The sequence below is a fragment of the Panicum hallii genome, chromosome 3, assembly GCF_002211085.1.
Source record: "Panicum hallii strain FIL2 chromosome 3, PHallii_v3.1, whole genome shotgun sequence".
Classification (NCBI taxonomy): domain Eukaryota; kingdom Viridiplantae; phylum Streptophyta; class Magnoliopsida; order Poales; family Poaceae; genus Panicum; species Panicum hallii.
The window spans coordinates 63,360,985-63,429,469 of record NC_038044.1 but is presented as its reverse complement, the minus strand read 5'-3'; the positions used below and the strand labels follow the sequence as shown (position 1 = coordinate 63,429,469).

General features: G+C 48.4%; 8 protein-coding genes and 1 non-coding gene across 10 annotated transcripts; 3 read left to right on the top strand and 6 right to left on the bottom strand.

Annotated features, from left to right (window-relative positions):
• The first annotated feature begins 14,723 nt into the window (after positions 1–14,723).
• On the top strand, positions 14,724–18,988 carry LOC112887292 (putative disease resistance RPP13-like protein 3). Its single transcript, XM_025953432.1, has 2 exons — positions 14,724–15,722; positions 16,480–18,988. Exons 1-2 carry the CDS (start codon positions 14,755–14,757, stop codon positions 18,551–18,553), a joined length of 3,042 nt encoding a protein of 1,013 aa, XP_025809217.1. The 5' UTR covers positions 14,724–14,754; the 3' UTR covers positions 18,554–18,988.
• Positions 18,989–23,130: 4,142 nt separating this feature from the next.
• On the top strand, positions 23,131–27,820 carry LOC112887293 (cysteine synthase). Its single transcript, XM_025953433.1, has 11 exons — positions 23,131–23,236; positions 23,342–23,395; positions 23,501–23,610; positions 23,882–23,939; positions 25,284–25,547; positions 25,642–25,779; positions 25,878–25,929; positions 26,307–26,386; positions 26,841–26,900; positions 27,044–27,124; positions 27,490–27,820. Exons 2-11 carry the CDS (start codon positions 23,354–23,356, stop codon positions 27,580–27,582), a joined length of 978 nt encoding a protein of 325 aa, XP_025809218.1. The 5' UTR covers positions 23,131–23,236; positions 23,342–23,353; the 3' UTR covers positions 27,583–27,820.
• A 1,381-nt stretch (positions 27,821–29,201) lies between these two features.
• On the bottom strand, positions 29,202–32,094 carry LOC112888021 (GATA transcription factor 4-like). Its single transcript, XM_025954359.1, has 2 exons — positions 31,882–32,094; positions 29,202–30,357 (listed from the first exon to the last, which is right to left on the bottom strand). Exons 1-2 carry the CDS (start codon positions 31,951–31,953, stop codon positions 29,488–29,490), a joined length of 942 nt encoding a protein of 313 aa, XP_025810144.1. The 5' UTR covers positions 31,954–32,094; the 3' UTR covers positions 29,202–29,487.
• Positions 32,095–37,678: 5,584 nt separating this feature from the next.
• On the top strand, positions 37,679–40,937 carry LOC112887285 (protein SINE1-like). The gene is made up of 3 exons (XM_025953423.1): positions 37,679–37,802; positions 38,596–39,911; positions 40,269–40,937. Exons 2-3 carry the CDS (start codon positions 38,604–38,606, stop codon positions 40,734–40,736), a joined length of 1,776 nt encoding a protein of 591 aa, XP_025809208.1. The 5' UTR covers positions 37,679–37,802; positions 38,596–38,603; the 3' UTR covers positions 40,737–40,937.
• Positions 40,938–42,326: 1,389 nt separating this feature from the next.
• On the bottom strand, positions 42,327–44,001 carry LOC112886253 (F-box protein At5g07610-like). The gene is made up of 2 exons (XM_025952083.1): positions 43,826–44,001; positions 42,327–43,742 (listed from the first exon to the last, which is right to left on the bottom strand). Exon 2 carries the CDS (start codon positions 43,736–43,738, stop codon positions 42,992–42,994), a length of 747 nt encoding a protein of 248 aa, XP_025807868.1. The 5' UTR covers positions 43,739–43,742; positions 43,826–44,001; the 3' UTR covers positions 42,327–42,991.
• A 4,618-nt stretch (positions 44,002–48,619) lies between these two features.
• Positions 48,620–51,004, bottom strand: LOC112888054 (uncharacterized protein C57A10.07). The gene is made up of 3 exons (XM_025954391.1): positions 50,142–51,004; positions 49,445–49,569; positions 48,620–49,276 (listed from the first exon to the last, which is right to left on the bottom strand). The coding sequence occupies exons 1-3, from the start codon at positions 50,719–50,721 to the stop codon at positions 48,956–48,958; spliced, it is 1,026 nt and encodes a 341-aa protein (XP_025810176.1). The 5' UTR covers positions 50,722–51,004; the 3' UTR covers positions 48,620–48,955.
• A 936-nt stretch (positions 51,005–51,940) lies between these two features.
• On the bottom strand, positions 51,941–52,011 carry TRNAG-GCC. Its single transcript has one exon. It is a non-coding gene; the product is annotated as a tRNA-Gly (tRNA).
• Positions 52,012–53,159: 1,148 nt separating this feature from the next.
• On the bottom strand, positions 53,160–55,491 carry LOC112883959 (cation/calcium exchanger 1-like). Of its 2 annotated transcripts, XM_025949236.1 has the most exons (2): positions 53,601–55,491; positions 53,160–53,295 (listed from the first exon to the last, which is right to left on the bottom strand). In XM_025949236.1, exons 1-2 carry the CDS (start codon positions 55,236–55,238, stop codon positions 53,215–53,217), a joined length of 1,719 nt encoding a protein of 572 aa, XP_025805021.1. In that variant the 5' UTR covers positions 55,239–55,491; the 3' UTR covers positions 53,160–53,214. The 2 variants fall into 2 exon arrangements, with proteins under 2 accessions (XP_025805021.1, XP_025805020.1); XM_025949235.1 differs by lacking the exon at positions 53,160–53,295 and having other exon boundaries at positions 53,321–55,488.
• A 2,435-nt stretch (positions 55,492–57,926) lies between these two features.
• LOC112887022 (putative FBD-associated F-box protein At5g38570) lies at positions 57,927–60,437 on the bottom strand. The gene is made up of 4 exons (XM_025953092.1): positions 59,028–60,437; positions 58,757–58,917; positions 58,516–58,669; positions 57,927–58,229 (listed from the first exon to the last, which is right to left on the bottom strand). The coding sequence occupies exons 1-2, from the start codon at positions 59,907–59,909 to the stop codon at positions 58,870–58,872; spliced, it is 930 nt and encodes a 309-aa protein (XP_025808877.1). The 5' UTR covers positions 59,910–60,437; the 3' UTR covers positions 57,927–58,229; positions 58,516–58,669; positions 58,757–58,869.
• Between the last annotated feature and the right edge of the window lie 8,048 nt (positions 60,438–68,485).

The following is a 68,485-nucleotide window of genomic DNA, read 5'->3' as shown; positions in this document are numbered from 1 at the left end:
ATTTGTGAACCCTGGAAATGCTCAGGATATGCTAAAGGGTGCTAAGTATGTCTAGGTTCATGTAGTAGAGGGTTTATTTTGAAATAACGGAAGGAATAGGGTCTCTTTTGCAAAAGGGAGTAAGTAAGGGTTTCTTTTTGGAGATTCCAGGGAAAGGGAGGGGGTTACGGGCAAAATGCCCTTTCTTCTTCCTCCTCTCTTCACAGGAAACAGAGGAGGGTGGAGGGGGGGCTCGGCGCCGGCCTGATGCGGCGGCCCGGGGCACGGCGGCGGTCTGGGGGTGGGGGAAAAGAAGGAGGGAGGCGAGGGGGTCCTATTCCCCTCCTCACCTCGGCTCGGGATGCAGCGAGGAGGCGCGACGACGGGGGCCGGCGGGCGGCGGCAGAGCCAGAGGCGGCGGTGGCGCGACGAGCTTCGGGGAGGGAGGCGCGCGGTGGCTAGGCGTTGGTGGTCGTCGGGGCTACGCGGGGGCCCTATTTATAACCCGGGGGAGGCGGTGGAGGGGTGGTCGCGACGGTGGCCGGTGCGGGGCGCCATTAATGGCACCTCGGCCGCTTGCCGTCGTCGCGATGCGGCGTCCGTGCACGCGTGCGCGTACGGCGCGGCACGGCGCGGCCAGGGGGCGGGGTGGTGCACGTGGCACAGGGCGACGGCGCGCGCGGTCGGGCAGGGCGTCAGCGACGGGCGGCGCGGCACGCGCTCGTGCGCGCGCGGGCGGCGCGGCGAGGCGCGGCCAGGGCGGGCGTGCGGCGCGGCGGAGCGCGGGCCAGGGCGTGCGTGTGGCGTGGCGGAGCGCGGGCCAGGGCGTGCGCGAGCGGCGGCCGACACGGCGCGGCGCGCGGCCACGCGGTGCGCGTGCGCGCGCGTCGCGGCGCGGCCGGGGCGAGCGTGCAGGGGTGCTCGTGCGCGCGGGCGCGGCACAGGCGCGGTTGGCCGGGAGCAGGCGCGCGCGCGTGCGGAGGCCGAGCAGGGGGTGGCGCGGGTTGAGTAGTGTTCGGGCAGGGGAGAGGAGGAGGGGAAGAAGAGAGAAAAAGAAAAGAAGAAGGGAAGGGAAAGAAAGAAAGGAAAAAGGAAAGAGAAGGGAAAAAGAAAAGGAAAGGGGGAGAAAGGAAGGGGCGCGTCGGCGCCGGTCGCGGCGGCGTCCGCGGCCGGTCGGCCACGCGCGCGCGGAGATTCGCGCGCGGCACGAGGAGCGCCGGCGCTAATTGCGGCAGCGGTCGCGGCTGGTCGGCCACGCGCGTGCGTCGTCCGCACGCTGCACGAGACGAACCGCGTCGCACCGGCGCCGATTGCGGAACACAGTCGCGCGTGGATGGTGCGGAGATGGGACGGCGGTCAGGCTCGCGTCGGCCGTCCGTGTGGCGGTGAAACGGAGGGAGTCAGGGTTTAAGTTTTCGATCAGGACGTCTTATCGCGTAGTTTAAATTTGCGATTTTCAGGGTGTCACAAACCTACCCCACTTAAATGAATCTCGTCCTCGAGATTCGGCTGGCTCCTAAACAGATGGGGAAATTCCTTCTTTAGAGCCTCCTCACGTTCCCAGGTGGCTTCCTCTTCTCCGTGTCTGCTCCACTGAACTCTGCATATCCGTACTTCGGAGTTTCTTGTCCTTCTGGTGACGGTGTCCAGAATTTTGACCGGCACTTCCTGGTACCGCAGATCCGGTTGCAGGTCTATTGTTTCTACCGGCACGTGTTCTCCCTCGGGTACTCTTAAACACCTTCTTAATTGCGAGACATGAAATACTGGGTGTATATCTGACATTTCTTCTGGCAACTCGAGTCGGTATGCCACTGCTCCGACTCTCTTCAGAACCCGATACGGTCCAATGTATCGAGGGGCTAATTTTCCTTGTACCTGAAACCTTCGTGTCCCTCGAATGGGTGAAACTTTGAGATAAACAAATTCTCCCGGATTGAAACTTATTTCTCGCCTTCTCTTATCTGCGTAGCTCTTTTGTCGGGATTGAGCCGCCTTCAACTTCTCGCGGATTTCCGCTACTTTTTCTTCTGCTTCTTTTATTAGTGCGGGCCCTACTAGCGTACGTTCTCCAACTTCCGACCACATCAGGGGAGTTTTGCACTTTCTTCCATAGAGGGCTTCGAATGGCGACATGCCCAAGCTGGCTTGGTAACTATTATTGTACGAAAATTCTGCATAAGGCAGACTTTGCTCCCAATCATTCCCATAGGTCAGGACACATGCTCTCAGCATATCTTCCATAATCTGGTTCACCCTTTCGGTTTGACCGTCCGTCTGTGGGTGGTATGCGGAGCTAAAGTCTAGCTTAGTACCCATAGCTTTATGCAGGCTTTTCCAAAACCTAGACGTAAATTGGGTCCCTCTATCTGAGACAATTCTGCTAGGCACTCCATGTAACTTTACTATGTTCTCCACATAAAGCTTTGCCAGCTTTTCTCCACCGTAAGTGGTTCGTACAGGTATGAAATGAGCCGATTTAGTGAGTCTGTCCACTATTACCCATATAGAATCGTGTCCCTTCTGTGTTCTAGGCAGACCCACTACAAAGTCCATTCCTATCTCATCCCATTTCCAAACCGGGATAGGCAAGGGTTGCAATAATCCTGCCGGCTTTTGATGTTCGGCCTTGATCCTTTGGCAGGTATCACAATGCGCCACAAATCGCGCGATGTCCGCTTTCATTCCACTCCACCAATATTTTTGCCTTATGTCCATATACATTTTGGTGGATCCTGGGTGGATGGAGTAGGCCGAGTTATGGGCTTCGTCCATAATTATCTGCCGGAAGTCTCCATTCCGGGGTACACAAATCCTATCCTCGTACCATAATGTTCCCTTATCGTCCACTCTAAAACCTGGCGCTTTGTTTTCTCCAGTTTGCTTGCAAATCTTTACTAACTCCTGATCCGAGCTTTGAGCCTTTCTAATTCTATCCTCTAGGGTTGATTGGACGCTTAGCACATGGCTGGAACCCCGAGGAACAATGTGCACATTTAATCGTGCCATTTCCTCGCGCAGGTTGTCATCCTTGGGTCCATAAGTCTTCCGGCTTAGGGCATCGGCCACCACATTCGCTTTTCCGGGGTGGTAATGGATTTCCAAATTATAGTCCTTGACTAACTCTAACCATCTCCTTTGTCTTAAGTTCAAATCTGGCTGGGTGAAGATATACTTCAGACTCTTATGGTCAGTGTAAATCTCACACCTATTCCCAATCAAGTAATGCCTCCAGACTTTGAGGGCATGCACTACGGCTGCTAATTCCAAGTCATGGGTCGGATAATTCTGCTCATGGGTCCTGAGTTGGCGGGAGGCATATGCAACGACTTTCCCGTCTTGCATTAGCACACACCCTAATCCTTGTCGGGATGCGTCACAGTAAATGACAAAATCCCGATGAATGTCCGGTAGGGTTAGCACTGGGGCGGTTGTCAGCCTTTGCTTCAACTCTTGAAAACTTGTTTCACAACTTTCTGTCCAGGCGAACTTCTTCTCCTTCTTAAGAAGTTCCGTCATGGGTCGGGCTATCTTGGAAAATCCCTCGATAAACCTTCGATAGTACCCAGCTAAACCAAGGAAGCTCCTGATTTCACTAACGTTAGTTGGTCGCTGCCAATTGGAAACGGCTTCGACCTTCTCTGGGTCCACTGCTACGCCTTCCGCGGTCAGGATGTGACCAAGGAAAGCCACTCTTTCCAGCCAGAATTCGCACTTGCTGAACTTGGCATATAACCTATGTGCCCTCAGCTTTTCCAATACTACCCGCAAGTGTTGCTCGTGTTCCTGCATACTCTTGGAGTAGATAAGTATGTCGTCGATAAAGACTACAACAAACTTATCTAGCTCGTCCATAAATACCTTGTTCATGAGGTTCATAAAATAGGCAGGGGCATTGGTTAGTCCGAAGGACATTACGGTAAACTCGAACTGCCCGTAGCGGGTGACAAAGGCTGTCTTAGGGATGTCGCTTTCCCTAATCTTGAGCTGAAAATACCCTGACCTTAAATCGATCTTGGAAAAGTACTTGGCTCCTTTCAGCTGATCGAACAGGTCATCAATCCTGGGGAGGGGGTACTTATTCTTAATGGTAACTTCATTCAGTGCCCGGTAATCTACACACAGCCTCATACTCCCATCTTTCTTTTTGACAAACAGAACCGGGGCTCCCCATGGTGACGAGCTTGGTCTGATGAAACCAATTCGTTGCAGCTCTTCTAGTTGTTTCTTTAATTCTGTCAACTCGGATGCCGCCATCCTATAGGGTCTTTTGGCTATAGGTGAGGTTCCAGGGATAAGGTCAATGACGAACTCTATATCCCTATCCGGTGGCATACCGGGAAGTTCTTCGGGGAAGACATCTGGGTATTCGTTTACTACCGGGACTCCTTCTAAGGGCTTGGCTTCCATGCTAAACACCATTGGGTCAAATTTACTATCCCGGGTATGACAGATCACTTGTATCCCTTCGGAGTTTGTTAGGTGTACCACCTTGTCGGTACAGCCTATGAGACCATTGTGCCGGCTCAACCAGTCCATTCCAAGGATCACGTCTATTCCCCCAGACTTAAGTACTACCAAATCTGCTAGAAATTCTACCCCACTTAAATTGATTCTTACCCGTGGACAACCTAATTGACAATTGATGTCGCCTCCAGGCGTCCGGGTTAATAGGGGTGTAGCTAGTAGTACTGTAGGTATCTTGTGTTTCTCCACAAAGCTTGAGGATATGAACGAGTGCGATGCTCCAGAATCAAATAGTACTGTTGCCAGAGCTGAGTTGACTAGATACTCACCGAGCACTACGCCCTGAGCTTCTTGAGCCTCCTGCGCATCGATGTGATTGACGCGGGCTCGTCCAAATGATTGTTGGGGCTGCTTCGTCTGCTGGCTGTTGTCGTTGTTGCGGACAGGCACTCGGTTGGCACCGGTCAGGGCTGGTCTGGGTCCATTCACCGAGTTGGAGAAGGCTGATGTGGCCGGCTTGTTCTTGGCATAAGGGCAATTGGCGATGTAATGCCCTATTTCACGGCAGTTGAAACAGGCCCTAACATTGTTGTTGTCGGGGGCGACCTGGCTTGTATTGCTCTGCGGGGCCCTCGTGGTATTCTGGCTCCTGGGCGGGGCCTGTGGTCCTGTCACTTGCGACTGAGTCCTATACTGCATCGGAGCCTGAGATCTTGGTGCTGTGTAGTTGGAGTTCCTCGGCTTTTGGAAGCGGTCCTGCTGGCGGGCCTTGCTCTCCAGGAATTTCCGCTTGTTGTCCTTCCGCTCTTCGGCTTTGGCCCTTTCTGTAAGGATGGCTTTGTTCATCAGAGTGTTGAAGTCAGGGTAGATCTGAGGGGTGAGTAGGGTCCGGAGCTCTGGGCTCAGTCCTTTCTTAAACATATCCTGCTTCTTGTCGTCGTCATTCACTTCCTCCGGTGCATAACGGGCCAACTCGATGAACCGGTGGGTGTATTCTTCCACCGTCATGCTTCCTTGTTGCAGTGCGCGGAATTCATCTGCCTTGCGCTTCATGGTGGCCGAAGGAATGTGATAGCGGCGGAACTCCCTTATGAATTCCTCCCAAGTGATAGTAGAGGCATCTTCGGCCGCGGCACAATAATTCTCCCACCAAGATAATGCTGTTCCGGTGAGTTGGTGGGCTGCCAGAAGAACCTTGTCTCTGTCCTGGCATTCGAACGGCTCGAGCTTTCTCTGAATCACTCGTAGCCAGTCGTCTGCATCCAAAGGGTTGCATGATCCAGCAAAGGTGGGCGGCTTGGTCCTTAGAAAAGCTGTCAGTTTGTCATTCATATTCTGCCCTCGTGGTTGCCGGTTAACAATGGCATTGGCCAGTGTTTCCAGTATGAGGGTCTGGTTATGGATTATCTGTGCCAAGTCTCCGAGGGGTGGGGGTGGTGGCAGTTGCTCTTCTTCTTGATTTTCCCCCCGGTTCTGGCTTACTTCTTGTTCTGCCTGAGGGGGATTTCGTCCGGCAGGCTGTGCTCTGGCACCAGCGGCTGCGGGGTTTCGGCTACGGGAGGCCCTCGTGACGCTCCGGGGAACCATCTGTTAATTGGGTAGAGTGGGGGTTACTAATATGTGATGTTTAAGTTGTTTAATTCGTATATAAGGCAGAATCTACCTCCTGCCAGTAATTATATAGCACGTGGCACACAACAAAACAGCACACAACATCACAAACAACAAGCACATACAACTTTATTACTGCAACGGGGGTACAGCTGGGGGTAAGGCTAGGTCTCGTACTACTCGTCCGGGATCAGGCACGATTTAAACAAAAGCGGCTGGGGACACATCACTAGGGTGGCGTCGGTCATTATACTCGCGGGGCGTGCCTTCCTCTGGAAGCGTGAGTGATCCTTGCTCGCCGTCCTCTGGATTTCCATTGGTCGAGGGTTGCGCTGCAGCGTTTTCTTCGGCGGCAGCAGCGGAACTTTCAGGGTTCTCGGGTGGGGTTGGTGTGTTTCCAAAAAGCGTTCCCCATCCTATGACGGGCGTCCCGAGTAACACATGGTCTTCTCCAATTGCCGGGACTGGGGTTCCACTTCGGGTCCAATCTTGCATACGCCGGTCTCGGGCTTGCCTGAGGCTCTCTTGGGCTACTGCTTCGCTGCTAACCGCGGCTGCGGCTCTTGCCTCAGCATGGGCGGCTCGAATCTGCTGCAGTCTCACTGCGAGCTCTGCTTGCTCGGCTCGATGGGTCTGCTCCCTCAGAAGGTTGGCTTGCTCATCAAAGAGTTGGTCCAGGGCGGCTAGGTAGGTAGCCACTTGATACAGGGGGCCTTCTTCGTGGCGGCGTCGTTCCAGGTTTCTCATGCGTGCTTCCCAAACTGGGGTTCTGATGGCCGGCGGGAAGAACTTTGCTGGTGTGGGGGCGAGGTGTTCTTCAAAAATCCGGCACAAGTAACGGAGCGTTTTTCTGATGGCCAAGGGGTAGGTGTCCTGGTGTCTAAACCCTGTGGCGGTCACTCGCCAAGGCTGGATGTCGGGGTAGCGGTTGCTTCTAGCGATGACCAGGATCACCCTGCAGCGGAGGGTACCATGGTGCTCGTACTCTCGGCTGTAGTACCTTGGGCACTCCGTAACGCCAAGGTCTTCCAGGGTGTTGATCAAAAGGCTGGGGAATCCAGGTGCAGCTTGGCAATCGCCCTGGGTCCATCCTTCCTCAGCCATCTGAAACAAGGACAAGGTAAACAATAGGTGCAAAAGGGAGTAGGTAACATTTATTATTACAACAGGGATGGTACAGTTTTCATGGGCACGTGGTCATTAGGGTAGGGTTCTAGTTCGTGGTGCTAATCCTATCATGGGGATTCTTCCTCGGTCCTGATAGAGCGCTTCTTTATTGGAAGGAACCGATCCATCTCGTTTTCGGTTTGCGTACCCTTATCCCAATGGGTCTCCATAGGCTCTTCTTCTTCTTCTTCCTCTATCCATCCACCTATTCCGTTGCGGCTCTCGTACTCTTGCATCTGGGCTTGGAGGGCGGCTAAGGAATACTCGGCGTTTGCGGCTCTTGTCCGTTGTTCCTCCAGCTCCTGGGTTATCTTTTCAATCCCCTGGATTAGCTTCTTCAGTTGTGCCGACTGTTCGCGGCAGAGTGCATCCAAGCCAGTAAGGTAGATGGATAGGTGGGAGACCGCGTCTTCTAAGTCTTCTTCTTCTCGTCCAAGTCTCCTCATCCGGGCAATCCAAGTGCGTCCACTTCTTTCAGCGGGTGGGAAAAATCCCATAGGAGTCCGCTGAAGGTGGTGCTTGTAGAGCACACGCAGCCGCCGCAGGGCTTTACGAGCGGCTTTTCGGTACGTGTCGGGGAAGCGAAAGCCAGTGGTGGAGATGAACCAAGGGTCCACTTCAGGGTAGCGGGTGCTTCTCTCCACAAAAATCATCGTGTCGCACCGAAGGGTGCCACCGGAGATGTATTCTCGGTAGGCGTACTCCGGCGTTTCCATAACCCCAACGCGTTCCAGGCTGAGCAACAATAACTTAGGAAGGCCAGGCTCTGCGTAGCAGACTCCGTTGACCCATCCGTTGTCAGCCATCTGGAACAGGGTAAAAACCAGTAGTGAGTGTTTGTGTAGAAAAATATCTAAGTCCGAACAAATCCTAGGGCTTGAAAAGGGGTTTCGTTCCTAGGGTCACGTCCTACGGCCAGCCTACGGCTCTGATACCACCTGAAGCGTCCCCCCATCAGGGAAGACTTAAAAGTGTCGAATTATCAGTCCCAGGAGGCTGATAACACTTTTATTACATCAGATGGTACATCACCGTACAACTCTTCGCGGTAATGGGCAGTGAAGCGCCACTATCGCGAGGATTACAACTAGAACCCACATAACTACACTAGCGACGAACAAAGGATCATCAGAGTCTTGCGCCATGCGGAATCCAACGGTGGCCTCAACCACAGGCAAGACTGGGTGCAGGACGAAACCCTACTCGTGGTCTTCGGGGATGTAGTCTGGGTCTTCCACTGTAAAAGTAAGGAGGGGGTGAGTACAAACGTACTCAGCAAGTCCAATCACACCCACGGAGGGGTATAACAGAAATTAATGCACGGGGCAATCCAAGGATAAGGTTATGGTTCATTTGCGAAAAACTCTATTGTATGCAGGGGTTTGTTTTAAAAGCATTTTCAAAACAGGTTTTCTTGTACCAAAGAACACACGGTGTTGATCCACACAGGATCCAAGTTTTAAACTGCTACCGGACTCCCCGTCCGCCGTAGCACACGGCACAACTGCCGGACACTTTCCAAACAACTCACACCAGCCCATCCATTCCCAGAGATAAACACTAGTTATGTGACCACACCGTAACCTGCCCAATACCGTGGGCACGGCTATTCGAATAGATTTTAGCTCTGCAGAGGTGTGCAACTTTACCCACAGGTGGGGTACCACAGCACGAACACCTTAGTGCCGGTGCAGATCCCAACAAAGCCATTACCCACCTTAGCTAGACCTGACTAGCCACCACGGGATCCATCAAGGGGTCATTCGACCTATCTCCGAGGTTTAACCGGGGCATAAGTCACACAGAGCTTATCCCTTCTCCTTGATCACCCGTTGCTCTCAGCTCTCCTGATGGCTATCAGGCTAACTAGTGGGATTTATGCTAAGCCGTTGCCCATACAACGGTCAAGTGGTTCGCACGACAAAAAGCTAGGTGAGATGTCACATCAACTCGGTCCTTAGGGGTGACAAGATGGATATCTCCCTTCCTCGCTCAACCACACAGGTACGAGCACACCAACGGCAATTCACACAGAAATGCCATCCATCCCGTCTAACTCACTTTTCAAAACCACATTTTATCCCTTCCCACACGCACACATTTTCTTCATAAAATCAGGTGGTCAAGGTATGGTTGTTTCAAGCAAGGGTGGCTATCCTACCAGGTTTCCAGCACACAAAACCATGCAATTTTATAAAACAGGCCACTGGGTTGTGTCTATGAAAACTAGGACAGAAACATGCATCAAAGGGCGGGATTGAACTTGCCATCGTCAAACTCTTGCGAGAAGTCCTGGTCGAAGCACTGTCCCTCGGGTTCGGGGTCGCAGTACTGGTCCTCGTTTGCTTGGTCACGCTCGGGTCCTTCCTCGTTCACTCCGTGTCCTACGACGCAATCAAACAAACACACAATCAAGCACAAAAACTAAAAGCTTTTATCGTCGAGCTCGAATCGGAAATAATTTAGTTACGGAGTTAGGGGTGATATCTTTGGGTGGTTTCTTAATGGCATGGCTAAAACTATACTAGAAGCGGAGTGGTAAAGTTTCAGGTCAATCGGAGGTCGTTTCGCACATAAAATGACGCGCTAAAGCGGGTTTTAGGGCTTAAACGGGGGTTCAGGGGCTTGTTTGTAAATATCCGGAAGAAGTAAGGATCCATTTGTGAACCCTGGAAATGCTCAGGATATGCTAAAGGGTGCTAAGTATGTCTAGGTTCATGTAGTAGAGGGTTTATTTTGAAATAACGGAAGGAATAGGGTCTCTTTTGCAAAAGGGAGTAAGTAAGGGTTTCTTTTTGGAGATTCCAGGGAAAGGGAGGGGGTTACGGGCAAAATGCCCTTTCTTCTTCCTCCTCTCTTCACAGGAAACAGAGGAGGGTGGAGGGGGGGCTCGGCGCCGGCCTGATGCGGCGGCCCGGGGCACGGCGGCGGTCTGGGGGTGGGGGAAAAGAAGGAGGGAGGCGAGGGGGTCCTATTCCCCTCCTCACCTCGGCTCGGGATGCAGCGAGGAGGCGCGACGACGGGGGCCGGCGGGCGGCGGCAGAGCCAGAGGCGGCGGTGGCGCGACGAGCTTCGGGGAGGGAGGCGCGCGGTGGCTAGGCGTTGGTGGTCGTCGGGGCTACGCGGGGGCCCTATTTATAACCCGGGGGAGGCGGTGGAGGGGTGGTCGCGACGGTGGCCGGTGCGGGGCGCCATTAATGGCACCTCGGCCGCTTGCCGTCGTCGCGATGCGGCGTCCGTGCACGCGTGCGCGTACGGCGCGGCACGGCGCGGCCAGGGGGCGGGGTGGTGCACGTGGCACAGGGCGACGGCGCGCGCGGTCGGGCAGGGCGTCAGCGACGGGCGGCGCGGCACGCGCTCGTGCGCGCGCGGGCGGCGCGGCGAGGCGCGGCCAGGGCGGGCGTGCGGCGCGGCGGAGCGCGGGCCAGGGCGTGCGTGTGGCGTGGCGGAGCGCGGGCCAGGGCGTGCGCGAGCGGCGGCCGACACGGCGCGGCGCGCGGCCACGCGGTGCGCGTGCGCGCGCGTCGCGGCGCGGCCGGGGCGAGCGTGCAGGGGTGCTCGTGCGCGCGGGCGCGGCACAGGCGCGGTTGGCCGGGAGCAGGCGCGCGTGCGTGCGGAGGCCGAGCAGGGGGGTGGCGCGGGTTGAGTAGTGTTCGGGCAGGGGAGAGGAGGAGGGGAAGAAGAGAGAAAAAGAAAAGAAGAAGGGAAGGGAAAGAAAGAAAGGAAAAAGGAAAGAGAAGGGAAAAAGAAAAGGAAAGGGGGAGAAAGGAAGGGGCGCGTCGGCGCCGGTCGCGGCGGCGTCCGCGGCCGGTCGGCCACGCGCGCGCGGAGATTCGCGCGCGGCACGAGGAGCGCCGGCGCTAATTGCGGCAGCGGTCGCGGCTGGTCGGCCACGCGCGTGCGTCGTCCGCACGCTGCACGAGACGAACCGCGTCGCACCGGCGCCGATTGCGGAACACAGTCGCGCGTGGATGGTGCGGAGATGGGACGGCGGTCAGGCTCGCGTCGGCCGTCCGTGTGGCGGTGAAACGGAGGGAGTCAGGGTTTAAGTTTTCGATCAGGACGTCTTATCGCGTAGTTTAAATTTGCGATTTTCAGGGTGTCACAAGGCCGTGGGGAGAGAGAAGGCGGGTTGGGGGCCTATTTATAGGCGAGACGAGGCGGTGGGGAGGCGGTCGCGACGGTGGCCGGTGCGGAGCGCCATTAATGGCACTTCGGCCGCTTGCGCCCGTCGTGGCGTGCGGCACGGGCGCCAATGGCGTCGTCTACCACGTGGGGGAGGGCTGTGCGAGCACAGGGCGGAGGAAGTGACGGCGCGTGCGGCGGGGCGGAACGAGGCATCGGCGGGCGGCGCGGCGGCGCGGGGGAGCGCGCGTGCGCGTGAGGCGCGGCGAGGTGCAGGCCGGGGCGGGGTACGAGCGACGGACGGCACGGCGCGGCGCACGGCCACGCGTTGCGCGTGCGCGTGCGTCGTGACGCAGCCGGGCAGGGGCTTGCGCGCGGCGCGGCAGGGGTTCGCGCGCGGCGCGGGGTGAGCGGCGCACGGGCGCGCGCGCGTGCGCGATGCAGGAGGGGCCGGCCAGGAGCAGGCGCGCGCGTGCGCGAGGGGAGGGAGGCGGCGTGGCTGGCGCGGCGGGGTGCAGCCGCGCGCGCGTACGGGAGCCAAGCAGGAGGGGCGGCGCGGGCTGAGCAGTGCTCGGGAGCAGAGGAGGTGAGAAGAGAAGGGAGGAGAAGAGAGGAGGGGACAAGAGAAAAGAGAGAAAAGAAAGAGAGGGAAAAGGAAAGAAAGAAGAGAGAAGAAATGGGAGAGAGAAAAAAAGAGAAAAGAAAAAGGATAGGGCAAGAGAGAAAAGAAAGGGAGGGGGGTCGCGTCGGCGGCGACCGCGGCCGGTCGGCCACGCGCGGTATTCGCGCGAGGAGAAAAAAGAAAAAGGAGTCGCGTCGGCGCTAATCACGGCGGGCGGTCACGCGTGAGTGACAAGCCACCGAGCGGTGCGGGACGGGACAGCGGACGGCTCGCGTCGGCTGTCAGGATGACGGGGAAACGTAGAGGGTTAGGGCTAGGGTTCGATGACGAGCAGTTTTTAAGCGAAGTATTCTAGCGCGTGATTTAATTTGGTGAATTTTTCAGGGCGTCACACAGGGCCAGCTCCGCTCCCCCCGCAGGGGCGGCACGTGGCGGCACCGGACCCCTCCCCGGAGGGAGGGGGGTCCGGGCCCCCGAGGCCGGTTAGAGCGGTCAGGCCCGTGATAGTCCGGCCATCACACGCGGCGGCCCCGGACCTCCCTGGGGAGTCCGGGTCCGCGGGGGCTACCCGAGAGCTCCCTTGCCCCCCGTGGCATGCGGAGGCCCCGGACCTCTCAGAACTCGGGGAGGGTCCGGAGACCATGGTCCCAGCTGTCAGGCCCGGGCCGTATGCCACGTCACCCAGAAGGCGAGGGGGAGATCACGTATGGTGATACACTATGGGCCTGGACACCCTAGCAGGAGGTACCCCTGTCTGTATGTACCGACAACCTCAAAACACACTCCAAAGAGAACACCACAATTAATGTCAAATAAATCACTTTTTAGTGATGTTGGATCGGCTGTCTGTCACAGCGTGAGATAATAATATTTTGAAAGAAATCGGTGCTCGTAGCTTAAGAGGAGAAGGGGTGAATTAGACAATTCTAAAACCTTAACGAATAGCTCAAACTAGTTAGTACAAAATATAAGCTAAAACATATTATCTAGATGTGCAACTGGGGTTTAATTAGTGTAAAAACTTCATCTCAAAGAGTTTTACAACCTATAGGTAATCTTTGCAACTTATTGTAAGTGCAATCAAGCTGTTTGTGGGTTTTGGCGTTGATGACCACCTAATTAGGGAACTAATGAGATTCATCGAGATGATATGCAGGGAATTTAAAAAGGAGGATGATGTACAGGTTGGAGGATTCCCCAAATCAATATGATGGCTATCTTGACTCATGAAGGCTTAATTTATTTCATATTTTGAATATTGAGTTTAAGAAAAGCCGTACTATAAAGAGGGATCCAAAAACAACTGTCCAACTGTTGAACCAAATGCTCAAATCCTGAAAACCACATCCTCATACTCAATCAAAACAGCCAGCAAAATTTTACACCCAGCAGAGTTGTTTTGATGGGTGCGGCAGTGCTGCACTTAATGTACCGTTGGGACCAGAGGGGTATAAATTCCCCAACGGTTACAGACCTCGAAACAGAGCTTTCCAACGTTCATATTCGCAGAAGAAAGAACCAGAGCTCTTCTCTCTCTCCTCCATTGCTCCCAACTCACCTCTCAAGCGGATCTCCACATCCAACCACCAAATCTTGAGAAAAAGGGCAGCAAACTTCGATTGGAGAGCAGATCTACTGATTTCCCCACTCAAAAGAGCATTTGGTTCACGTTTGGCCGGCGGTTCTAGGGTTTGTTACTCTTGGAGCTTGCTCCTAGCCGGCTAGGCGTCGCCCTTGAGCTTGCCCCTTCGTGTGGCAGCCTTGGGAGGTCCGTAACCTTCTCTTGCAGCTAGTAATATCACCCCTCATCTCAAGAGTTCACTCTCTTGACTTGAGAACGAGGAAAGGCCGATCTTTGTGGTGAAGCTCAAGCCTTTTGTGGCAGCCTCAACAACGTGGACTTAGGCCAGCCTTTGTGGCGACGCCGAACCACGGGATAAATTTTTGTCTCGCGTGCTGATTTACTTTATTGCTAAGATACTTTCTTGTTCTAGGTTTGAGGCCGATCTATTTATCTACTGTGGTGTTCTCTGTTTTAATTCCATATATGTGTTGCTGACACCTGCAGGAAACCTAGAAATTAACTCGATCTACTTTTGGTTCGTCAGATTTTGAATTCTGTAATTTGAGTTCTGTTGAGCACGACAGTGCCACACTCGCACGGCAGTGCCGCACTCTCCTCTAACGAGAATTTGGAGTTGCGTTTTTGCAGGCCTATTCACCCCCCCCCCCCCTCTAGGCCTCTTTACTGGTCCAGTGATCCTACACTTATACCTAATCCTAGCAAGATATTACACTAAGAATATAAATGTACATAATTTGGACATCTTGACTGCGGTTTGGACCATCTTGTATAGACTGGATTCCATCCATGGAATCTTGAAATCCTAAGCTCGCAAACTCATTAATCGGATTGACTATGTTATCATACAATCACCAAAATCACAATTCTGGTCTAACAGAGCTATGTTTCTTACATATTTTTTTAGCGAGATTGGTAGTTTCATGTATTGATATGTATGTATTCATTGTTCTCTTTAGATTATTTTATCAGCAACTAACGGTAGTGGAAAGACTTCTAGGATGAGCAAACCACAAGACGCACAATAGGCATCCACATGTACCTATCAACTTTGTTTCCTTTTGGACTGGTACCGTGCAGTGGGCACCCTATTCTCCATTATTACGACGACTTTATGCTAAAGAGAACACTGATCACATGTGAAAAAAGTCATTGGAATAACAAGGAAGAAAGAGATTGCATATGTATCTATCTGTGATTGATGAGAGGAATCTTTCTTTGCTTAGGGTCTCATTTGTTCCAGTCAAGCGCTTGCTTGGCACTTGGCAGACCTCACACTGCACCACAGAGAAAACTGCACACGGTCACATTGAGAGCAAGCAAAGAGAGGAAAGAGGAGGCCATGGAGGCTGCGGTGGTGAGCGCATCGGGCGGCGCCATGGGCTCCCTGCTTCGAAAGCTTGGTGAGCTGCTCACAGCCGAGTACAAGTTGCTCAAAGAAGCTAAGGGGCAGATCATGTTCCTAAAAGCTGAGCTCGAGAGCATGTATGTCTTCCTGAAGAAGATCTCAGATTCAGAGGAGCCTGACGAGCAAGACAAGTGCTGGGCCAAGGAGGTTCGCGAGCTGTCCTATGACATCGAGGACAGCATCAGCGAGTTCATGCTCCGCGTGGAACGTGACTCCAGCAAGCCACACGGATTCAAAGGGTTCATCACTAGGAGCACCAAGTTGCTGACAACAATGAACACTAGGCATGAGATTGCAAAAGAGTTTGAAGGCCTTAAGATCCGTGTCAAGGAGGCAAGTGAGCGGCGCAAGAGGTACAAGATTGACGACACTGTCCCAAAGCAAAACAACACAACCATCGATCCTCGCTTGTTGGCGCTCCATGCGGAGACGACGAGCCTTGTCGGTGTCAAGGGACCAAGAGACCAGCTGATTCAGTTGATGGATGGAGAGGGTGTGCCTGCGCATCAGCTAAAGGTGCTCTCTATTGTGGGCTTTGGAGGTCTCGGAAAGACTACGCTTGCAAATGAGATTTATCACAAGCTTGAGGAGAAGTTCCAGTCTCGAGCTTTTGTTTCTGTGTCCCAAAAACCAAACATTAGGAAGATTCTGAGAAGAATATTATCTCAAGCTGGATTTGTAGCTCCTAAGGACACCAACATTGAAATGTGGGAGGAGTCTGAATTGATCATTGCACTGAAAAATTTCCTATTGGACAAGAGGTACGCGAGTCTCAAAGTAATTGCGCTCTGAGTGATTTCTGATATGAAACTTTCTTTTTTATTTTGAAGCTATTCTTTTTTAGCACCATAGTATTCTTTAGCACTTTATAATATGAGGTGTCTAGATTTGTTCTCTAGACCTTGGTTTCTTGTGGCTGACTAGTATGTGTAGTATCCTTAAATGTATAATGGATGTTTGTTAGCATTCACATTACTTGGAATCTGCATTCAATGGTTTTGTACTTTATCAGATCTGTTAAAATATTCATTATTAGCATATGAAAAACAGAGAAACCCTTATAAAATACACAAAAGGTTTAAAATTGTTATCAGAACTCTGAATATTGCTTTTCATTTCTATTCTTCAAATTGCACCCCTCCAATTAGCATTTCATTCTCACCACTGCCTAATTAAGTATATATGATTCAGTTTTGAGAATTGTTACTTGTAAAACAGAGCAAGGCCCATGAGCCATCGTTTGCTCAATTTTAGCACCAGACAGGTTGTTCTGACATCCCATGCCCCTCCAGTGTAGCCCACAAAACAAAGCTACTTCTTTTTTAAAAAAAAAAATGAAATAGACAGTGGGGAACGATGTTCCTCAATCTTTCACTGAGTGGATGAGAAGAAAGGAACAGAGTAGGGATAATTGTGTTTTTCTTCTTGTTGTTTTTGATCTTTAGTGATGATATACTTTCATGTCTTCATTTACTCTGTCATGATGGTTGCTACACTCCATATGTATTTACATCGTAGGTACCTCATTGTAATCGATGACATCTGGGATGCTTCTGCATGGGATATTATCAGATGTGCTCTTCCGGAGAACACGAATGGTAGCAGAGTAATAACAACTACCAGAATTGAGGCTGTGGCTAGAGCTTGCTGTAGTAATCACATTGAATGTGTTTACAAAATGAAGGCCCTTGGTGACCAAGACTCAAGAAGCTTATTCCTCAAAAGAATTTTTGGTTCAGAGGATATGTGCCCTTCATATTTGAACGAAGTGTCGTCTGAAATTTTGAAAAAATGTGGTGGCTTGCCCCTTGCAATTATCACAACATCTAGCCTGTTAGCCAATCAGCCAAACAAGCTTAAAAAGGAGCAGTGGGAGTATGTACAGAAGTCTCTAGGCTCCAACTTTGAAGTGAGCCCAAGCTTGGAAGGCATGAGACAAATATTGAATCTCAGCTACATAAATCTTCCTCATTATTTGAAGACTTGCATGCTATATCTTGGTATTTATCCAGAAGACTACACAATTGACAAGAATGATTTGACTAGGCAATGGGTTGCTGAAGGATTTATATGTAGAGATCGTGGGATAGATCCAGAGGATATTGCAAAGAGCTATTTTAATGAGCTTATCAATAGAAGTATGATTCAGCCTGTAGATACAGACTATAATGGTGAGGTAATATCTTGCCGGGTACATGATATGATGCTCGATCTTATATTACATAAGTCTAGAGAAGAGAATTTCATAACTATAATGGATGATATGCAAGACATGACAGGGCATCAAAACAAGATCCGCCGGATCTCGCTCAACCTGGATGATGCAACAAATGACACTGCTGACACTGCAGCGAGATCTGTCCAGCTATCCCAAATACGTACACTAGCAAGATTTGGTACCTCCTCGCAGTTGCTCTCTTTTAAACTGTTCAAGCATCTCCGAGTTCTAGGAGTTGAAATTTCAGGATGGCCCAATTCAGATCCATCGCTAGACTTTACTGGGATACGTCACCTGTTTCAGTTAAGATTCTTAAAGATCGTAGCAAACGGTTACCATGTGGTGTTACCGAGTAAAATTGGGGATCTTCAGCAACTGGAAACATTTGACATAGGAAATGAAGTAGATCCATTTAGACCAACACGGCTTCCAAAACTACCATCAGATATTTTTAATTTGAGCCGGTTGTTGCATCTGGCTGTTCCTGGTTATGTAATATTGCCTGATAGGATTGGTAACATGAAATCTTTGCGTACTCTAGGCCAGTTTGGTTTGGGCAACTCATTGGACAGTATCAAGGGTCTGAGAGAACTGACAAATCTGACAAATCTTGAAATCAGCTGTGGCAACCACTACAGTAAATCTGGATATGAGACTGCTGTGAGATGTTGGGAAGTTGTGCACGCCCTCGAAAATCTTTGCAACCTCAGACATCTACATATTTATAGTCGTAATGATCTTGTCAGAAGCTGCTTCGATGTATGGCGTTCAGTCCCAGCTTATTTGTTCCATCTGCAAAGCTTCCATGCAAATTACGTATCGTGTTTCTCGAGGGTTCCAAAGTGGTTTGGCCAGCTCCATAGCATCTATGACCTGGTTCTCACTGTTCAGGAGGTGTTGGAGGATGATGTTGGAATTCTTTCACAGCTGCCCTCCCTTATCCACCTATTTTTGCACATCCGTAGAGCTCCTGAAGCTAAGATCATCATTCCTGGAGGAAGTGGATTATTCCCTGTTCTGAAGCATTTTAGAATCATCTGTGGCAGGATATCGTACCTGACCTTTGAGGTAGAGACAATGCCCAAGCTCGAAAGGCTCGAGCTATATTTCAATGCAGAGGGATGGGACAGGTACGGAGCTGTGCCTGCTGGCATCGAGCACCTACCAAGCCTCAAAGAAATCTCTGTAGATATTGGGGGGATCGGTGCTAACGAATCCGACCGAAGGGCTGCTGAGTCCGCGCTGAGGGACACGGCTGACATGCACCCACGACGTCCTGTAGCCAACATCAAGGTTGACAATGGTGCAAAGTGGGTAGTTGATGAGCCTGAGGAGGAGGAGGGGAACGGTGGGAGTAGCAGCAGCAGCACATGATCAAGGCCAAGTACAAAGTCATGCGGTTTGCCTCCTTTTATGAATCGCCAGCAGCATTACATACTCGTAGCTGGTACCACGACGTTTCAGTTGGATATTTCATTTGACGGCCATTGCTTGGGCTGTGGTTGTGGGCAGGACCATATCATGTCTCTGCTGAAGAAATCTTGACGATACACACATCTGTCGGCCGCCGACCGGCTCCAGTCTTCTCGTTTCATGTACTATTGTCAGCTAGCTGTACTGTTCGTTTGAAAGTTGTCATTATTTTTCGATGCTGCTGGTTCTGAATCAATTTTCAGCATCACAGGCCTGTGGTGTGGAATTGTTGAGTTAGGAATAATGATGGATGCTCAAGTGCTTTCTAGCTTTGATTAGTCGGTTCCATGCAAGCTACTACCTGATGAGCCGAGTAACAAATTGTTTTGTCTCGAATTGTCTCTATTTCTTTTTCATTCTACTAGTCCTCACGGCGAGATGAACAAAGCTTCACAAATTAGGGATCCAGAATCAAAATCTATTGACGCCACTTTACAAATCACGCGGAGGCCCGGATAAAGGAATTCTCTTTTATCAAAGATTGTCACATCGTTCACGAGGAGATTAATGAAATCAATAATCACCTGGCTGATGCGCTGGACCCTACGTTGGCGCAGCACTTGATAAGACGTGTGTGGGTCCGTCACGCACTGCACGAGCTCCTTTTCTTTTATATACCATGTCTTTTTTTTCAAAATTCAGCACTTAATATATATATATATATGATAGTATATATATTAGGTATGTGACCATATATAAAATACATGGACATACTTATTTTTATATACTAATAATTCTAAAGGTATAATGATGATATATTTAAAAAATAAGGATGCTTTTGAAATTTTTCATATGTATCCTTGTGAGTATCTTAGAATCAGTATATAAACATATTTAAAGTGATAGATAAGTATACGGATATACGCACGGTGGTATACTGATGATGAGAGTAGCTACATGCGAGTGTAGAAAAAACTCATCATCATATATATAGTACTAGTATATAAAAATTAGTATGTTCGCATACTGTATGTATGGTCCCATACCCAACATATATACCATTATAAATATTCTAGTATGATCACGTAGTTCATGTACATGCTCTTTGTTGGGTCAGATACGTCCTACGTCATGAGATACACATATGGGAGTAGCTACAAGTGTGTGTAGAATGAATTTTTGCTATATATATAGGACGGGTTTTATCTACACTCGCGTGTAGCTACTCTCACCATCAATATACCATCGTGCGTATGTTTACATACTTATTTATTATTTTGAGTATATTTATATATTTATTCTAAGATACTTCAAAGGGATATATACGAAAAATTTCAAAAGCATCCCTATTTTTTAAACATATATTATTATACCTTAATACTAGTATATAAAATTAAGTATATCCACATACTCGGTCATATACCCAACGTATGTACCATTACAGATGGTCTAGTATGATCATATACACATCGTGCATATCTTTTATTGGGTTAGATACAACGTCCTACATCATGAGATACATATGTAGAGTAGCTGTAAGCACGTGTAGAATAGATTTTTCATGTGCGTGTGTGTGTATATATATGTTCCTTCTAGCTAAATATTGACCATTACCCTTTTCTTTGTGTATCACAGGGTACAAATGCTGATGCTGGGTCACGGGTGCATACGCACACCTGCAGATGCTGGCCGTGCATGTCTAAGCAAGATTAAAGGTCTAATTAACCTCTACCACTTTTTTACATACTCAATATATGACTCATTAGGGAAATATAAGCACTTTCCGCTCAGTTTGGTAAATGTCGATCATTAACTAATTACCCCCAAGCGAGTGTGCGCGGGCGCGCGCGCTTGCTTCTGATCATCTCTGTATATCTACATTCTATATACACCTGTGGTTCGGTTTTTTTTAAAAAAAAACAGAACCGTGACGTACACCGACAATCCTCACGGTGTCATGGTATCTAATCCTTATAAGATGCGGTGGTGTGTACATCTAGGTTCCGAAACTTGCTAAGTTTATACGTAACTATCACATATTATATAGTGACTGTTTAAATAAATGAACTGATATTGATATCCTGTATTGCAGCATAATAATGTAGTAATCCTTCCGGCTGGCACTAATTGATTCTTACCATGACATACACTTTCTAAATAGAGTAAGATGATTTATTTTTAGAATAAATTTTGAATCGTAGAATAATTTATTTTTAGACGGAGAGAATAATCTGGAGTTGGTTGGTCTTCTTTGCATCATGCAAAGTGCATGACCTACGTTGAATAACACAAGATGCGAGCTAGCTGCACGCGTGGAATATAAAATACTAAATTAGACATGCAAGGGCTTCCTATTTGTATTCTCTTTTATAGGCTCTGACATATGAGGAGACGACGGCTCCTCGAGCTTCCAAGGGGTACCGCATGTATAAAATTATTGGACAGCTTTCATGTTCATCTTTTTAATATAATCGACAGTTTTTCTATAGTCTCTTTTTTTCCTATCTTTTATTGAAATAATTTTTTCCCTTATCGTTGCGAAGAGATCGGTCCACGTGTTAGCGATGGCTCTCCGAGATGTACACGCTGGAACTGATAATATTTCCCTGTCCGTGATCTGCCGTACCAGGACCAAACAACGTCCTGCGTCGTCGTCTACATCGTCTAAGCTCCTCTACAAGTCTTCTTGTCCTCTTTGTATGGAAAACGAGTGCTTCAATTGACGTGTTGCGATGCTTGGGTGTCCGTGGTTGTGACGGTACATGCATTTGTGTACAGAAAAAAAAAAAGAAAAACGACTGCATTAGCGACGCGAGATCCTTATATACCTGGCCAGCAGAGGTCGCTCCATCGGTGTTGCTTAACAGTTTCACCGTCTCTCGCCGTCCCCTAGTGAAGTTGGGATTGGAACACATGACTGTGCAGTGATATAGCAGCAGGTCAAGTCAACTACCTTATCATTACTAGCACGAATTAGGGGTTGTTTGGAAGCGCTCTCCTAAGACAACTTCACCGGTGAAGCTAAAGAAACTATCTTTATCCGACCTTTAGTTTATTTTTATCCTGACTTATAAAACAGTATCTCGATCAAAACTGGTGAAGCCGAAACGGGTAAAACCCCTCCCAAACGGACCCAAACGCAACATGAAACAAAATATATTTGGACACGTAAGTCTGATGGAAAAAAATCGATAATTAATCTTTGACACGAAAACTGCCGTCACAATAATTAATTATTTGCAACAAAAATAAAGTAATCCATGGATCACATGAACTTAACTTTGTTGGCAAATTAATTACTTTTGCTTGACGGTAGTGTAGGATCATCCATGCTGTGGGCGCAACGGGGAATCAAGCAGGGATGGAGGGATAAGGCGGTTGGCTAGAGTCACGGCCGCCCGCCTGCCGGTGGAGTGGTGGAGACCAACCAAGCGCGGCGGGCCCTCACCGGCACGTCCGTTTCCTCGCCGGCGTGCATCGGCCGGACGGCGACGTCACCGATGACCGCTCCTCGCTCTGATAAGTCCAACAACTGGCGGCTAGCTAAGGGCCAGCCAGATGCTAAGCAAGCTGCAGGTCGCTCAATTCGGCACCAATAATAATAATATATCTTTACAACCAACAAAAGCAACATTATTGTTGATCATGTGGTGTATAAAGTATTATTATTTGCTTAGGGGAAACAGGATAAGAAAACAAAAGAGAGTGTTTCATGTCTACGACAATGACGTGTGCACGTATTGTCTGTTCGAACATGGATTGCCCAGAGGCGACCAATCGCACGCTCAAGCTTGGTGCCACGCGATTTCTTTCAATTTGTAAACTAATGAACCTCATGTTTTTTCTGGGCTTACAAGAAGCTCCTGGTAATGAATTGGTGGGATTCTCTTCCCCCGTTTAAACTAAAAAAAATCATCTAACAACCAAAGCAAACGAAGGCATGGTTGATTTTTTTTATAATAAGGCATGACTAATTCGGATCGGAGCAAATCATAGTTAAGAAGTCTAGGAGGGGGTTGACCAATTAGACAGGAAGGGAGAGATATCGATGTGATGCTCGATCTTGAGTGCTAAACACATTTTAGATTAGATTCTAAAAAAGATCAAGTGGACATCTCCTAATTTTCTATAGCATCGTCTAGAACACAAGAACTCCAAGTTCTAAAACTTATTTAGATCCAGCATCGTACTACTTGGGGAAAATTTGCTAGTGGATATTGTTAAAGTGTAGCTTTTGCCGTAAGTCACTGAAACAATTTGTCTTTATCTTTACCGGATCACACTCTTCGACCATGATAATTTGGCATAGGACATCCGTTCTATCGCCGCCAGCTCCGGCTGCTCTCCGCCTCCATCTTCCCTGTCTGACCATCGAACGCCGTCCAGGTTCCACGAACGCCGTTCGACAAGCCGTCGACGGACTCCGTGCACCAGGCATCGAGGACACCTCCCGCTCTGGGCCCACCTGCAGCGACACGGCTCGCCGTGGACCGAGCACTTCTCCCGTCTCCCGGACCTCCTCCCCTTCTCCCCCAGCCTCGCCCTGCATAAAGCCGAGCCTCACCTCCAGCGGCTTCCCACTCCAACAAGAGCCGCCAGTTCGAGAAACCCCCGCCCCGCACCAAGGATTTCTGCGCCGAATCCGTAGGGTTTCCTCTTTGCTGTTCTCGCCAATTGGCGGAGGAACCGATTGTGCTGTCTGTTTAGGATAAAAGATTTATCTTTTTTTTCTTCCCTTGGATTTTTCAGCTTCGTGGCCCAATGGGAGAGGCCTCGCCGTCGATCGCCAAGGATGTCACCGAGGTGAGCGCCCGCCCATGTCCTCTTGATTTCCGCGCACTTCGTTTTCGCGGATTTGGTTGGTGTTTGTGCGTGGCCCGTAAAATTTGAATCTTTCGTGATGCGCAGTTGATCGGGAACACGCCGCTGGTGTACCTCAACAAGGTGACAGATGGGTGCGTCGGCCGCGTCGCCGCCAAGCTCGAGTCCATGGAGCCCTGCTCCAGCGTCAAGGATAGGTGGCCTTTTCTCTTCTTCTGTAAAGATTTCTAATTTCTCGTCATTTTTACTGTACATCGAGGGATGGAATATTTGGGACAGATCAGTTCTTTCTGCATACTCTGACTCAAGTTTTTTTGTTGCTACTTCAGATGGATGGATTACTTGAGTAGATTTTCAAATTTTTCCTTGTCATTTAAGTATATTTTCGGTCACATAGGTGCCATGGTCATCCATTACCTTCAGGACCTTGAGCTGAAAACTCATGCTGTGTGTCGTTGTTTTGTGCAGGATTGGCTACAGCATGATCACTGACGCAGAGGAGAAGGGCCTGATCACTCCAGGAACGGTGAGTGAACGAACCTTTCTGAGCATTTCCTTTGTTGTACAAGGAAAATAACTTATGTTCTTAATTTGCACAGTGTCCACTGCCTTAGCTCTGACATATATGTTCAATAGTAATACTAGTTCCTATACCATCAAATCCGGGAGCATGTGCTCGCTGCCATTTTTCATTTTGACGGATCTAGTCTGCCTAAGAAAGTTAACGAATGTGCTGGTCTGCATGTTCCATATCTGGTGGTTGTTATTTTTGTGGAGTTGACTATGGAATTAATCTATTCTGAATTCTTTTGTGCCTAGTAGTACCTTAGTGGAGCAGATGCTTCAGTTAAAAGTATTTGCTTCTGATCTGTCCATATGGTGAAGTCACAATAAATAAATTTGCATGACTAGTCTTGAACCGTTACATAGTGTAGTGTGTACATCGTTAACATAGTGCTTTGACCAGTACCTATTTAAGTACAAGAATCAAGCTTTACAGATCTTCTTAGAGGAGTGGGAAGCAACTTTTGTCTCTTCTCCATTCGACTGCATGATTATAACTTAAGAATTATTGGATAGCTCTGCCCTTGTCCTACAATAGGATAGCTGTCCTAGTCCTCAATGGAGAATCCCATTAGGCCCCGTTTGGATCCCTGGAATTGAATTCCATTCTAATAATCATAATTTAGATATAAATTAATTAAGCTAATATAGTTGTATGTGTAATATATTTGTATATTATTGATGGTCATATGGGAGAGATACTTATGCATTGCACTTTTGCTATAGGGAAGCGAATCGAAGAGTGTGCTATAAATTGTACATTAGAAACATAACATGAGGATCTATAGAATCAATTTCCATCTCCCACCCCCATGAATTTGAGATAAGCTTATATATATACTTTGGAAAGTTGTGGAATGCCATATTCCAAGACAAATAGCCTACTCTATTAAGTAGATTCCAATTCCTCAAAATGAAGGGATCCAAACGGGGCCTTAGCATTATTCTGCAGCTGAAATGACCAAATGATTGTTGCTTGTGCCTAATATGGTATTGTTAATTCCATCTTACAAAATAGCATTTTGAATTGATCCAGGACCAAACTGATGCCATTGTTTAGCTTGATTGGTGCTAGTACCACCTACTAATGTGTCTGTCTACTTTTGACCATTTATAAGATTAAAAATTGTTGTTTTCTTGTTTTGGAATTAGTTTTAACTGAATCTCCATAGCGGCAAGGGAATTCAATTATTGTGTTTTTTCATAACTTTCAGCAAACTGCTTTTAATTCTAGATTCAAATGAATTTCAGAATGTTAATATTGGATTTAAACTAATATTTTGGTTTCCATGCCAATTGCTGCCAGAGTGTGCTGATTGAACCAACTAGCGGCAACACAGGAATTGGACTGGCCTTTATGGCTGCTGCCAAGGGTTACAAACTTATACTCACGATGCCTGCTTCCATGAGCATGGAGAGGAGAATCATACTGAAGGCTTTTGGTGCTGAACTGGTCCTTACTGACCCACTCCTGGGAATGAAAGGAGCTGTCAAAAAGGCGGAGGAGATTCAAGCAAAGACACCCAACTCATACATCCTTCAACAATTTGAAAATCCTGCTAACCCAAAGGTGCAGTACAATATAGCATTTATACTTGGAGAACATGATGTTGCTCTTGTTGATATCTACTTTCTGAGATCACATGCTGAAATATGTTGTGCAGATTCATTATGAGACTACGGGGCCTGAAATCTGGAAAGCTACAGCTGGAAAGGTTGATGGCCTTGTATCAGGTATTGGGACAGGAGGTACCATAACTGGAACTGGTCGATACCTCAGAGAGCAAAATCCTAATGTCAAGGTACGCATGCGTGGCTGTTTTAGCTGACACTTCGATGATTGTTCTTTTTTCCTCAATGGAACAAAGTATCTGATTTTATTTGTTTATCTCTATGTTAGCTCTATGGTGTGGAGCCAGTAGAGAGTGCTGTTTTAAATGGTGGAAAACCTGGTAAAGTTTGCATCTTGAATATTCCTTTGTGTTCCGAAGTACATAGTTTATGATCATTTTTAGTTATGAGTGTATGCTAGTATAAATTGCTTACTGTGCTTTAAGTTTCCCACTATTACCAAAATCTGAGAAAAAAAATCCATAACAGTTTCCCTTTTTTTATTTGCATTGCTTAGGCCGGTCATGTGAAATATTTTGTAAATGACAGATATTTAACAGATGCTGTCCAGATTTATAGTTAATGTGACCTTGTAAGCAGGCTTTTCTTTTCAACTATACATATAAAGATATTTTAACGTTGTGAACCATTCTGCACCAAGAAATTCATCTTGATGCTTCTTGTTTTGGACTCATGAGATTAAGTGCCCATAATGCAGGGCCACACAAGATTCAAGGAATTGGAGCTGGTTTTATTCCTGGGGTCTTGGATGTTGACCTCATTGATGAAACTCTACAAGTATGTTCTCTATTAAGTTGGATTGTAGAAAGGACACATTACCTCTCATCCCAAGTATAAGTCCATTTGGGATTGTTGATCCCACCTTTTTAACTTTGACCATAAATAGCTAAAGGAAGAACCATATAGATTGCCATCATAAGATCGATGCTCCTAGATTCATCATGAAAAACATTTTCATCACATTTAACCACTTCTATTTGAAATAATATAGCATTTTCATATGTATTATTAGTCAAAGTGTTACATTAAAGACCATGTTACTGTCCTAAAGGACTTATTTTTGGGGCCAAAGGAGTATATAAGCAAGAACACTATTTTTTTACTCGCCTTGGTTACAGTACCACACTTCCCCCATTAACAGAAGTTTGTTCATTGATCCATCCACGTGTGTCTTTGCATTCACCTTCTTCTACAGTGGCATGACCATTTGGTGCCTTCAATTGTTTCCCAGGTTTCAAGTGATGAAGCTATTGAGACTGCAAAGGCTCTTGCTTTGAAAGAAGGATTGTTGGTAAGCCATTTGTCTGAAATTTACCTATGCTTTATTTTATAATTAAGAACTAGTAGTCTCATTGTTCCTTTGGGCCTCTCAACTTATGGATCACCCATATGGTGTATGCATGCCTTGGCTGTTGATGATATCATTTTTTGTAGGTTGGTATCTCTTCTGGTGCTGCTGCGGCTGCAGCCATTAGACTTGCTAAGAGGCCTGAAAATGCTGGAAAGCTATTTGTTGTAAGTGTTACATTTCCTTCCTGTGAATTTCTAGCATTCATAGGTTTACAGATCTTTCAATTGCATGGGTGACTTATTGAAATTTATCTGATCATTATTGAATCACCAATGAATACATCTACTCTATATTTGAACAACACTGCCCTATAGGGGCACAAACAAATTAGGCCCATGCAACGTCTGTGCTTCTCAATTCTTGTGTGGCAAACAATGAAATATGAAATTAAAATGTTCCAGTAAGTGAAAGGGAAGATTTTACATGCAGCAGTTTAGATATTTATTTCATTGCCATGGTTCACATTTGCATCCTAATGTGAGCTTCTTAGTCTTGAAAATATGAGATCTTGACATCATTTTCTATTCAGGTCGTCTTCCCGAGCTTTGGTGAGCGCTACCTGTCGTCAGTGCTGTTCCAGTCCATCAAGAAGGAAGCAGAGAGCATGGTGGTCGAGCCCTAGAGTGCACAATTCCAGAAGCTATTTTGGGAGAGGGTCTCCATTTCCACAGAAATAAAGCTTCGGTGCCCTTCGCTTTTGCTAATTAAAGCATATACATCTCTCAGTCGATGTCCAGTGCAGTGAAGCCGTGTCATTGAAGAATAACATCGTTTGGGGCTTCTATTTACAGTTCGATACTCTCTGTTCTGTATATCGCATCAGCCAGTGTGAAATAAAGCGTTACAGTGTGTTTCATGCCTGGATCCTTGTTTGAAGATTTTTCGTGGAAATCCTGCAAAAACGAACTCGTGTATATGACGTGCCAAATTGTTGAACACTTGAACTAGTTGAAAATTTTCATGCCAGAATGGCATTGAAGAATGGCCAGTGCCCAGTGACACTCGACACAGTACTGAGGAACATTGACGTGCTTAGTCCTTGCTGCTGCAGCAGCAACAGGTAAAAACTGACAAGAGAGCCCAACGAAGTCAAAAAGGTGTATGTAATGCAGCTGGGCTACGTTCATGTGTTGCAGAATCACACTGTACCATCAGCACTGTAGGCAGTGCCAGAACAGAGTACGTGCTGCTATCAACGCCAGCTACTGCAACAATGTTCTTGCAGCCACAGAGACTTGACCAAAGTCAGTCAGAATGTATCAAGCCGTTGCTGCCCGGGAGCTGGAGATGTAGCATGCCCACCTTCCAAAATGCAAGCTAGGACAACCCTAGCCTCAATTCATCACCGGGGTGATGACGATGCTTTGTTGCCATTGTACTTTGTGTCTCATAAGCCATTGTTGCATTTGACCTAAAAGACATGCCTTCCACGCGCAACACAAAAGGTGAAAAGGCACCTATCATAATGAGTGAACAGAATGAACTTGTCTCTAAACCCCAAAAGCAGCGTAATAAAGGGCCTGTTTAGTTCCACCAAAACGCAAAATGCAAAAACGCAAAATTTCACTGTAGCAAAGGAATCTTACTAATTTGAAGTACTAAATGAAGTCTATTTGCAAAACTTTTTGCATGGATGGGTTGTAAATCACGAGACGAATCTAATGATGCTAATTAATCCATAATTAAGCAATAATTAGCGGATGGTTACTGTAGCATCACTGTTGCAAAACATGGATTAAGTAGGCTCATTAGATTCGTCTCGCGATTTACAACCCATCCATGCAAAAAGTTTTGCAAATAGACTTCATTTAGTACTTCAAATTAGCAAGATTCCTTTGCTACAGTGAAATTTTGCGTTTTGCGTTTTTCCGTTTTGGTGGAACTAAACAGGCCCAAAATCTTTGTGTTCTGAACTTGCTGGGAGCCGGGACTTGCAAGCCCTTGGTTCAAAGCACTGACTGCACCTGAAGGTCTTTGCTGCCAGAAAGGCCATTCATTTGGGGCGGGATTGCACCGGGCAATGTACATTCCCGAATCTACCAGGAAATTATGCCTATTTAAAACACTGTTATTTACATCTAACTTCAGCTACCACAAAAGGTGATGAGCATACATAACAGACGGCCTTCAGTTACCAGGTCTTTGATGTGCCTTGCGGTTCTTGACTAGCAAGACTTATGCACAAGACATGAGATGCTTGGGGCAACCGCTCCCAAGCATGGATGTGATGCAAGAAAACAATTTCAGAGGCTGCCCAATTTCAACCTTGCAAACAATCCAGAGAGTGCCAAGAAACATATAGCACAATTCAGGATAATACTGCAGCAACCACCAGTTGGTTTTGAAATTGAATCCAACATCTAAAACACCTAACAAATCGGTCTCTCAAGCAGAACACTGCTAGAGCTAATAAAGAGGCCTACTAACCAGACTCTGCTCTCATCTTCTGAGAACCGGCTAAACTACAATCTAAGAGAGACCCTACGCTTCCGACCCGAAAGATTCAGGAGAAATTCTTGGCCATTGTTCACTCCTTGTATGCAATTCCCTGCCGCATCTGCATGACCTTCTTGTGAGAGTTGGAGTGCAAGCAACTCACAAAAGTCGGGCTGTTGGCAGGTCTATACTCCGGCAGCAGCCTACCGGACTTGAACCTCACGCCGCAGGCATTGCATAGGGTCTTCGGGCCCAAAGGACCGCTCCTCCACTGTGGGGTCTTGGAGGACATGCAATGGGTGCACCTCTTCTCTGGCTTCTCCGATGACAGCTCCTCACTCACATATGTCTTCTTGATCATCTTCTTCTTCTTATCTCGCCGTTTTCCTGGGTCTTGTTCTTTCTTGGTTTCTTGGTCATAATTCTCCTCAGAAATAGTGGCGAACCTATTCTCTGGCTTAAGCCTCAGGCCACACGCATTGCACAGCATCTGAATCCCTGATGGACCATTCCTCCACCGTGGTGTTTCGCAGGACAAACAATTGCTACACCTCTTCACCAGCCGTTCTTGTCGGAACTGCACCAACGCACCCTTTTCGCACTTCTCTTCCTCCTGTTCTTGCTCTTGTTGCTGGCAAACTTCTTGGTCTTTGTCTTTCTTGGGTAGTATCAACTCACTCTCAGCCATCCAATGTTTCTGATCAATTAGGAGTAGCGGTGGCTCAACATACAATGGGATGATATACTGTTGATCATCATCGTTGCCCATAACAGAGGCCAGGCTCCTTTTCTTTCTCCTGCCATTGGAAGATGAAGGTGGTGGTAACTTCGGTTTTCCAGCACCTTGGTTTGCCATTGTAGGAGCAGATATTGCGAAGGCAGGATTTGTGTAGGATGTAGAGCTGGAAAAACAGTCCTCCACATAGCCAGAGAGCCACTCTATGTTGCTCTCATCACTCTCCTGCAAAGTAAAGAGTAGCATGGAACGGAAACAGTTAGTAAGAACGGAATAGTCATTCCAGAATTCGATGTTGCAAAGCTTTAGAATAACTTTAGGATCGGTAAACACGTGAGAATTTCTGGTTATAGGGCATACAAACAAGTGCAAATTGCTCAGCTAAGGATTATTCCTATATATGGCTTCCAGACAAAGAAGAGTTGAAATATTAAGTACTCAATTTCTCCTCCCCAATATATTTCTGATGAAAAACCTAACATAGATTAAATTCTTGTAGCTGATATCATGAATGAAGTATTTAGCATTAGAAGCATCTAGGGATTAATGGAAAATAAATTTGCCAAAACAAGCTATTGAACAGAAAAGTCCTGCATTTACAATTGTGGCTGTGCCACGAGCAGAAACCACTATGGCAGTTTCTCAGTTATTACAATCTAATTAAGTGCTACAGTTGGCACACAATACAATGAATAGCCGTAAATGCTAGAAACAGACTGGACTAAATGAAAAACACAAACCGTGTTTTGTAGACAGAAAAATGTGATGAAGTCTGAAACTGGGAGCAGGAAAGGGGGTAAAAGATATCTCCCTCCTTGAATTCTTACAAGTACAACTTCAGAATTCCACCCGAAAAGTGAATAATTCTCAAAGAAACTGCTGTCATTGTCTCCAGTGGTAAAATTTCCAGTCGAATTGACACATAACTAAAAATATTACCATCGCAATCTCGCATACGCATCATATCACAGGGACTAAAGAGTATTATTCAATGGATGCACTTGAGCAACGACAATGACAGGAGGGAAGGAACATATGCACATCAACAATAAAGGTCACAACAGCAACATCACACGTTTCTCCCCCTTCTTCTTTTACATGACCTCACAACGAAGAAAAGGCCAAAAAGGGCAGAACTTCCCAATGCTCAATCGCCAGAATTCGATGGGCACCGCTTAAACCCTGGAGAAAATTAATAAGGCCGCAATTGCTCGATTGCCCTTGTGGAATATTTCTTCCCCAGAAAGCTTTCTTATTTTTTTCAGGGGCCGTGGCAGTTCGCCAGGTTAATAACAGTTGAATTGCACGGTAAATTTCTTCTATCAGAAGAGAAGAAACCGTCCAGCATATGCAAAAATTAAACAAAACGACGGGGAAATTGTTGCAAAATGGAGATTAAAGCAGTTAACAGCCTAGAGACGAAGCAACCATTTCTTCCCCAAACATGCAAGCCAAAACTGCAACCATGGAAGAACACCAGGGCCTAGGTTTCAGCGAACAATAACATCAAGAAACCACGCAATAGACCCCAAAATTCTTGAACAGGTTACACCTAAACCCAGGGTTCTTGAGCGCAAGTACCAAGAAAGAAGAACACCCCTATTCCAATTCCTTTCTTCAAAGAAAAAGCACCCAAAACCCTCAGTTCCAGGCGAACCAAAACCCTAGAAGCAAAATTCTTCGGAAAAATCCGCAACCAACAAGGCACAAGAAGCTCTAGCGGGGAGGGGAGGCGGCCAGGAAACTGACCAAGGCGGCGGCCTGGTGCGGGAACAGGTCCCCGAGGGAGTCGGCGGCCGCATTCGCCGGGTGCACGTCCATGCCCGGTTGCGCGTTGTCGGGAGGGAGCAGGAGAAGCCGGAGGCGGAGGGGCTGGCACTGGCAGGCAGGCAACCGCCGGCGAGGCGGCGCGGCCCAGAGGGAGAGGGAGGCGGAGGAGGGAGGACGAGTAGGTGAGGGGATTTCGGGTGCTTTTTGTTTGGGAGCAATTCAGGGGTTTTTATGGGAAGGCGCCGGGTTTGTTGGTTTTTTGCAGGCAACAGTTGTGAAAGGGCTACAGATGGAAATTCATTTTCTTTCATGGGTCCCTTTTACACTTTTTATTTGCTTCGTCCCTAGGTTTCGCGTTTCATGCTTTTTTGGGTCGGTTACATCAAAGTTTGAGTTTTTGCCCTTTCTTCAAGTCTATAAAGTTTGTACTATCTTGGAGGTGATTTTTAGGGCAAATAGGAAGTTCCATGAGGGAAGCAACATATTGTTTTTGGAAATTTTAGTGTCTATTATCCTTTTTTCATGAAAATATCTGTATTCTAAAAGGTATTTCCTTCAGGGTGAAGCACCCTATCAGGGAAATTCAGATCAAAATCGTAAATATCACGGTCAATTGCATAAGATGACTAAATCAATAGATAGAAACAAAAGGAAAAGATATTGCTGATATGCATGTACCAATTTCAATTAATGAGAAAAAGATATGCAATATCATAAACCAGAGAATCTCCATTTCAATTATTGGGGAAAAGAAACATAGCATGCAATATCATAAACGTGCAAATATCGCAAAATCTTTCCTTTTTTTGTGAAGACATGCATGCATAGGTTTCAAACTTTCAATTCATGGTGGCAAATATATGTATCTACAGCAACTTCTCCCTCCAACTTTGACTCATTTATTTTTGTGCCGGGCGTATGGATTCGAAACGAATGCAGTGTGCCGGTTGCTCCCAATTTTCGTACTACTTTCCCTCCTCTTCTCTGCTGGTGTGTGGGCGTGGCGTCTCAGTTTCGTCTGGTCCTAGCCCACTGGCGCTAACGCAAGCCCAAAGCCAAACATGTGTGCTCCCTGCCTTTATATCCTTCGCATCCTTTCCAAGAGACACCTCATATCATACAGCACCAAAGCTAATTGTAACTGCAATCTTCATCTTACTGGCCCCCATTTACAGTTTCCCTCAAGTTTCGAATTCAGAATGTAAATTACAGGCAAACAAGCACTAGCTAACTGATATTCTGAGTGGAAAGAAATGGAAGCTTGTTTAAAAAAAAAGTTACTGCACAACATCGGTGCTCCTTAGAAAAACGCATGAAGGTGAAAATAAAGAGGAGAAACTGAGGCTCTTATGTCTTCTCCTTCATGTTGTCATTATGACTTTTGGAGAGCACAAAGCCATGGCGTTCATCCTTGCTTTCAGGCTGTGCCAAAATTTGACCATACGTCAGATGAGACTGGCTCTAGTAACAGTGCCCACTTTATGTCTTTTTCCAGGTTTTCTACAAGAATGGCATAACAGTTGAAACAAGTACATGAACATGAGGACGGCATTTCATTAGAAAAAATTATGTTACAAGCATGATGTCCCAATTATCCACTCAATCCAACGCCCCATCCGTGTTGGAACGGGAGGTCGATTGGGGTTCTTGCAGGAAGAACTTCGTCTAGCATTCGTGGTCCTTTTACAAAGATCAGGAGAGAGAGGGGTGATTCAGTTGAGAGGCTAGAGAGGTGGCTGATGGATGCATTAGGGTTTGCGTCTCCGTCGGTGTAGAGAAAGATGGTGGCTTATATTCGGATGGGAAGCTGGTGATAGCAGAGAGAGGTATTTATAGCCGCCGCAAGATGACCTATCGTCATCGGCGCATAGATGGATGACTATGAGGGATTTTATAATTTGGCGGCATTGGGTGGATTTCATTGAATGACGGATGAGGTAGGATGCATAATGGAATCAGGTTGGCTGTGGGTGGACCGTTCTTTGGCTAGCGATACTGGCGTCATCGGCCAGGATTGGATGTTGGCACTCGACACACGTCATCTTGTAGCCAAATCTACAAAAGAAAGAAAAACAATTTCATCTTTTTTTGGAAAAGAGAGAGAGAGAACATATTGACCACCTAGAACAACTGCCTTCACCTCGTCATCATATTCAGCTAGAAGTTTTACCATCTCAAGAAAATTGCATTGGTTTTTTGATCCTTAGAATCATCATGTCCACGGAAAGCACAAGCTTAGAACGCTAACCACTTGACAGTGTCAATTGTTACTCTTAACCGAAACCTATTCCGCTTGACATCTTCAGTTAATCGCTTCACCACCGCTCTTTTAAGCTGCCTACTTGGTTGAATCTTCAAACTATTATAGCATATAACATTGTAACAATGAACAGAGTTACTATCTTTTCCCATGTGAGATATAAATACATAATCTTTTCCTTTCACTCTTTTTCCAAGAATTAAAACCCTTCACTATAAACACATATTATCCAATCCTTCCAGATGGTTTCTTAGAAAATAAATAGTAAGGAAAGCAAAATGCCGCATCTTTTGCAGGAGAGTATTCTAACCAAGAAAACTATTTGAACCAATGTGATTAAAAACAACGCCGATGAGACTTGGGACCAGAATATGAATACTTATCCTTCATAAACTGGAACGAGCCATGCATGATGTATATTCCTCAAGCTTGATCTTGTTCATCAATAGGATAGATCCAAATTTAACAACGTAAACTAGAATCACATTCTACAATAAGAACATAGCATCTGAATTTAATCTCTGAACTTTGAGTGGAGCTGGAGCTAGATCTTTTTCTAATTTATTTTCTTCTAATTGAGGATTTTGATCAACCATATCATTATCATTTTGCCCTTCCACAGATGGCTTCTTGTAGAAAGAAAAGAGTGTAGTCTTTGTTTAGGTTTTGCATTGGTTTCCTACAGGCATTTGCTCTAATTTCAATAAAAATCCTATCCTATTATTGGATCAAGAAAATAGAACTTGCAGACTTGCTTACATTGGATTGAGTTGGAGGAACATGCTCAGCTACCTCAGCAGCATGAGCGGCCGCCGAGGCGCCGTGCAGTCTGCGGCATGCTCGGCTTCCATCGTGGCAGCGCCGCCGCGGCCGCCTGCCTGCCCGCCGTCGCCCGTCGATTGGTGAGTGGCGTGATCAGCGATGGCAGGGAGCAGCCGGAAACGAAACGTCGCGGGAGGCGGCAGCAGGTTTGCAGCAGATTGAAACGAAAACGAAGCGCCGTCGCGGCAAGCGATCAAAGGAATCAGGCTGCCTTAGGTTTCTGAACCTGTTTTTATTTTTAGAAAGTAGAAGCTGAAATAAGGAGGTTCAGCTTTTCTGCAGCTGCTTTGAAAAAACTGTTTTTTTATAGTACAAATTTGAAAGCAGGTTGTATACTGCTTTTGCAGCTTTTTCGAATTTGTGAAAACTACACACCTATTATTGATCACATATATACCCTTTCAATTCTTTTTTATATATAAAAAATAAAAATTTTCATATATAGAAAAATAAAAATAAAAAGAATAAAAAAAGTTAATTCTAAATATTTTCATATATATATAAAAATAAAGATTTAAAGGAAAAATAATTTGGTCATCACAAAGAAATATTGTATACTGTCAATTTGCATAAAGATAATATATAGCTTTTTTACAGTCGACAACTCACAGCAGTTTGAACCAAATGACTTTCAGCTTTTTCACAGCAGGCATCTCACAGCAGCTTTTTCACAGCAGGCATTTCTCAGCAGCTTTTTCACAGCAGATATTTGATAGCAGTTTTTTCACAGCTCACAGCTGAACCAAACGCACCCTCAGCCAATTAGGGAAACACAGCTAGGCTTCTGCACCGTCTTACCCCTATCGGCTTATGGGCTAACAGAGGGGTACTAATTTTCTTTTTTTTGGGGGGGGGGAGGGGGGGTGTGAGTTGGGGGGGGGGGGGGGGGGGGGGAAGGGGGCGGGGCGGGGTGGCGCAGTTCCGCCACTGGTCTGGATCTACACCGGAACAGGTAACCTTGGATGCTTCCTTGTCTCTGAAGAGCTTTAATAGCTTTGACAAGACGTGGTAATAATATATCTTTTTATCACAGACAAGGCGCACTTTCATGGATGACATGCTTGGAATTGAACCACTCGAAATCCATTATCCATTTGCACTTGACAAGCCAACATCATCCTCGATCAAGCTAACCAACAATACAGAAGATTATATTGCTTTTAGAATTTCTACGTCAAGCTTACTTCAGAGCACCAGAGTGCATCAGGTTCTAACAGCTTCGGATATTACTGAAGACATATTCGACGAAGAGCTGCATAAAGTGGTTGATGAGGTGAATTTACCATTTGTTTTTGACGCGCAGAAATAACTGAAGAACCCTGCAAGGATTTGTCAGTTTCTCACGGCCCTCAAGTATACCAGCGGCGGATCCAGGGGGTGCGAGCTGCTGCACCAATGGAGATATAGGAAGGATAAGAGAGAGAGAAAGATGAAGAAAAGAAGAAAAATAGAGAGATAGAGGAGGAAGAAGGAGCTCAGCCCTCCCAATAATTCACTGCATCCGCCGCTGCCCTGAACTACTGTTGTGGCTCAAGAAGCGAAGTAGTCTGCGCTCCGCCGGTGCCGTTCCTCTCCTCCAGCTACATCAGTGCTATTATTACCATTCCCCACTCCGATTTGTCGCCTGCTATTCTCTGATTTAACAGCCGCAAGCTCCCGTGACTCCGTAGTTCTCCAATATGTCTCTTTTGTTGATGAATCAAGTTCTACCGTTAACTTCTGTTGATGAACCTAGCTCACGAGCTTACCAAGCCAGCTCGAGTTTTAACGAGCCAAGCCGACCTGGTTTTTCTGCTCGTAGAGCTGAGCCGAGCCAGCTCCAGCACATTATCCACCTTTAAACTACATGAGGCTATATATATATATTGATTAGTATATAAAAATTATATATTATACACTATATCTATATTATAATAATATTGTATGTGTTTGTTAAGAAATTTTTTTCTATTTCACTCGCCAAGCGCTAATTCTAGATGGTTTCGAACCCTTAACTCAACGTACGATCCTTCGAATTCTGATTGACAGATCAAAGAATTATAGTTTGCTTTAATAACAGTAGAGATAGAGATTCGGGCTAGAGATCAGAAGAGAAGACGGGTGATTCGGGCTAGAGAGGTGGCTGGTGGGGGCATTAGGGTTTGCATCTCCCTCGGTATAAGGAAAGACGATGGTTTGATGTAGGCATACACGATGTATATATTCGGATGGGGGCTGGTGATAGTAGGAAGAGGTATTTGTGGCCATCGTATAATGATCTACTGTCGTCGGTCATCAGCGCATGGGTACATAACCTTGAGGAATTTTATAGTTTGATGGTGCTGGGTGCATGTTATGGGAGGACAGATGAGTTAGGATGTCTGATGGGATCAGGTTAGCAGTAGGGATGGACTGTTGTTTGTCTAGCGATACTGGCATCATCGGTAAGGATTGGACGTCAGCACACGTCATCTTGTAGACACGTCTACAAAAGAAAAGGACAATTTCATCTTTGGAAAGAAAAGAACATATTGATTATTTCGGGTCTCGGGCCTCACCAGATTGGGCCGCAACAGGTAGGGCCCAAAAGCCAAAGCCCAAAGCACATTGACGGTTTGACCTCAAAAAACTCGAACTGCCGCTCAGACCGCCGCCTTCTACCTCTCCGTCCGAGCCGGCGCCGTCGAACCCGCTCCCACCCCCCACCAACCCACCGGAGCGTCCACTCCAGCGGCGACCCACCGCCGCCGCAAGAACTCCTCGTCCGTCTTCGCCGTAGCCCTCCCCCGCTTCACCGGCCTTGGATTGGCGTGGGGCGGGGATCCGTCCCGATTTGTTGGTAAGGAACCCTTACTCCCTCGGGTGTTCTTTTCCCCCAAACCGTGGATTGCTCTGCGGGATATTTGAACTGATAGGGGAAGTCGAGTCAAATTCTTTATCGTTTTCGGTCACTTGTTCTACGGGAGATCTGGGGCCTGGCGCGGTTTCTTGCCTCATGTTGGTGCGCCAATCGAATCCACCCTCGACGGTTCTTGACTTGTTCAGTTCGATTGGTCTCTCTTTCTTCTTCCTCAGCGCGCGCAAGATCGATCGTTCTCAGTGTAGGAGGCGTATCTATGGACTTGCAAAGCGCGGGTGCCGTTTATTTCGAATTTCTTGGGCGGGTTCAAATGAGGTTTTTGGGCTTAGCCATGCTCCGCGGGTGGTGCCAATGAGGAGCGGCAGGTAATTAACCGGAGATTTTGCGTCCATACTCTACCGGATGATTCCGGCACCATTTCTTTGAATGCCTGATCGAAATTTTTGTTTTTGAAAAAAAGTAGCATCATATCGCTCTCTACATAGTTAGTTTTTGCTCTAACCAAATTAACGCCTAACTGGCTTCCTCGGAATAGTCGCCAGTTCTGTGCTGTGTGCTCTACTTCTTGTTATGAGCATGCTCTGCATATATTTTCTATTGGGCGGCAAATCAACTGGAAACTCTGAATAAATTTGTGTTGTCGTTTTGGTATGTTTTAACTGAAGAAACGGTCACACATAGATTTGCTTATTCATTTATTTGCTCCCCAGAAATGCATACAGCGTTTACTTTTGCTGACAACTCTTCTTTTTTGTTTCTTGAATGAATCCAGTGTATGCAATGTCTAGAAGTGTTGGAGTGGCTGAATATCAAGAACTGGATGTTTCTACTATGGATCCCATCAGCCACCAGCCTGCCTTCAGAGGCTTGAAACTGTATGTGAAAGATCTTGATTCGAACACACTCCCTCCATTTCTTGCCCGTGTGTGCTCCCCTGACAAGCCAACCTCATACTCTGAGGAGGAGATCCTATGCATTTTTGAGACTGCCGCAGAAGTTCATGGCCGCAACATTGTACCACACATTGGACAGATTATTTCAGCAATCATCAGGATTATGTCATCAGGGTGTTTGCATAGTGCTGGTTGCTCCAAGGTGGTTTGCACATTATCCCGCTATGGCATTGATCCTCTGGGTAGGGAAGAAGAGAAAGCTGAGATCATTAGCTCCCTTTGCTATTCCTTATCAGATTGCTTGATGAACACCAACAAGAGCATCTCTTCTGGTTCTGCTCTTTGTATCACTGCTCTTGTCCAGTCCAACAATTGGCAATTCGCATCCAATGAGTTGGTCAATGGTGTCTGCTTGAAGGTCTCGGGGGCTGTAGAGGAGGTTCACTGTCACACTGTTGTGCACTTAAGCTTGGTGGTTGCTCTGTCAAAATATAATCCTTTGACACTTGAGCCTTATGGGCGATCATTGATAAGATCAGGTTTGCAGATATTGGATCATAGCACTAAGGCTAGCAATTCTCGGATGATTATGTCATCCATTCAAATGATACATTCCATCATGAAAACGTTGGATGTGAGGATGATATCTTCTGAGATCAGCAGCATTATCCAAGCTTTGGAGCAATGCCAAGGTGGCTATATTCCAGATATCTGCACTGCAGCTTCTCAGGCGGCTGAGACTGCTAAGCTACTTGAGAGGCAGGAGGAATGTGGAGACCACAAAAAATTTAGTCCGTTGGTAAACTGTAGTGGGAGGCATAGCAGGAATGGGTCAAATTCTCCACTTGATGATGTGGATATTAGAGACAGTGGTTCTAGTGAGTCTCCTTGTGAGGTGCAATCTGTTCGTTCGTTTAATGACTTAGATTCTCAGCTGCCAGTTGGACAGTGTGATGATATTCTTGGAAGTACACGTGCAAGGCGGCGCCTTTGGAGTAGTGGATCTCACTTTTCACATGGAATGTCCAATGATGAGTTTTTCCACATTTCAGCACCTGATTGTTGTGATACTATGGGTATAATAGGACAATCTAATTCTGCTGGTCTTGTTAAGGCAAGTAGGAGGTGCTCAGATGTGTTGACAGGAGTTGATGACCAATGCCCTACTTGTTTAACACCTCGAGCTACTAATCAGGTATATGACAGATCATCATTTAAACTGATCAATTTTAGATCTTTGATATACTTACCCTTTGGAATATTGTCTGTATTTATGTTATTCCTTGAATGATACTGAAAATGATCACTTTGAATTTTGGTGCAGAAGCAACTGATGTTTTCATTTTTCTTTTGTATTGATAAGCTTTTTTTAATATTTTGCAATAAATATCGTCTACATCTTGTGGGTGGGGCCATGGTAATTCTATAAATGTGCAAATATTTGTGTCCGGTGATGTTCATTTTTTCACAACTTTGGTTTGCACAATGAAGTTTGAGAGTATTACAGAGTTTGTAGATTAAAGTGATTCATAGTTACTTTTACGAACCCCAGGTGTACAGGCGTCAAGCTTTGTCGACTCCAAGGAGGCAGGTCTACTCTTTCACCTCTTGCAGTGATTCAGAAAGAGAGAGCCACCGCTTACCTAAAAGTCTAGCTTTTAGGCAGATACAGTACCCAGATCATCTTTTGTTTCAAAAGGATGGTGATCTTGAAGAAAGGATAGGCTGCTGCAAGTCAATTCAACAGAGCAATCAATGCCATGCACAAAGTTCTGACTTGCTGACCGAAGACCTGAAGTTCCCAACCAACAGCAGGCGTTCTGATAGTGCACGGACTTCATGTGAAGAACGCCACGCTGCTGCTGCTGAGTATCAAAAGATGTGTGGAATGAAGAAAAGAGAAACAAACTGTCTTAGCGGTCGATTAATTGCTTATGTCTGGGCTGTGTTAATCGTTGCTTTGTTGTTAGCTTGGTGGAAGCAGCATCCTAGTAATGAGCTCTATTTTGTACCTACATAGCATCTGTCTATGTGTAAGAAGTTCTTTTCGTTTCTGTGGCATTGTACCTGGTGCATCAAGCCACTGGCTTTCAGGAGTTGTATGATGTCGTACCATATACAGATCTGTCAGTATACATGAGAATGCTGTAGATTGGTCCTTAGGTGGAAATGAATCAACTGTTTCAAAGCTGTGGAAATTGGTTGAAGTTCTGTTGGTGTGCTTGTCTGTGCTTCGGAATGTGGTTTGAGGAGGTATGATGGCTGGACCTTCATTGTGATTTGTGAAAGCTAGCAATTATGCATGCTGATTGCTGAATCTTCAATCGTGTTAATTTCATCATTTGACAGAGGGAACATCACTATCAGCATACTTGCTGAATCTTTGTAAAGGGCATAAGGTGTTTATTTGTTTATATTACGAATACACAAGCAATTTTCCAGTTCACCCACTAATATTTGTTTGCATGTATGATGACATTTTTCAGCCATTGGCAATTGGTAGCTAGTCAATATATTAATTGTTTTAGTTTGTACTTTGAGCCTCCCGTGGATTCTGAACCTGGTAATTAATCAGCATGCGTTTTGTCTTGGTGTTGCTGCTCGAGGTCTGACCTTGATGGCACCGTTCTAAAGTATATGCAGTACACACAAAGCTATGCTGTGCGCATCACTTTAGGTCAACCAGATTCGGCGTACACAACGGTAGTTAAAGATTGAAGGAAAGATGTTTGCTACGAGTTCAGGTTTGGATGCATCTTTTCAATGGAAAATTCCTAATCCTGCACATGATGGTTGTCAGGGGTCAGGGCTGCATCTGTCTATGGGAAACCTTTGGACACGGGGGAATAGTAGGGCTGTGTTAGTTTTCCAAGTTGGTATCTCTGATACTATGACGATCGATTATTCAGTCCAAATGGCTCTCAGGCTCCATGGGAAAGATTACTAAGCATCAGCAGTATTGTTTTTTCTTGGACATTAAATTATTCAGTTTTTGCTCGGGATTAAACACTCACGCTTCAAACTCCAGCCAGGAGTCAGTAAGCTTTAAATCCATTGTATTTTCCTAATGTTTACAATATACAGAAGTCTTGCATTACAACCATATAATGGTGTCAGAAAATTGATGTCACAAATTAAATGGATTAGTCATCCCAAAACTTGATGCAAGGATCAACACAGGTTTAATTGCTACAGAGTTCACCAGTTTACAGAATATTGTAGCAACTGATGGGCAAGTGCCATCTCTAAATATTGTAGCCATTTTTCTCACTGCTGTTGTCTGACACAAGTTTTTGTTCAGTCCAAACTATCCTATTAAAAGGTTCTATCCTTCAGCAATGTAAATAAGGAAAAAAATGGTCTGGAAGCTAAATATAAATTGTGATAAACATCAGCTAGGGCAGCTCTTGATTAATGCAGTGGAGTTTTCAATTTTGAACTTTGCAATACCACGCATTGCTGGCAACATCAAGGAAGATTTATCCTTTCAGCACAAACAAAAACAGGAGGAAACAAATATTCACAGTTTGTAAACACTCAGTTGCATGAAAAGTAAAAGTGAAGAAAGTGCTACAGCAATTATGATTCTGGAAACAGTGAAAAACAGAGCTTCTAGAAACTTGAAGTTCAAATATCACATATTCTGCAACTTAGGCAAGCAGTATTTAGCAGACAAAATGCATGAGTAGGAATACATCGAAGCACCATCAGAACACATTACCTAATTCTACAGATATATTTATGTTGCTAGATGCTCCTGTGCTGGAACACATTACTTGGAACATCAAATTTGACTAGTATCTCACAAGGCACAATTTTAGTGCTTACTAGCAAGTACCGATGACTCCGAGAAATAGGGAACATATGGTAAAATATTCTGACGGCCAACCCCTAGAGTGCGGAGAGTGCGCACTTCCTTGCTATCCATGTCATATGATTTCAGTTTCAGGTCCCAGTGCTGAACAAAGAAGATCATATTGTGGTCCGGGTGAATGGCAACCACATTGTAGTCATCATCTTCAACATGGCAACTCGTTCTTCCAAACAGCTGCAAAAAGGGAACACTGTGCTTCAGAACTCATTCTTCTGTATGGTAGTCCTGAAGAACCCAAATGGACAGTTCAGTCATCTGGCGAGTGTCATCTCTATATTCACTCATGTAATGCAGGTGTCCTTGGGATTGACCAACAAAAACACGATCATTAGGCTTCCACGGCCCACTGATGATCCTACACTTCTTCCCTTCCCCATCAACTGTAAGTATTAGCACTGGGCCTATACCAACAAAGTTGTGGATAATGGCAGCATGCCATGAACGAAGGCGCTTCTTGCAAAGAAAGATAAGGCCCAATCTGAACCCCACTCACTTGTCCTCTCAGACCATATCCCAGTTTCAGACGAGTAGGTGTGCACCCCTTCCAAGAATCTGTCAGCGTACGTCCAGAACTGGACCAACTGAAAGTGCGAGGACACAGCAGGATCGAAAATCAAATAGGTGAACCTGCAGCTAGAATCATCCCATGGGTGAAACAAATTAGGGTTCCAGCCGGAGTTGGGCACGGCCACCCATTGCTCGGTGGCGGGATTGCACACGATGAAGCCCAGTGAATCGTAGGTGTCTCCAGCCCTTCTGTGCCCGAAGAGGACAAGGCCGTTGCAGGAATGCAAGAGACCGAGTTCCTCAATTCCCGGCTGCTCCCCCAGGAAGGAGAAAGACGCGAGGGGCACGGATCTACCCAGCGTGTTGATGAAGCGCCCGTGGACGATGCGACCCCCCTCGCCGCCGCCATCGTCGCGGTTGCCGCAGTGTACCTCGTCGTCGCCGTCGTAGGCGTAGAAGAAGCCCTCGAGGGTTTGGGGGAGCTTCTTGCGGCGGAGGGGTTCGGCGAGGAGGTCGCGCCAGACCCTGGAGACGCACTTGAACCGGCAGAGGGATCTGGCGGGGACGCGGGAGAGGATCTCCACGATGGCGTCGTCCGGCAGCAAGGCCACCGCGGCCGCGCTCCTCCTGGGGCTGTCCATGCCGCTGCGAACGAAAAGGAGGAGCTGGAAGTGAGGGGGATGAGCGGCAGATAGGAGTGCGGCGGTCGCCGAGATGGGGAAGCTTACCGGCCGCCGGGGACGATGGGGATCGCCGGGCGCCGCCGCCCGAGCCCTCCGGCTGGGCGGCTCGACACCGTTGCTTTCTCTCGCTAGGCTCAGTTCCGAGCGTCACGACGAAGCGTGCTCCCCGCCGGCCGCCGGCGACGACTGGACAAGCCGCAGCGGCGTTCGGCGATCGCCTGAGAGAACGGGGCGAACGGGGGCATAGGGTTGGATGGTGGTTTTGTGGGCTGGGCCGCATTACAGCAACAGACCAAGGCCTACAAATGAGGCCTGAGCCCGACCCAAAATTGCACCGGGCTGAATATCTGAGCCCGAGTTTGTGCAGGTAAGGGGTTTCTCGGGCCGGGCTACCCATAATTTGGTGTACCTAGGCGCTCAAGCATGGAGTTTTTTTAAAAAAAGGGTTAAAAAATTAAAATTCGAAAAAGGGGTTGCAGCTGAGAACATTTCGAAAAATAGGTGCCTCCCGTCCAATAAACGGGCGGGATGAGACATCCCGCCCATCCAACGGGTGGGGGGTCGGCAGGGGGTCGAAATTTTTTTCACAGGACCTCTTCGCAAAAGTTACGCGACGTCCCGCCGTTCCAACGGGCGGGGTGTCTTCCGAAGGGCCTCCCGCCCGTTGGGAGGGCGGAAGGTTACCCCGAGGGGCATCTCGCCACCCCAACGGGCGGGAGGTTGCTCCGAGGGGCATCCCGCCCTTCCAACGGGCGGGATGTCACCGCCCCCCCAACTATTTAAGCCCCCCACCCACCCCTAATTCTCATAATATTCATCAAAAATCAACAAAAAAGAAAAGAAGGAGAAGAAGAGAGGAGAGGAGAGGAAGCGGCGAAGCTCTGTCACACGTCAGTTTGGAGGTATTATAATCGTATAATTATTAATTATTTTTACAAATATTTGTTAGGGTAGTTATACGTAGAATAGTTTTAAGTATTTTCAATAGCTTTTAGAAATATTCGTTAGGGTAGTTCTATTTTAAATAGTTTTGAGTATTTTTAATAGTTTTTAGATGTACTTCTTAGGGTAGTTATATTTTGAATAGTTTTTATAATTGCAATAGTTTTCAGATATATTTCTTAGGGTAGTTATATTTCGAATAGGTTTCAGTATTTTTAATAGCTTTTAGAAATATTTCTTTGGGTAGTTCTATTATAAATAGTTTTTAGTATTTTCAATTGTTTTTAGATATATTTCTTAGGGTAGTTATATTTTGAATAGTTTTTATAATTTTAATAGTTTTCAGATATATTTCTTAGGGTAGTAATATTTTGAATAGTTCTCAGTATTTTTAATAGCTTTTAGAAATATTTATTAGTAGTATTTTCAATAGTTTTTAGATATATTTCTTAGGGTAGTTATATCTTGAATAGTATTTATAATTTCAATAGTTTTCAAATATATTTTTAGGGTAGTTATATTTTGAATAGTTTTTAGTATTTTTAATAGCATTTAGAAATATTTGTTAGGTTAGTTCTATTATAAATAGTTTTTAGTATTTTTTAATTGTTTGTACGAATATGTCTTACGGTACTTATATTTTTCATGCAGATATGGCGCAGACACCGGAGCTCCTTGACGCGCACATCGACGAACGGCACAGGTCGTACCTGGCAGCGGTGGAGGGGCAAGAGCTTCACGAGTTGCGCCCTCGTGTAGCAAAAGAGTTGTTGCACCTGGACGACCGCTAGCTTGACAGGTGATACTTTATATTTTTTTACGAAACTAATGTATAGCTTGTACGATAATTGTAACCACAATGCAAAATATACAGGTTACGTGAGGCTGGTTTGCTGCCACTCGCACGTATGCTTCAGGCCGACGACGGCCAAGACGGTACCTCTAAGTTAATTTAATTGAATCATATGTGACTACCTCTAAGTTTTGAACAAATATATTTCAGGCTCAGGATCTGCACCCTCTGGCTGGGCAGTACAGGTGTCGCGATACCTGGAGGCATATCTGTTGTGGTTATTCGGCTGGACTCTTTTCTGCAACTCTACCGGCAATTATGTGGACAAGGTGCTCATGCAATACGCGCGCGCGATTGCGGATGCGGAGCCGGGCCAGGTACCTGGGTGGAGCTGGGGATCGGCAGTGCTTGCAGCCACGTACCGAGGTCTTTGCCAGGCCTGTTTGAAGACGGAGAGGACCGCCATCATCACAGGCTGCCCACTTCTGCTGCAGCTATGGTCGTACGAGCGATTCGCCATAGCACATCCCCTAATCAGTGAGGAGCCTTATCCGCCCGAGATGTATGGGATGTGGGACGAGGATAGCCCCACGATGGGTTCGCTTTGGACCGATCGACGGGTAAGTTCTGTTAAGCTCTTTAATTTACTGTTGTACGTTTCTGTATATGAGGAGTACCGATGCAGTTGTGTAATTTTGCAGATGAGCTGGGCACATCGGCAGGTCCGAAAAGCATACCCTCAGTTCGTGTCCGAATTTGATCGGATGCGGCCACAGGATGTCATCTGGACACCGTACACCGCTGCGGCTATCCAGACACGTGCGTCGCACGGGTTGTCTTCCCTCTGCACGCGTGACGAGGAGTACTGGCTGACAAAAGCCAACCTGGTGTTCGATATTCTCGTAGAGCCGTACTGCGTCGAGCGTGTGATGAGGCAGTTCGGGCGATGACAGCACTTTCCTCTCCTACCTCGAGCGTTCCAGGCCGTGCCGCGCAACGTACACGAGTAAGTTTGTGATAACTCGTTTTGTATTAATTATATATTCGTTATCATAAAGCAATGTTATCTTTCAAATGTTTGCAACAGATATTCGCGCAGGGGATATCATGCCAACGAGGTCAACTGGGTCGTCAAGATGCAGGAGTACGTAGAAGGGTGGCTTGACGCACGTGACGATGTGTGGGACGAGGGGCAGCCACACACGGAGCCGTCATACGCCGCATACCTCCGCTGGTACCTCCTTCGCACGCGTCCGTACGTCACTCTTTCACGCATTGATGACGCGGAGCATCAGCACCAGCCGACCATCTCGGACACGTATCCCTCGTACCGTGATCAGGAGCACCGTGGCGCGGTACGTCTTTCGCAACTTGAATTATTTAATCTTTTTTTTTATAAAAGATTGATAACAATATTACTCTGCATCCCATTACGTATGCAGATTGATCTGACCAACTACGCGGAGGTCGAAGCTACATCTCAGATCACGTTGCTTGAACGTGGAGTACGTGTACCGAAGTCACAGTACAAAGGCACCTTGCCTAAGATTCAAGACAACTTGATGCGAGCGTTACGTGCACTGACGTGTCGCGGCAGAGACGACGTGGGGGCCTCTAATTTATCTCATGCGTCGGCCCACGTGTACACAGCTGGCCCGTCGACCTCTGCAGCACCGCATGCAGCGTCCAGCGGTCCTGCCGCTAGTTCAAGCTGTAAGTCCTTTATAATTGCCATTTCGATCACCTTTGATTTACACGACTAATTTCGTTTCTTTTTATAGTCATGCACTCGACGGTAATGGGACCTCCTCCTGCAAGAATGGAGCCTCAGACGTTTGGCGCGTATGCTCCAGGAACGTCTCTCCCATCAGGTTCGATGCCAGCTACACCAGCTGCACCGTACTCTCAGGGCTACGCTCAGCATGCATGGTCGACGGGAGCTCCTGCGTACGATGGTCCATTCAGTGTGCCGGACTGGGACGACTGGGAGGGCGGCTCCGCCACTTGGTCAGAGCTGGTGGGCGGCGGCGCCGAGCCTGACATCATTGGTCCATCCCAGACGTATGACGCTCCAGGTGCACAGTCCCAGGATGACCCCTTCACGCCTGCACCTCCTCCGCCTCATCCTCACCGTGCTCTAGATGCATTTACGTACTCGGAGGATCACATACGCCGACGGGCTAGAACTACGGGGGGAGGACCAAGAGAGCGCGAGGTCCGGGACATGCGGGGTAGATACTCCTGATTCGGTTGACTTTTTATATTTAAACTGTTTTTGTATGATACTATTTTCTTTTTAATTGGTTGATATATCGTACTATCGTAATATTTGGATTCTACGTCGCAAAACGTTATCGTTTAACCATATTCATACGAGTTTTAGATAGAGCAATCTTCCTCGTAAAATTGAATTAAAATTTTAAATGTATACAAAAGAGTACGGCGAATCAATATTGTATTTGAAAATAGTCTGAATTTTAAATAGATTGTAAATCATAAATTCCAACAGAAAATAACAAAAAAAATATGCTGTCAACATCCCGCCCACTGGCTGGGCGGGATGCTTCCCGCCCTCTGATCGGGCAGGATCCCTGCCTCAGGGACCTCTTCGCGAATAAGAAACTTTCTTATTCGCGAAGAAACCCTCGAGAGGGGCCTGCAAAAAATTTTTGGAACATCCCGCCCTCTGGATGGGCGGGATGTCCCCGGCCCCACGCCTCCCGCCCGATCAACGGGCGGAAGGCACCGATTTTTCAAATTATTCCCAACTGGCACCCCTTTTTAGAATTTTAATTTTTTAACCTTTTTTAAAAAAAAGTCCTCAAGCATGCAACTATCTTCTTCTTTTTTCTCTCCTTGCATAATTTTTTCAAATGTTCAAAATTTGCATGCACGTAGAGGAATGATCATATGGTCTTTTATCCATATTTTCTCCATGGATTTTCTGCACAGTAGCACCCAAGACACAGGAGCAAGGTATCAAAAAAAGACACAGGAGCAACCCTACATGACCTAGGGCCAGTAGTGGAAGAACAGCAGGATATCGAGGATCAGTAGTATCAGACTGCACTGCCATGGGTGCATCCATGTACAGGAAGGATCAGTAGTGCAAAAACGGCAGGATATCAATTAGTACCCATGTTCATGGTATACCCAGATTATCACAACAGGCGCAGGTTCAGCTACAAGGAAAGTTCTCTCTACATAACACGTGGTACAACAGAGGAGGCAGGCAGGCAGGAAACAAGAAAAAAAGAAGAGGAAAATCTATATACTGATCATGTAACATTGCTTCTATTTTGCAAAAAAACAATTGTCACTAGTGTAAATATTCCCTTCCGGTCTTCCCCGTCAGTTCAGAACAAGGTCATTGGCACATTGCAAGTGCTCTATATGTTGGAATCGTGGAGGGGCAGGAGTCTGATCCTTCATGCATGCAACTATTCTGTCCAAGGGAGGTGCCCAGAGAAAGGCACTGAGCCACAATAGGAGAACAGGCTCTTCAACTCCGGGCAACCATCAGGGTATGGAATGGTTCGGTGAAATGGGTCCCTCTTGAGCCTCTTCACATGGAGAGAGCCTAGGCATCCATATGGATCTTCCAGGAACTGAGCCCTGACGGCAGCTTCACCTTTCAGAGCGGCCTCCCTTGCGGCAGGTGTTGCTGGGGTACCTAAGAAGAAAAATCTTCCTTCTGGGAATCCGAGTGCGGTTCTGTGCAGTTGCGCAAACCGTTCCTCCTTGAAGTCATAGCTTATGACCTAGAAGCAACGGAAGTTTGGAAGTGCTGATTAGTGAATAGCATCTGTCAGAACTCAGCTCACACAGTTTGGATTGAAGTTTGGAAGGAAAAAATCATATCCAGTTATTGATAAGCATGAAGGTGATAATGTTTTTGCAAGACTGATTTAACAAGAAGAGAAGCTTACTGTTATGTTTTGCGGGTATCTTCCAGTGAGTTCTCTGAAACGGCAAACACTAAACAGGAGGTTTTCAAAACTATCTCGGGCATGCTCCTCGGTGAGTGCCCGGCTCCTTACACTCCCATCATTCCCTGTTTAGTGTTAAAACCATGAGTACCTTACAGAGGGTAGCCAGAAACCCAAACTTGGGGGGGGGGGGGGGGGGGTGCGGCATGAGCAAGGGTGTTAATAGTAAGTACTACACTAAGGTGACGGATGAGAGTCAAATTCAGGGAGCATTAGATTGTTTATATTCTGACTATCCATGCTCAGATATTTATTCATGTTTTATACTTCTCGGCATAATTAACTAGACAACTCAACTTTTCATCCATTACCTAGTGATGGTGTCCCATAGACAAGGGCTTAACATCATTTTCATTCTCCACTCTCAACTCCAAAATCAATCTCATACTTCTGCAAACATGTCACCCTAACACAAGCATGGCGCTTGTTTGGCATTTGATTATAGCAACGGAGTGTTCAGTGGTGAGAAGCAATTTCACACCATAAGGGTGATATACTGATATTGTTAAACCAAGCAGAGACTCATGGACTAAACATTTCCAAACTTATACAGTGCCGCTGATCTTACCAAAGCACATGAACGAAAGGAGAAATGTCCAAGTAGCCCCCAAAAAGAAAGAAAGAAAAAAAAACTCACCGAACCAGCCTTTGGACTCGGCGATCGCCCAATAGCTCTGCGCCTCGCTCCTCGGCCCGGCATCCTTCCTCGTCTCGCCGCCGCTGAACAAGAGCAGCGCGCCCTCGTCCCTCGCCGCAACGTCCACGCCCTCCTTGATGTGCGCGACGAACGTGGCCGCCTGGCCCGGGTGCCTCTGGTACGGCTCCAGGAACCAGGACTCCTCGCGGTCGGTCCCCCCGCAGCTCGCGCTGGTGTAGACCGAGTGGCCGGCCACCATGACGAGGTTCCGGAGACCCGGGAGCGGGTACTCCTCGGCCCACGCGCCGCCGCCGGGCCTCGCCGCCCGGGCCCGGGTCTCGTGCACGGAGAGGAGGACCAGGACGGCGAGGCCCGCGGAGAGCAGGGCGGCGGCGACGGCCACGGGGTGCGCCTCGTAGAAGTGGCGGGCCCGCATCGCGACGGAGGGCTCGAGGTGCGGGGTCTTGGGCCTGCGGGCCTTGCGGGAGACCCCGGACTCGAGGTCGAAGTCGCCGCCGCCGCCTCTGGCGGAGTAGCGGAAGGACCTGGGGCTCCCCGGACCGAACCCCGGGCCGCTCATCCCGCGCGAGAACCCCGCGTAGCAGGATCACTTGGGCAGCACGCAGGGGCGGACCGACCCAGATCCGGATGCAGATCGTAGCTTGCTTACATTTAGGGCGCGGGGTGCTCCGGTTCGCACACGGGAAGGGAAGGGAGCACCTGGTGGGCGCTCGTCGCCGGCGAAGACGTGGCGGGTGGTGGCGCCGCCGCTAGCCCAGTCGTCGCCGGCTCGCCGCGAGGAAAGGGAAGGGAGACCAAGAGGGGAGAGAGGCAGTGGAGGCAAGGGGAAAGAGAGAGCGTGGGGGGATGGAGGAGAGGTCAAGAGAAAACTCCTGCAAGCAGCTCGATCAGCCCACGAGTGTTCCTCTAAAAAAGTCGGCCCACGAGCCGAAAACAAGTGGACCGAGATGAGTGCGAAGAAGCCCAAGATCAAATGAGCCCAGCAGCTCAGCTCAGCTAGGGAGAACAAGCTAGGGAAAGGCATGTGTTGCTGCTGCAGCCTGCCGGAGGAGGAGAAGAAGAAGATCCGACCACTGCCCTGGCGATCCACCACTCCCTTGCCTCTTCTTCCTCGTCGGACACTCGAAAGGTAAGCGATCGATGCATCAGAGGATCGGATCGCCCGGGATTAATCTTACAAGATAGTGGGAGAGACTTCGTTTCAGAAAGAGGAAAAAAAGATCGCGATGAGCATTCAGGCAGCACATGTCATGTGCTGCAGCTGGTATTATTGTCTAATGTCTATGTCTTCCTGCCTAGTTTTCAAGAAAAGAAATGTCTATGTCTGCGCGGGCATGCTTCAGGGCCTTCGATCAGCAGCTTCCACTCCTTCCAACCTGCCTGGCGTAGACAATGGCCTCGTCGTCAGAGATCGGTACGGTGGATATATAGATCCTTCTTAATTATACATACTGCAGTAATAACAATTTGCTGCTAATATACCAAGTAATTAACTGGATTTGACGGCCGTGGCAATAATTCAAGCAGAACCAGTCAATTCGGGATGGCGACATACAGCTAATATAAGCTTCCGATCCGGGACCAAACTCTGCATGCTATCGGTTAGCACTTAGCAGCAGCATCATACATCTATGCAAGAGTAATTCTTTGCAAAAACAAAAGCGAATTTACCCAGCTGCCAGTGGCCAAGGAGATGTTCTTTAGGACTAAGACTGCCTGGACCTGTAATCAAGTTAGAAGAAGATACGCATGCAGCTGAAAGGGGCAAAAGAAAAACATGCACCAGCCGGGAATCGAACCCGGGTCTGTACCGTGGCAGGGTACTATTCTACCACTAGACCACTGGTGCTTCCGTTGGTTATAAGAATTTAGTTTATTTTACTTATAGAATTCAGTCGGTAAAGGTCACTGCCCTTCCGATGCCTAAGCCAAATCCTCGCCACAGCGCACGGCCGGACCATATATCTCTACACTAGAGCAAAACAAGTAATAATTTTTTATCCGTCGATCAGAATTCTAATCGGAATCTGGATGTTTCAGTTCTAATCGGAGTCTATCTTATGTTTGCGAGGAACGCGCGTGCAAGTTTGATAGTAATATATATATATATACGCACGCGGGATCAGGACAATGAATTGATGAAAGCCATGCTTAAGTTGTAACTCATCCACATGCATGTTGCAACAAGATGAGACAAAGCCGATGCGTTCGGGCCGTCATCACGCGTGTGCTCAATAACTCTGATGCAGACATATATACATTCTCAGACACCATATAGCTGCTCTCATCTATTGGCTATTGGCTACCCAGATACTGATCCCTCTGATTTTTTTTTTACATGTAAGCCATATTTGTTCAACTTTGAACAAATTTATACTGAAACTAATATTCAATCAATGCAAATACACATCGCCATGACCTCTCGTTTACGGGAACATCCCAATAACATGTCTGACCACGTGTTTTGTTCATCAGCTGGTGATCCATCGCTTAAATAAGTTGACTCGTGCACCTGCATGCACTAATATAACCAGGCCGTAATTTAAGACTAGCAGTGATAAGTAACTAGTGGAGGCAGAGGACCGTTTCTAGTCGTTTTCCTGAATTTCTACTCGTTTCCAGCAGTGTACAAGTATAGATGCATCGATGTGGACCGGAGCAGTACAATAATGCACTGCAGCTAGGCGGCACAGTTTGCAATGCAGGCTTTGTAGCTGTAGCTGTCCTTCACAAAACGAAACAGTCAGCATGCAGCTACATGCCATACGCTATCTGTGAGTGAGACCCACAGGGAGATGACCATTGATCAAGCTACACCAACCATGCTGCTTCTTGCTTGCATTCTTTTCTTTTTTAGATTTTGGAAAAGTTCCGGCCTTGATTTTGCATCCATTTAATACTTTTTACATATGTACATTTGATTGGACAGAGGTTCTTCACAAAATCACAGAAATGGTTTAATCACATTTTTACTTATCCAAGAGTTGGCGTTCCAACCAGCATAATCGACCATCATCCCCCGGAAGAGAGAATGAAAGAAAGAAAGGAATCATCATGATCCCGACGCTCCGAGCGAGCCCAGCCTGACGGCGAGGAAGCCGAGGTAGACGACGAGCAGGCCCACCCCGAGCACCCGCATCTTGCTTGCATTCTTTTTTTTAGATTATGGAAAAGTTCCGGCCTTGATTTTGCATCCATTTAATACTTTTTACATATGTACATTTGATTCGACAGAGGTTCTTCACAAAATCACAGCAATGGTTTAATCATATTTTTACTTATCCAAGAGTTGGCATTCCAACCAGTATAATCGACCATCATCCCCCGGAAGAGAGAATGAAAGAAAGAAAGGAATCATCATGATCCCGACGCTCCGAGCGAGCCCAGCCTGACGGCGAGGAAGCCGAGGTAGACGACGAGCAGGCCCACCCCGAGCACCCTGTCCAGCCGCATCCCGCGCGCGGGCAGCACCACCAGCGCCCAAACCAGCGCCGCCACGAGGAATCCCGCCGCCTGGTACGCCGACGCGTCCGCCGGGACCGCGTACGCCCGCGGGTACCGGGCCCCGGCAGCCAGCGTCAGCGAGAGGCCCAGACCCACCACCGTGTTGAACGCCGGGCCCGCGTAGCACCCTGACACCGCCGTCTGCGCGCCCCCGGCGCCCCCGTGCACGGCCAGGGCCACGTCCGCCACCAGGTCCCCCAGCGAGTTGCCCCACGCCAGCACCGTCGCGCCCAGCAGGCTCGCCTTCACGCCCGCGACGAGGCCGATCGCGACCAGCAGCGCCACGAGCTCGCGCGCAAGCATGTAGGACCAGAGCACGGACATCAGGAACCCGCCGGCGAGCCAGGGGATGCGGCCGCACCGGGTCTCCGGCGGGGCGGCGGAGGCCGTGGCGTGGGCCGCGGCGGCCGCGAGGACGGCCCCCGCCACCGCCGCGGAGAGGAGGACGGCGGGGATGGAGGGGTAGGAGATGGCGGCCAGGAGGACCGGCGCGAGGAGCGCCGAGGCCACGGCGTAGCGCTTGGACCACCGGTGCGCGGCGATGTCCGGGATCGTGAGCCGGCGCGGGAGGTACAGCGGCGAGTGGAGCGCGTCCAGGGCGCGCTGGGACAAGGTTTTCTGCGGCGGCGGCGTAGTAGCCTTGCAGGAGACGGGGAGCGGAGGCGGCGCGTCGCCGTCAACGAGGAGAGGGGCGGCGAGGTCGGAATGATTAGCAGCTGCAGCGGGCTTCTTGCCGTCTCCCAGCTCATCGTCCTCCGCGGCGGCCGCGCAGCAGTGGGAGGTCCAGACAAGGAGGACGTAGGCGGCGTACAGGGAGAGGAACGACGCGGCGGCCCAGACGGTGACGGTGCCAGTGAGCAGGACGGCCACGAGGTAGCACAGCGCCACCAGGAGGAAGCACACGTCGCGCACGAACCCGCGACGCTCGATCGCGACGGCGGCGTCCCCTCGCCTTCCCGCCACGACGATGGCGACCACGCCGGCCACGACCGTGGACACGAACAGCGCGCCGCCGAGCACGCTGCTGAGCCCGACGTCCCCGGCGCCGCCGCCGCCGGCCGCGAACGCGACGACGCTGGAGAGCACGTCGGGCGCGCCGTTCCCGAGCGACAGGAGCGTGACGCCCGCGATGGCCGGCGGCAGCCGCAGCGCCTCCGAGAGCCCCTCCAGCGACGCGCAGAAGTACTGCGACGCCGTGTCGCCGAGGAGGTAGAAGAGCACGAGCAGCCACAGCGCCAGCGCCGCGCCGCCCAGCCACGGCGCGCGCCCGAAGCCGCAGTAGAAGAGGCGCAGGTAGTCGACGTACCCGGCCGGCGCGCACGGCGGGTGCCGCGGCGACGACAGGTACCGGCACCGCGCGGCGTCGTCCAGCAGCGGCCGCAGCGCCGCCTCGCAGCTCGCCCCCGGCTCCTCTTCGCCCGGCAAGGAAGGCGCCGCGATCGCGGGAGAATCGTCGTGCCGCGTGGCGGCCAGGAGGACGGAGAAGACGAGCACGAGCACCAGGAAGGAGGCGCTCGCGACGGCGGCGGCGGCATTGCGCCGGCACTTGAGGAGCCTGTGCAGGAACGCCATGTGGGGCGGACAGTGAGGTAGCTAATAAGCGGCCTCTGATCTCTGGTGGTGATAAGCTATGATGGCATGGATGAAGGATGCAATGAATTGGGAAGAAGAAACAGTCTGCAGCAACAGCTTGTCCTGGTCCTGGTGTCTCTGTGTGTGTGTGTGTGTGTGTGTGTTCTTGGCCTGTTGGTCGGTCGGTATAGAGAGTGAAGGGGAGTTTCGATTTGTGCTCGTGGGAGGGAGGGAGGGAGGGCGTGTGGAATTTGGCAGGAAAATGTTGTTGGTGGGGAAGAAGAAGGGATGGAGATGGAAGGACAAGTGGCAGCTCACGAGGTACCCTGCTTGCAGGTCAGGCGCTGATTCAGCTCGAGCCTGACGGCCTCCTCATGGCTGATTTGCTGTTTTCTGCTAAGCCTTGATCTCGCTCGCTTGTTTATCGTGTTCAAGCGTGGTGTTTCAACTGACCACGTGTGTCATGCTCCCAATTTGATACTAGGTCAGTCACAGTCAGTTCAGGCAGAAGTAAAAATGGTTGCTTTCGTTGGCGCCGTTCAGGGATCATGGAGGCGCCGCCTGAACCGAGCGCTAAGCGACAGCACCATGGAGGAGGAGCTGGTTGGTTTTACTTTTACTCACCTGAGCAGAGCTGGGGATTCTCGATTTTCAGAGAGTTGAGGCAGGGACTGCAAGCAAGCGCCTGAAAGCTCAGTCCACGTTTCTGAACCTTTCTGGGCTCCGGTTCATCTTGCAGTAGTAGTAGACGAGACGTCAGTAGATCGTCGACTTGGATTTATCTACAGCTGCAGCCTGTAGATAGATGGTCGTGTCTTGGAAAACAGCAAGAGCGGTTGAGAAACCGGTGGATAGAGATGCTGCCAGCATGACCAGCACCAGCTCCAGCTTCACCATCTTGACCGGGCTCCCATGGCAGGCAATCAGCAGAGTGTAGCCTAACATTCACAGGTTCAGTTGACCGGAATGAACTCCGACAGGTGTCTCAGCGGGCAGACGCTTTGGTCTTTGCACAAGCATTCTGCACACGGACGTCCAGGGTTCTGTCTTCCTTCTCCTTGCCGGTGATGGCTACCAGTTCCGGCCGCATTGTTTGTTTGTTTACTGGTACCACTGTGTTGCAGTGTCACTTGTCCATGTGTACCTTTCATCAGCGACAGCATCTTGAACACTAACTCACCAAGCAAGCAATAACAGTGTCATGCAAGTAAGCAAAAAATGGTTGAAGTTGGTAACACGCCTCTGGCTCTGGCTGACGGTCTCTCCTACTAGGGGGAGTGAGCCATTCAGATACTAACTACTTCAGACTGACATGGACGGAACCTGAAAGATTCAATTCAACCACCACTACCCGCTGATCGCCTGCTAGTATCCCGCAATCAGCCACCTGTTCCTGGCCATTGCTAATCCTTCGTGCTTCCAAGGTTATCCTTCGCCATCCTTTCAGTCAGCAACCGGGCAATTCGATGTCAGATCATCCGGGCATCGCCAAACATCGTCGTCAGGTCTCACCGGTTCTCCATCGCCCGCGCCTGACGACACTGCCACACCGTCACAGGTCGGAGTGATCTGAAAGAATATGCTTGCTGCTGCTGCAGTGGATGCAGACAAGAAAGAAGAGGCGGCGGCAGGACCACCAGCCAGGACAAGCGGCGGTGACCAGTGGCCATCCAGAGCTTGGCTTGGCCGAACGAGTATCGACGGTGACCAGCTCAGCTGTGGCTACAAAAATTAACTGTCAGGTTAGCTGCAGGTCGTGTATTGTCAGTGTTCTTCCTAGTAGTTAGGACTACTCATCTACTGGTCTTCCTTTGATGAGGTCTCCTAGCTGTTTCGGTGCCTCTCTTGCACGTTGCTGCTCCAGATTCAGCCAACCATTCAGACTTTCAGATCCAGTCATATACTATATAGTAGTGAGCTGAGTACCTGGCATCGTCAGAAAAAAAAAAATCGGTTTCTAATCCTGCAAGTTTGTGATAACCTCAGGAACTTATCTTTCGGGGTAGGTGAATTGTGTGTGAACGTATCAACTAAAATCGCTGTGCCGGTACAATGATGATGGTACTAATATACTAGCAGAACCTGAAAAGGCTGATCAGACTAAGCTGCAATGCAAAGATTCTTCACGCATGCTCGCCCTCAACGGTTCAACCACTGTGATCTGCAGGCACGCTCTGAGGCCAGAAACCTGACGCAGAGACCAGCTTCTTTTCTCTTCAACTACAACTACAACATAAAAAATTAAAATAAAAAACACTACAACTAGAACGAGTTTTAGCTGTAAGTGGCCAGTGATCTTGCTACTAGCCCATATAGTCAAATCTACAGATGTTCTTGCCTGGTTTGCAGTGCAGGCAATGGCAATCTGTGACTTCTCCAGGACAAGTAGGGGTGGGGTTGGCAGATGTGCTTGCAAGTTAAGTACCCTATCTAATCATTGATCAGAGTGATTTGGCACTAACGTGACATGACTTTTACTGAAAGGCTCCCTAGCTTGTGTGCCGTTAAACTATTAAACTGTGTGTACCTTTGACTTCAGGTCACATGTAATCGATGAAGGTGCTCTGATTCGAGTCCACGTCCTTGCCAACAACAACGACTGGGCACATTTTGGGGCCGTTGATGGAGCACCAGAAAAATGAAAACGAAGCATGAACAGAGAGTATAATAATCAACACAGCCAGTATCATATAAGAGAATCCCATAGAATTTTATCATGTCATGTTACATACCATAGAATTTTATCATGTCATGTTACATACCATACCACATTAGCGTGTCCACAGCCACAAGCCAAAGCTATATTACAAACAGAATTAAGGTGTCCGTTACCACTTTGTTCACAGCACCATTGGTAGGAGGGGTATATATGAGTGAACCACCTCACGCAAGTAGTAGGTTAATCTGGTATGGCAGATCCATAAGTGCATGGCAGCAAAGTAGATCTATCGACAGCCCAAGTTTTCTTGCACGTCTAGTTAAAGCTGAAACCTGTAAGAAAATAAAAATGTGCAACCATTTTAGACCAAGAAGTTAATCTACGAAGATGATGAACTGGCCAGTTACTGCACAAAACATGGTCAATTGTCTGATACATGGTTTTCTAGCTATGGCATACTACAAAACATGATCACTTGTTTGCATCATACCCAATCGTGTTTTCTTTTTCTAGCAGACTGACTTCAACGTTGCTTGCTTTGTTTCATGCAAATAAAGGTTGCAGCGAATCTCAGAAACATAGAAGCATGGAGATGCAGCAACTAGCAAGTCAACTTACCTATGTGAAACGCGCACAAGAATAAGGTAAGTTTACGAATCCTCTCATCAAGAGCATGATATCTGACTTCGATTATCTTAAGGTGTTCCAAAATCACAGCTGATACCTCCATTGGTCTGAGAATTCCTTTCCTTTCCCTTTGTTGTCTATGCTTCTGTAAAGAATAGAAGCTGTTCAGTATGATCAGTCGACAACATAATAATTCTACAAAGCAGCAGTTGCCCATTTACGAAGTACGTACCTTGGAAAAAAGTTCAAGAGTCAGCTTCTCAAGAACTGGTGGGTGTTCAAGAATACAAACCAGAGAACGGAAGTCGTCAGGCACACACCAGTAGTCATTGAGCAACAAGGTCTTTAATTACTGAACATCGGACACCATCTCAAATCCCTCTTGAAAATAAACTGGACAGAGCGCAAGAGAAAACGATGAAGTATTGCAAAACGCAAAAGCTTGCCTGCCAATAGTGGTATGACATAATATGATTGAGGTAGAGATGAAATTGTAGGCATACCGTTTCAGGTCCAGAAATCAACGCCAAATCCTTAGCTTCGGATAAACCTTTTAGTAGCACACAATCGTTACTGCCAGTGTCATCACCGATACTATAAGAATTGTGACAGAACTCACAATTACAATTTTTGCCCAGGTTACAAAATTCCAAAGAATGCTCAGTTGCTACAGCAGCCTTCAGTAATGATGCCATGCTCTCAAGCGAGGGAATTAGAGCCCAAATGTAATCTAGAATTAGTGAAAGTGAAACCAGACTTGGGGCACAAATGTGAAGGCGTGAATCATTCTCCGACTCGAAATAACAGCTCTGCAACTTTAGGTGCTCCAAAGACGGACAGTTGGAGAAATTAAGGAACCTCCTGCCGACCACTACGCTGTGAAGATCTAGCCTCATCAGGTGCCGGGAGTCGATAGTTCTGTCATCTAGAGCAAGGGTGCGTTGATGTACGAATCGACCAGTGTCATATGCTTTGAGGCTGAGGACCCGAACCTGGCACCTTACAGCATGCCAGAACCAGGTGTTCACAAGGCGCGTCAAGCGGTAGTCGTGTTCGTATAAGCAAGCTGACATAGCCTGCCCGAAAGAAGTGAACCAGAGCTTGCACGTATGGAGAGGCGAGCCTCCACGGTGTCGCAGTAGACTGTCCACAAAGTCGCAGAGCTTTTCCACGGACCCCAAGAACTTGCCCTCGTCGGCGACAACGCACAGGCCCGTGGCCGACTTCCAGAGGTGGCGCCAACGGCGGGTAAGCACGCATGTCCGCACGGACTCCTGCGCCTCCAGGAAGCCGAGGATGTGCTGCAGAACTTCGTCCGGGCAGACATCAATGCCGTCGCAGCCAGCCGCCGGAGGCACCTCTCCCTTGCTCTCGCCTGGAGGCATTCCGTCGAACAGGCTGCGGGCGTCGACGCTGCTGGACAAATAACGGCCAGTGCGTTTCAGATGGCCTCCAACTGGAGCTGATTGCCTCGATCAAGAGACAATATATCCACCAGCAGACTCGAGCACATTGGCGAAGCTGGTAGGAGAGTCGGTGAGGGATTGAAAGGATTAGGGAGGTACCGGGGGTTTTGGGCGGCGGCGGCGAGCGGTGACGGGAGTTCGGCAACCGGCGAGCGGCGCGGAGGACGAGACGGCAGGCGAGAGAAACGGCGCGTACCAGCGGAGGGCGCGAGCTCCTAGCTCCGCGGCGCCGCTGCAGCCGTTCACCGATCGATTAGCTTCTAAGGCCGGCGGATGCCGCGATTCTTGGAGTCCCGGAGAGACGGAGACAGTCCCATCGGTGATTGAGGATCTTTTGGAGCGATGGTTTTGGTGGGGCTATGCACTTCGGGCTGGGGCGGAGGACGGCGGTGGCGGCTGCGGGCTGCGCGCCGGCGCCGGACGGGAGGGAGGGAGGGAGGACCCGATATGAACCAGGGGGCGGTATGATAATTTTAGGGGCATTTTGCAAATATTCGGATCGCGATTAATAGTCGCGGTCCAAAATGGGGTTAACTGTAAATATTAGGGGTTATTTTGAAAATATTAGGATCGTGATCAATAGTCGTGATCCAAACTGGGGGGTTAACTGTAAATGTTAGGGGCCAATTTGAAAATATCCGGATCGTGATTAATAATCGCGATCCAAACGAGGGGTTTAATGTAAATAATAGGGGTTATTATGTAAATTCCGGGGGGCATTTACAAAAACTTTCAGGCCGGGATCCGGTCCTCCGCCTAGCCTCGCCGGAGCGCCGCGCCGCGGCCTCACGATGGGCCGAAAGAAGTGAGCCAGAGCTTGCTCGTATGGAGAGGCGAGCCTCCACGGTGTCGCTATAGACTGTCCACAAAGTTGGAGAGGTTTTCTTTCCACGGACCCCAAGAACTTGTCCTCGTCGGCGACGATGCGCAGGCTCATGGCTGACTTCCAGAGGTGGCGCCAGCGGCGGCGGGCGCGCACGTCTGCACGGACTCCTGCGCCTCCAGGAAGCCGAGGATGTGCAGCAGAGCTTCGTCCGGGATGCCAGCCGCCGGAGGGCCTTCAAATGGCCTCCAAGGCTCCAGCTGCAGTTGATTGCCTCGATTTGAAGAGACGATTGGTCCAGCAGCTGGCCAGAGCAGATTGGCGAAACTGGTAGGAGAGTCGGCGAGGGATTGAAAGGATTAGAGACGAACCGGAGGTTTGGACGGGCAGACGGCGCCGACGAGCGGGGATGGGAGTGCGGCCATCACTCCATCAGGCCATACTTTTGCAGCGCAGCAGAGTGACAGAAGGTGGGCCGTGTGCTCTTCAGCGCTGGTGTGATCCTCCCTTGGTTTGTAGCAGTATGCAGTTTGTAGATCACAGACTCGAAATTGCCCGTGCTGTGTGAAGATGGAGTGCAGCTTGAACATTAAGCAACGTGTCATGCAAATTCAGTCGTCGATCAGTACTTGAGGTTGAGGCATCAACAGATCCTGAAAGCTTGCTTAACCACTGTCCACTCATTGCCTGATACTACACGATCACGATGATCGAACCCACAAATACAATTCACAGCAGGACAGGTCACATAGTGGATGCTTGTCTCAATTCTGAAGACAGTCCTGCCTATGCAGTTTGGCCGGTTCATCGTCAGTTCAGTCTTCCCTTCGCTGCACAGTAACGTCTGGCCGAATATGTCTTGACATTTTCCGGCGACAGTATACACCACCTCTACACAGCTCTAAGCACACAATAATAATCATTAAAAGTTTGGAATCTTCAAAATTATGAAAGTTTCTAATTGTGTTGGCACTGTTGTCACAATAATAATAAAAAGCTTTAAATTTCCACAAGGTTAAAGACTGATAACCTAAAAATCATTAGGAAAACCTTGTGTCATAGACTCATAGTCATTTGGATTTTCACATTTCTCAAAACTCGCCAGATTGGAACCTGTAGATCTATAAATCTTTTTGTATCAAAAACCTTTTATCATGGCACTACCATCACTATTGATATTGATTATAGTGGCCATGGTTCCTAGGTAATTTGCCAGGTGTTACCCAGTTTACTTTGGGATCATCAATTGGATACTGTGGTTCGCAATGCAAATCCTTAGTGGTTGATTGACTGAACTAGAACTGATCACTGAGCAACCTTGGCGCCTGTGTTGTGTAACAGATGTAGTACTGAGTTTGGGTGTTTCTTATTGTCTCGTTGTTTTACTTGACAAATAAATTCAGACAGTAATGCTTTAGGACGATTTTTGCACTTAAAAACCTGTGGTTCTTCATGCATAATGAATGATCAAATGGATAACAAGATATGGTTCTCTTATCTAAGAAGAAAATGATGTATACGGAGTATCAGCTACAGAATTAGAACATTGTTATGGTTTAGCGTAGAGTGGTATTGGATATTGTTATGGTTCAGTGTATAATGGAGAAAAATGCAGAGTGTCTAACAAACATAGTTAAAAAAAACTTATATGTACATATTTTCTTTTATGTCTGACGATATATAAATTTATTTATGGTGAGGTTTAAAATCTTGAGAGAAACACTAATAAGAAAACCTTGTATTCTCTATTCTCACGACATATATAGTATTTTTCTATAAATTTTTTTTACTGCAAACAACTGAATGTAGCTAAATTTTTGTGCCTATCAAGATGGAGAACAAAGTGGAAAACGAGCATTGTAGAGAAACAAGTATAGTCTGCTGGTTTGAGGAGATAACTGAATGGTTGCCAGTCTCATTAATTCGAGAAGGAAAGAAAAAGGAAATTTTAGCAAGAATCTATATTTACATAATTTCGTATCATTGTTCAGCACAAGTGGGTGCTGTCCGATCTATGTTTATTTACTAATGGTTTACCTATCTATATTAATGCTTAGCACTTAGATGAGCTTAAATGTAAAATTATTTGTATTGCTCTTTTGACTATAACAAAAGTTTGGATATTGGAGACTGATCATTACATGAGCACTGTCCTTGTAATTTCTAAATATCTGATACGTATGCTATGGGAAATTTTGGGTAAGCATACCTCCAGATCAAGAAAATTGCCATGTGGCCATGTTTTTCTTTTCTGTATTCTTTGTCTCCATGTCCCATGTATATGGCCTGAAGCCTTTTCATCTTTCTGCAGCTGCAAGCAAGCAGCGCAGAGACCAGCTTTTTTGGTTGGTTCTGCAGACTCTGCAACTAATTTTTCAAGCACGGTGCTTCAGTTTGAGGTTGTCTTGGAAGAGACAGCGAGTTTCAGTTTGAAACTGGCACTTGGAAGTGGACCACTAATTTGAAATTCACCGTGCTGTATGATGATGGAATGCAGCTTGAGCATTAAGCAACAGTGTTGTGCAAGTAGGAAAAAAGTTGAAGTACTGGGGACTGAGCAATTCGGTCATCAGTATTCAGTACTTGAGACATGGACGCAACAAACCTGAAATCTTAACCACTGCCCACTATTTGACTGCTACTACACAATCACGATGGTCAAACCCACTAACTGACATCAGGTCACACATGATGCTTGTCTGAATAGTTTGGAGATGAAATTTGACAGGTTCATCTTCAGTCTTCTCTTCGCTGCACAGTGACGCCAGACAGAATTTGTCTTCAGCTAGTACTTACATGAAACCACACAACGAGCATCAACCTGACAATTTAAACTGGCGCAGCAGTTATCCAATCGAGCAGCTTCTGCGGCCGGCGGGTGCGGCGATTGTTGGGACTTGGGAGGCAGCCCTGTTGGATTCCAAGCGGGTCCAGCGTCTACACAAAGGCGTCATGCCCGGCCAGTGCGAGCTCGGTGGCGGGCGCGGCGAATGGCGAGCGCCTCGGCCGAGAGGTCCGATATCGAGCGGACTCCTGCGGGAGCAAATGGGTTGCAGGCGGCCGAGGACGGCGGCGGCAGGCGGCGCCGGACGGGAGTGAGGACCCAATCTGAATCAGGGGTTAAAAGAAGATACTAGGGAGCATTTTGCAAATAATCGGATCGCGATTAATAATTACGATACAAAATAGGGGGTTATATATAAATTTTGAGGGCGTATATTGGAAATAATCGGATCGCGATCAGTAATCGCGATCCAATCAAGGGGGGCTTCTGTAAAGTTCCCGGTCACGATCCTGTCCACCTCGGCTCGCCGGAGCTCCGCCTCACGCCAGGCTTCCCTTCCCTTGGATACCTCTTCTTCCTCCTGCACGTATGGCATCACAGAAGACCCAGTTCGCGCGGCGCAAAGGATTCCAGGAGCCCAAGGGGCGGTCTGTATTCGGGCCGCCGCCTCTGGCTTGACGGCGGGCGCGGACGGCCGGAGCGGCGCCGCACTCCGGCCGGCCGTTCCCTTCTTGAAAATGCCAACGTTGAATCGCAGGCGGCGTTGACCTACCAGGTTCCGTCAGACGCAATTGCTTTCCACCTCCACCAGCAGTCGAAGAGCGCAGTGAATTTCAGGGCCATCACAAGTTCAGAACAGCTCAGAAGAAGACGACGACCATATAATTCTGAGGTCTGACATAAACGAACAAGGAAATCTTTGTGGAATTCTAGCAAGGGAAATGTAAAGATTGCACCTGATTGTCAAAGCTCCTGCAAGCATACAGAACAGAAGCACGTGTCCTCCCTGCCTTCCGTTCCATGGGATACAGTATGCTGTCGGTGGCGGAATAGAGCTTGTTCACTAGTCAGTCACCTACCCTCGCTTTCACAAAACTTTGTATGCAACAACTTCGCTTCGATGTCAAAAAAAAAACAACTTCGCTTCAGTACAAATGTTCAGGCCGGCTTCTTGCCTGCCGTGGTTCCTCTTCAAAAAACCAGTCAGTCACCTCTTGGGCAAAGTGATAATCATCAACGGAACGATATGGATCGATCGTCAGCTCACCATTCTCAGCAAAACTTCACGGAATCATGGCTGCTTCCTGCCGTCTGTCGGTCACGATCAGCACCTCTGCTCTCACTGTATCAGTGTTCCAGCCAAGAACAACATAGAGTGCTGCCGGGTGTGCATAAGAACATGTTAGCTCGCTCCTTTCTGTCAATCTAAAACAAAAGGCTCGCTCCTTTCTTTCGCGGGAGTCCCTAAATCGTACTCCCTCCTTTCTTTCGCGGAGGGCATGTTTCATTTAGGGAAAAAAATACAGATGGTATATTAGGATTTGAAAGCCTGACAAACAATTACCGAATTCCGTACGTGTTTGGTTTCTACAAGTGTCTCTGCATTCGTATTTCAAATATACATCCTGACCCGATCCTTTCATTCCAATGCGGCCCAACCCGGCCTGGATTGAATCGGTGAAAGTAGTTTTTCACGATTGGGTTCGATGTGGTTAACATTCGCAAAGAGAAAGAATAGCACCAGGCATCGGTGAATGACATGAGCAGCAAAGGCGCAAAGCACCGTTGATCACAAATTTGAAATTCCCGGTGCTGTATGAAGACGGAATGCAGCTTGAACATTAGAGTAAGCAGCAGAGTAATACAAGTAGGAAAAAGAGTTGGAGTACTTGGGAGTGGGGTCTGAGCAATTCAGTCATCAGTAGTTCAGTACTTGGGACATGGACAGAACCTGAAAGCTTGACCACTGCCTCTAATTGCATTGGCTGCTACTATACGACGAGACGATCGAACCCACTAATTGTGACATAGTGGATGCATATCCAGAAATGATGCTTGTCTGAACCCTGAAGACAGCCTAGCCTGTCTATGCAATTTGGCCGGTCCATCTTCAGTTCAGGCTGTCTATGCAATTTGGCCTGTTCATCTTCAGTTCTGTCTTCTCTTCGCTAGCTGCACAGTGACGCCTGCGCCCTGCCTGAATTTGTCTTGAGCTAGTACATGAAAACCATGTTAGTTCAAACTCTGTTAAGCCTTGACACGCTAGTTTAGTTCATGCATTTTCTTTTTGTTTGCATGCGCACGAAGCACCGACCTGTGGCTGCCGTGCGCGTAGGAGGCATGCCGGGAATAGCTGCATGCCTGAGCTCGTGGGTGCATGCGCGCGTCGAGCGGACGTGGGGATGGACACGATCCAATGCACGACGTGGGAAGCTCTCCGAGTCTCTCGTTTCCTTTCTGTTCTGAACAAATAAAAGGAGTAGCAATATACAGAAAACGCTGCACGTTTTGCGGCACAAAATACCAGACTCCAGTTTTGCGTGCGTGTGTTTTTCCTGAGCAGGGAGTTTCTTCCCCGGCGCCGGCGTTTGCCTGGGAGACCCAACAAGTGGTATCAGGGCCATGGCAGGAGGCAAGAGCCCTAGTCGCTCTCCGTCGCGCTCCAAAACTCCACCCAGGATGGGTCGACGCTCACAGTCGAGGGGCAGGTCGCGCCGCCGGGACCACGGCGAGCGCGAGGTCATCCTCGAGCGCGTGGTAGAGAGATCGACGGGAGGACCGACGAACTACCCCACGCTCACCAAGACGAACTACAACGACTGGGCATTGCTGATGAAGATCAAGTTGCAGTCTTGCAACCTCTGGAGCGCCATCGAACCCGGCGACGACGTCAAGCTGCAGGAAGACCGGATGGCACTCGACGCGATCTGCATTGCGGTCCCGCCGGAGATGATCTCCACACTCGCGGTCAAGCCGTCCGCGAAGGAGGCATGGGAGGCGCTCCGGACCATGCGGATCGGCGATGAGCGCATCAAGAAAACGAGCGCACAGCGAGTTCGACGGGAGTACGAGCTGCTGGCGCTCCGTGACGGCGAAGGCGTCGAGGACTTCGCCCTACGGCTCACCAGCCTCGTCAACCAGCTCGCCACACTCGGAGACCCTGAACCCCCGCACAAGGTCATCCGCAAGTATCTACGCATCGCTCGAACCAGGTACAAGCAGTTGGTCGTTTCAATTGAAACACTGCTCGATGTAGACACACTGTCCGTCGAGGAGATCACCGGCCGGCTCCTGGCATCTGACGACGATCCAGAACCTCCACCACCCAACCAATCCGGCGGCAAGTTGTACCTCACGGAGGAGCAATGGCTGGAGCGGTACAAGCAGAAGGAGGCGGAGAACGGCCGCGCTAGCAGCGGCTCCGGCGGGCGCGGCAAGCGCCGGGCCTCAAAAGGCAAGGGGCGCGGCGGCGGGAACACGCAGAAGCGTGAAGGGTCGTGCCGCTACTGCGGAAACCCCGGTCATTGGGCCAAGGAGTGCCGGAGCCGGAAGAGGGATCAACAAGTTCAGCAAGGTCAGCAGGTCCATGTGGCCCAAGACGATGAGCCTTCTCTCCTTCTTGTGCACAACGCTGTCTTCACAGGTAGCTCGTCAGTCCCAGCTGCACGCCCGCCCGCGACTTCGACCCATCTGTCTCGCGAGCAGGTGCACCTGGTAGAGGGGAAGGTCTACGCCGTACTCGACAACAACGAAGAGCGAGACCCACGGCGATGGATCTTCGACACCGGAGCCTCCAACCACATGACGGGCTGCCGGGACGCCTTCTCCGACCTGGATACTGGCGTCGCTGGCACCGTGCACTTTGGGGATGGCTCGGTGGTGCGCATCGAGGGGTGCGGCACCGTGCTCTTCGATTGCAAGAACGGGGAGCACCGCGCGCTCCCCAACACCTACTACATCCCTCGCCTCACCGCCAACATCGTCAGCTGCGGGCAACTCGACGAGGACGACTTCGAGATCCTGATCAGACGCGGGGTCATGCGGGTGCGCGATGAACAACACCGTCTCCTTGCCAAGATACACCGAGGACCAGGACGACTGTACGTGCTCGACCTCAACATTGCACGGCCGGTATGTCTGGCTGCTAGCGCCGGTGAGGATGCGTGGCACTGGCACGCGCGGTTCGGCCACACCAACTTCGCCGCGCTGCGCAAGATGGGCAGAGAAAGGCTCGTCCGAGGTCTGCCTGTGCTGTCCCAGGTGGAGCAGCTCTGTGACGCTTGCATCGCCGGCAAGCACCGACGCGCTCCGTTCCCGAACCAGGCGCTGCGACGCTCCAACAACCCGCTAGACCTCTTCCACGGCGACCTCTGCGGGCCGATCACGCCGGCCACCCCGAGCGGCAACCGCTATTTCCTGCTCATCGTCGACGACTTCAGCAGGTTCATGTGGGTGGCGCTGCTGGGCACCAAGGACGTCGCCCCGGCCGCCATCAAGAGGATCCAGGCGGCAGCAGAGCGCAAGAGCGGGAGAAAGCTCCTCGCCCTGCGTACCGATCGCGGGGGAGAGTTCATGTCGGCGCAATTCACCGCATACTGCGCCGAGCTCGGAGTCGGGCGTCAGCTCACGGCGCCGTACACGCCACAACAGAACGGCATCGTCGAGCGGAGGAACCAAACAGTGGTCGGGATGGCCAGGAGCATGATCAACGCAAAGGGGCTCCCCAGCATGTTCTGGGGGGAGGCCATCAACACTGCCGTCTACATCCTCAACAGGACAACGACAAAGGGGACCGGCGGCAAGACACCCTACGAGCTGTGGAACGGGTCCACGCCGGCGGTGCATCATCTGCGAACATTCGGGTGCATGGCGCACGTCAAGAACGTC

Bases quoted from the DNA above. Each gene is read 5' to 3' on its own strand.
- LOC112887292 (XM_025953432.1), top strand. From the start codon at position 14,755: ATGAGAGGAATCTTTCTTTGCTTAGGGTCTCATTTGTTCCAGTCAAGC. The intron at 15,723-16,479 runs GTACGCGAGTCT...TTTACATCGTAG, and splicing joins AATTTCCTATTGGACAAGAG to GTACCTCATTGTAATCGATG.
- LOC112887293 (XM_025953433.1), top strand. From the start codon at position 23,354: ATGGGAGAGGCCTCGCCGTCGATCGCCAAGGATGTCACCGAG. The intron at 23,396-23,500 runs GTGAGCGCCCGC...CGTGATGCGCAG, and splicing joins TCGCCAAGGATGTCACCGAG to TTGATCGGGAACACGCCGCT. The intron at 25,930-26,306 runs GTAAAGTTTGCA...CCCATAATGCAG, and splicing joins TTTAAATGGTGGAAAACCTG to GGCCACACAAGATTCAAGGA.
- LOC112888021 (XM_025954359.1), bottom strand. From the start codon at position 31,953: ATGGACGTGCACCCGGCGAATGCGGCCGCCGACTCCCTCGGGGACCTG. The intron at 30,358-31,881 runs GTCAGTTTCCTG...TTTACTTTGCAG, and splicing joins CGCACCAGGCCGCCGCCTTG to GAGAGTGATGAGAGCAACAT.
- LOC112887285 (XM_025953423.1), top strand. From the start codon at position 38,604: ATGTCTAGAAGTGTTGGAGTGGCTGAATATCAAGAACTGGATGTTTCT. The intron at 39,912-40,268 runs GTATATGACAGA...TACGAACCCCAG, and splicing joins CACCTCGAGCTACTAATCAG to GTGTACAGGCGTCAAGCTTT.
- LOC112886253 (XM_025952083.1), bottom strand. From the start codon at position 43,738: ATGGACAGCCCCAGGAGGAGCGCGGCCGCGGTGGCCTTGCTGCCGGAC.
- LOC112888054 (XM_025954391.1), bottom strand. From the start codon at position 50,721: ATGAGCGGCCCGGGGTTCGGTCCGGGGAGCCCCAGGTCCTTCCGCTAC. The intron at 49,570-50,141 runs GTGAGTTTTTTT...AACACTAAACAG, and splicing joins CGAGTCCAAAGGCTGGTTCG to GGAATGATGGGAGTGTAAGG. The intron at 49,277-49,444 runs GTAAGCTTCTCT...CGTTGCTTCTAG, and splicing joins GATACCCGCAAAACATAACA to GTCATAAGCTATGACTTCAA.
- LOC112883959 (XM_025949236.1), bottom strand. From the start codon at position 55,238: ATGGCGTTCCTGCACAGGCTCCTCAAGTGCCGGCGCAATGCCGCCGCC. The intron at 53,296-53,600 runs GTGCTCGGGGTG...AGCAAGATGCGG, and splicing joins GCGGGATGCGGCTGGACAGG to GTGCTCGGGGTGGGCCTGCT.
- LOC112887022 (XM_025953092.1), bottom strand. From the start codon at position 59,909: ATGCCTCCAGGCGAGAGCAAGGGAGAGGTGCCTCCGGCGGCTGGCTGC. The intron at 58,918-59,027 runs GTATGCCTACAA...CGCTCTGTCCAG, and splicing joins TGATTTCTGGACCTGAAACG to TTTATTTTCAAGAGGGATTT.